Consider the following 72,089-nt stretch of genomic DNA (forward strand, 5'->3'; position numbering starts at 1 on the left):
ATAACTGTTTTGTTATATATAAAGAAGGGGGAGATGTTGGAACCCAGCCACCACCGGGTCTCTAAGAGTTGTTTTCCAGCATAACCACAGGTACCTCCTGTTTTCCTGACCTCACCCCACTAGGATCAATATCCTGTTGTGAACCCTTTGACCTGGGGTTTTTGTAAGTTTGTATATAAGGCTGTTCCACAATAAAGGTGAGAGACATTATCTCAGAAAGGACCAGGAGTCTTGTCACTCATCCAAATCTCCAGGCTTTCGCCCAATACTCGGACTTAGTGGTGGCCAAGAGCAGCCACACTACACCAAGCCTAAATCATTATCTTCCATCAGGTCCTCCTTTATTGTTGTTGTTTATGTTTTATTTGTGTGTGTGCCTGCTGATAGTGTGCATGCATTTGTATACACAAATGTGTGAAGGCAGGTTGAGCAATGACATCAGGTGTTAGCCTCTGCTCATCTCCACTCTATTAATTGAGGCAGGGCCTCTTGTAGAATACACAGCTCATTTATTCCAGCTAGTCTAACTACCTGGCTTGCCCCTGAGAACCTCCTGTCTCTGGTACTGTGATTACAAGCCACTGCTAACCCTGCCAGGCTTTTACATGTGTGCCTGGGATCGAAACTCCAGTTCCTGACTTTGTATGGCTTCTCTTTCTTGTCTGTTTGCTTGGTTGAGTTTTTGTTGTTGTTTAGTTGCTTGAAAGAGGTTGATAACAGCCAAAGCAACTTGAATCCTCAGATTCACACCCTCACAACAGATTCATTTACCAAAACTTCTTCACCAATTTCTAACTTATTTTTCTCTTATCGCCTCTTTAATCTGATTTCCTGATTGCCAGTGTTCTTCCTTTTGTACATACCAAGTGAATTTTGAGGAAAGAACACAACACAGCCAAATAAAATCTGAGCCCGTCTTATGGCATGGTCTTCCAGTCCTGGAAACAGAACACTCAGATCCTGGCTTCACAAAGCCAGCCTTGCTCATTCAGAAAGTCAGCCTGGCCTACCCCTTACACTCATTTTCATCTATCCCTCTTAGAAGCAACAACACCACCAATTACAGCAGCAACAATAACAACAAATACTTTGCTAGCTAGGCATCATAGAAAAGAGGGTCAGATTCCCTGATGGCTAGTAACACTAACTGGCTTCACTTAATAGTCATCCCTTTTGGAATACTTGCTTGTGTTAAAGAAACTATGACTATGCCTGATCAGGGGACTTCAGTTGGGAAAGTAAGAAACTTTTTCAGCTTCCTTTCAGTTCTCAATTATATAGAGTTACTTAAAACTATTTGCATGTAAATATTACAGTGTACTTAGAGCATAATCCCCCAGGTCACCATTACTGTCCCCCTTCTTCCTCTCCCATCTCATTTGTCTCCTTTGTGGTTAGATAGTTTCATTTTTATTTATATGTCATCATTACATATATGATATTATGTATCTATACTGTCAAGACACACAAGGAAGAGAAACATTGTCATACTTGTGTTGCTGAGGCTGACATAGTTCACTCTATATGCTTATCTCTGGTTAATCTCTTTTCCTGAGAATAACGTAACTCATTCCTCTTTTTGAAAAAAAAAAAAAAAAACCTCATTGTCTCTGTCATTCTTCTGTGCTTAGACACCTAACATAGTTGTGAGCTACCTACTGAGATAATGCCAATAAACATGGCACATAAGTATCTTTGTGCTATGCTGTTTCCAGTCTTGGGAGTAAATATACTAAAATGACATTGCTGAGTCATATGTGCATCTATTTTTATGTTTTGTTTTTTTTTTAAATTTCCATACTGACTCCATACTGTTTTAGCTAGTTTACACTTCCAACAGCACTGTACAGGGGTTCTCTTTGGTCCATAAGCATTTGTTGTTATTGTCTTTTTTTTTTTTAAAGAACTGTCATTCCAAATGGGAATAAAAGGAATCTCAATGCAGACTTTTTTATTATTTGCATTTCTCATTGCATTGGTCAATGAACTTGTGATGTGGATGTTCTTATGTACATACGTTTCTCTTATTGGTTGATGAATAAAGCACTATGGCCAACGAGACATGATGATAGGAGGGACTAGGAGACAGGGAGGATTCTGGGATTCTAGGCAGAATCAGTTAACATGTAGGATACTAGAGGAGTAACAGGTCTCAGGACCTTTCTCTGGTAAGATAAGACCATGTGGAAATACTTAGATTAATAGAAATGAGTTAGTAATTGAGACAGAGCTAGCCAATAAGAAGTTGAAGACAATGGCCAACAGTATTATAACTAATATAGTGTCTGCAAGTTCATTGGGGCTGACGTGCTTCTAGGACCGGGCTGGCGGGGAAGAATGCTTGTAACAAACTTGAATATTTTTCTTATGTTTATTGGCCATTTGCAATTTATCTTCTGAGAACTATCTTATTCAATTGCTCTATTGATTAGTGCATTTGATTTTGTTATTCAGAATTTACAGTTCTTTGTGCATTAATGTTCTTTATAAGCATCTATCCTTCATCAAATATATAGCTAGCCAAGACTTTCTCCCACAGTGTAGAACCTTTCTTCACTCTGATTAATTGTTTGCTTTGTTGGGCAGAAGCTTGTTAATCATATGATCTCATTTGCCAATTGCTGTTACTATTTCCTGCCCAACTGGAGTCCTATTTAGAAATGTCTTGGCTATACTGATTCCTTCATGTGTCTTCTCTACTTTTTCCTTCCTTAGTTTGATTTCAGGTCTTACAATAAGATCTTCGGTCCATTTGAAGTTGATTTTAATACAGGGTGAAAGGGAGGTATCCAGTTTTATTCTTCTATGTGTGTATATCCAATTTTGCCAGCACCATTTGCTGAGATATCCTTTCTCCAATGCACATTTTTATAATCTTTCTGAGAAACCAGATGGCTACAGCCTCCTTCATTTGTTTCTTAGGACTCTTAGGTATATATATCTATGTGTGGGGTTTCAGGCCATCACTAAACTGTTTACTATGACTCTGTTGTATATCTTGAAACCAAGTGAGGTGATGCGCCTGGTATAGCTCAGGTATCAACAAGGTCACCACAGTAACTCATACATTTTGCTTCACAGGAGAATTACAAATCCTTGTTCTCTGTTTTTCCCCATGCTGTCTCTTTACTCGAAAGAATGATTGAAAGAAACCAAAACATTGTCCTGCTGGAGAATAACAGATTAAAAAATATTTAATGGGAATCAATGGGGTAAAGGCACTTATAGCCAAATCTGATGATATGAATTAGACCCCTGGAACCCAACTGATGGAGAGAAAATGGCCTCTAAGACAGTAGTTATCAGCCTATGGGTCATGACCCCTTTGAAGTCACATATCAGATATCCTGTATATCAGATATTTACATTATTATTCACAACTAACAAAATTACAGTTATGAATTAACAATGAAAAATTTCTTGGTTTGGCGTCATCAAACTGTATTAAACTGTATTAAAGGGTCACAACATTAGGAAGGTTGAGAACCATTGACCTTTGGTTTGAATGCCTTGTACAATAACAGTACTTTAACCCATTGTGCTGTTACTGTGCAACTCACTGCAAGCTCTGAAGAAAGTAAAAGTATGTGTTGGGACTCAACATTTGCTGATGGTCTTGAATGTTGAACAAAACTACCATCTTACACTCTAGATTTCACTGGGTTGACTGTATTGTGATAGGGACCAGACAGCACTTACTCCCACCCTCATGCAAGATTCTTTTTTATCCTCTGTGTTGTTTAGCTGATTTAAAGATGTTTCAGGGTCCTGACAGTTGTCCCTTGGGGACGGGCGGGGGGGGGTGGGAAGTAGGTGGTACACCAATGACACAGACATCAAGAACAAATTGAAACAACAAGCTCAGTTTATTCCAGGAAGGGGTAAGCCTTATATACCCCTCAAACCTGCCCCAGGGTAGGAGATCCATTGAGCTGGCATCTGCTGAGGTGATGTGGTCACTGTCCATAGGTCCACATGGACTGCTGTTGTCAAGGTCCTCTGGCAGAACCCAGGCTGGCTGTCAGGAAATATCTACGGCAAGTGCTCTTAATATCTAGGGGCAGAGTCTAGGCCAGCTGTCAGGAGGTATTTACTGCACATGCTTTAGGCCAGTTGTCAGGCACATTGATGCTTAGTTATCCCAGACAAAGAGAGTAGTAGTGTGTTATATTAATGATGTTTTGTTTTTCTTTTAAAAGTAAGACACAGTAGAGAGTAGCAGTTTATACTTGTAGTCCACTATTCAGGAGACTAAAGCTGAAGGATTATGACTTCAACGACTACCTGAGACATATAGGAGGATCAAGACCTGGACAACTGAGTGAGGCTGTCTCAAAATAAAATGGAAAGAAAGACTGGAATATATCTCAGTGGGAGAGCAATTGTCTAATATATATATATATATATATATATATATATATAAGCCAATCAAATTGAATTAATAAACCCAGGGTTAATCTGAGCAAAACATTCCTAGGTGACCCCAGGGGAAGAGGAGAAAACCATGAGGGGAAATGGGGGTAGGGGTGGCTTTTAAATGCCTTCTGGGGGTAGAGCCACCAATGGAAGGCTTTCTTAGGGGCAGAGTCTAGAATGAGGCAACTCCAGGGGAGGGGTAGATACTCAGCATCCTGAGGGTGGAGTTTGGAAAAGGGCCCTTAGTTGGAGAGCCCAAACAAAAGTCAACACATTTTTATTTTTATACAGTACAGAAATATAAATGAGCAACTATCAACAGTTCAGAAAATTACACATATACAAATCCTAATTGTACTTCTAACTAATTTCTCCAGGTGAACTCATGTACAGAATTTCTTTGTGTTGACGAATATTCATTTTTAAAAGCACATGGTTTTTAAAGGCAAGAAAGAATCATTTCCTGTTAAAAATACCTTGAAATAATGAAAAGTGTAAGATATAAATAGTTGTCCTTCCTATCTCCCTGAGGTCACTACAGATAATAGCATGGTGTATGTAAGAAGCAAAATGAAATCCTTGACTGCTATTCCAGGAGAGGGTTGATTTGTTTCATGTGGCCCTCAGCTACCAGGAAGAATTATATACATGAGAATAACATGTCTTCATTTGTATTAATGAAAACAGAAAACCTCCATTTTTTTTAACAATGTTGAACAACAATGTTGGAGAAACCCTATTAGGTCAAACACCTAACTGATAAGCTTTCAGAACTTGCTGCAATATACATTGATTTTATTTTCTTTTTATAATAATATTTTGAAGCTGGGGAAATTTTTGAAAGAAACATAAGAGGAGCAGGAGAGATTATTAAATGGTTAAGAGTACTTGCTGCTCTTCAAGTAGATCTGGGTTTGATTTCCAGCACCCACAACAGAAGGCTTACAGCCACATATAACTCCAGTTCTAAGTTATCTAATGCCATCTTCTGGACATCTGGGGCACCAGGCATGTACATGATGCACATATACAAGTACTTACATAGATACATAAAAATAACATACTCTTAAAGGGAACATGGGAAATATGAATGGTGCTTCTATACTTAAAAATTTAACAATATGTATGTTATTTTAAGCAAAATCAAGGGTGGAGCTTATAGCTCAGTGCCATAGTGTTGTCTACTATGAGTAATAAGCCCCTAGGTTTGATCACCAGGAACACCACACCAGCAGGAATAAAGAAACAAACACCAGGAAAGCTCCCTGCGAGAAACACTGTTGGAGGCTGCTCTCTGTCCTGGTTACAATGTGTACGGAAGAAGACCTGGAGTGATGCCAGGGCTAGGAAGTGAGGACTATGGGTCTTGATTTTGCACCATGAAGAAAGTTCACGGCAAGCAGCAGACCTCACTGCTGGCTAAGATCTATCACCATGTCATCTCAAAACCATACAAACATGCTTGCATTCCACAAATCTGTTAGGGCATCGGGGTCTTAAACGCCATATCTTTAGATCATTTGGATGCCAGAAGAAAACTAAAATTGCATGAGAAAAGAAAACAGCACACAGGGGAGTCATTATTTTTCATCATTTTTAGAAGTCTTTATTTTTTTAGTTGCTCCTCCCACAGTAACGCACCAAAAGGCATAACAGTTTATATTGTACAAAGCATTGGAAGAAAGTACCTCAACTTGCCAATTATTTCCAAATGAGATTACAAACAAAAAGAAAAAAATCTGGTTTATCAATAAAGGACAAAATAACTGAATAATGTCTGTTATTTACTTCTCTCTTTTTAACATAAGGTCAGGAACACTTCATTTTACAAATAGGATTAACATGAACATAACATCATCGCACAAGCTTGCAGACAACCAGCATAAGATATGGGGTATAGTTCTTAATCAGAAGAATCATGCTTTCGTGAAAGAAATTATAATCATTTATACAATTGAATTGATTTCTGTATTACAAAAACTAAGTTGCATCTATTTGTATTTAGTTCATTAAAAAAGAAAACAAAACAACAACAACAACAAAAAAGGAAGGAATGTTAAGAAAAGCCAAACACTATTGGGCACTCCCATACACAGGTCGTGTCCCCTTGGTCCTTGAAAGTCAAAAAGGGGTGTGCCTCAGACATCATAAAATAGTGGCTGACAGGAACAGTGCTCTTTTTAATCAACAAACAATAGTTTGCCAACAAATAAATACATGATACACGCAACACACAAAAAATTTAAACATTAAAAACAGTGACATGATTGTCTAAAATTAAGATGTTATTACAAGGATTTGGCAAACATTGTATTAGTGGTACATCGGTACTGGTGATGAACGGGTTACATCACTGACAACCTCTCTGAGCATGAGCATCCATAGTTTACAATATACACATACCCTTTTTCCCTAGTTTTAAACAATGTACTTAAGAAGGCAAAAGGTAAGGGGGGGTGACAAAAACTCCTGTTATTACTTCCTATAATCATTGTGCATTTCTCCTGACTATTTCCATCTTCAAAGGGTTAAATTACATAAAACTTTAAAAAGGAAAAAATTAAATCTGGCAATTAAAAGCAACTGTTCCCAGTCACATCAGGTGATCTTGTAAAGAAAAAAAAGCAGAATTTGATTTCTATGGAGTGTTCATTTGTATCATCAATGCTGCCATCTCAACTGCTCCTCTCATCCACCCATGCCCTAGGACAGGAGAACGGAAGGCGTCTTCCCCAGTGAGGTTTTCATTCATCTCCAATCATTTTAGATTAATTGGTCCTCCAGAGGTCAGCAGCTGCCTTGCTGTGCAAAACAAAATATTGAGAATAAATAGCTTCCTTTTTTCTCTTCTTCTTTAATCATTCAGTTTAAGGTCATCAGACTTTAAATGAGTGACCCTTTAGGTTGATAAGGCATTCTGCTCAGCAGTCTTGTAAATAGTTCTATATGAAAGAGCCATGCTACTGTTGGACTTGGTCCCATTCTGGTCAACCTCGACAATGTCATACATGGCTTATGGACTGGATGGCACTGGATTCTGCTGCAGCCCTTGCCATGCTGTGCCACACGTTGGAGGAACTGTGGGAGGTGGGATGAATTGGATCCTTGTCTGACAGTGACAACATCATAGCATATGCCTGGAGTGAAAAGGAGAGATTCAGTAAATGGCATTTGAAGAAAAACAGCAAATCTAATTTGAAGAATATAGTCTGTGGATATTAGGAAGACATGAGATCCTGCACAGAAGCATCCTTCATGATTATATTAGCTAGAGAGGCTGTACTCTTTTTTTTATCAAAATGACGTAAGGGCTCACCTTAGCCAGACTCTGGAGGAGATGATCTGACTCTTGCACCTTGTAACCCAGAGACCTGAACGTGAATGATCACCCCAAGGTCTTTCAACTATACAAAACCAGCACTTAATTCTGCCCAACTTTGAATCTAGAGTCCTTCCTCAAAGTTCCCCTTTGTGTTTGAAATACCAACTGCAGACATCTAACACCCTTGAGAATGAGAGAGCTCAAGTAAATTCCACCAAGAAAAAAAAGTATGAGACCCAACAGTATCTAAGCAACCATCCCTCATGAGTCCACTGAGTGGAAGGTGCACAGAGGTTCTGCACCGGGAACAGCTACTTCTTCCCTATGATCATGCCAAGTTCTAAATAACTGTTCAGAGATTCCCTCACCCACTGCCAAGGAAAATATTCAAATGAAGTGTTTGGTCTTGACTTGTGAGTGAACTTTTCACTGTTGATTTGCTATTGTGGGTCCCATCCATTGCTAAACTTGCTTGTCAAAATGCTGTTGAAGTGGAATCATTAAAGTCCTGCCAAAGACATTCCAGTGTCTGTAAACAAAGACAAATGCCTCTGTTGTTCAGCAGAATTTCATCTCAGGGAGTCATGCTGAGACATGTGGCCAGCCTGTGGTTTCTTCTCTCACCATGGCATTTGGTTAGATTATAGGCTGATTTTGATTTGCTGGGTCATTGCTCTCAATGAATACATTTGGCTTGTGTGTGTGTGTGTGTGTGTGTGTGTGTGTGTGTGTGTGTGTGTGTGTGTGCATATACACATGCTTGAACATGGGAGCTCCATATGCATGTGTGTGCATGTGTTCTTGTGGAAACTAAAGGTCAGCATTAGATATTGCTCAACAGTACACCTTGCATTTTGAAACACGGTCTCTCCCTGGTCTTTAACTTACCAACTAGGCTAGCTTGTTGGCCAGTAAGAACCAGGGACCCTTATGCCACCATATTTGGCTTTCTTTACATGAGTTCTGGGGTTCAAACTCATGTCCTTATACTTTTATAGCAAGTAGTTTAGTGAGTGAGCCACATTTGATTTTTATTTATGAAATTGTCTTCTGGGTTTGTACAAAAAAACCCAGTGTTTATTCAATTAATATTCTATAAGCATAAACTCTATGCCAGGCACTGTGGTTAGTACTAAAGAATCAATGACAAATGATACAGAGTCCAGATCTTTTGTGGTGACCTTGGGGAGGTCACTCTACCACTTGAGTTTAAATTTCCACATACAAGGTAGGAACAACCATAAAACATAATAGCGCTTTTCTCCAATGGTTGTAGAGGAAACAGTGCTCAGCTCAGTATGCTTCATGCAAACTGATTCCTGTTAGGAAAATAGTTTTTGTAGAATATTGTTTCCCTCAAGGACATTCCCATCACAAAATCAAGTCACTATTTTACTGATCAATAATTTTGAATTCAATCACTATAAAAATTAAAGAATTCATATACAAATGCTTGAGAAAAGCACCATAAGTTTCAGATTATAAAAACATGACAGGAACCATTTGCTCTTCAGAGATCAAATGGCAACTGAATTACAGGGGTCACTGCCCAGTTCCTCTGCACCAAGGAAATAGCTGTTAAACCACAGAATGAATGAATTCATGACAAGTGAATGAATAAAGAGCCTCATGATAAAGTTAGTTTGCGCAGATATTTGATAGACTACCCATATATATGCACATATATGTATTTTGAAGTAGAAATCATGAGCTAGGATACACAAGGCTTAGATTTATTGTGATGCTACCTGTTACTGTGTCTAGGCAGGACGCTGCTCCTGAGATGCACTCTACATCTGTTATCTCTACATTCTTAGCCCCCCCTTGGCTTTCTTTCATAACTGAAAGTTTCTGAAATGAGTAGGTAGTATGTGTTACACAGTATTGGGGTGGGAAAATAAAAGAAAGGAAACTTGGATCCTCCTGGAATATCTGATAGCTGGGAAACAAGGCATGTATATGCTTGAAGCAACTGCTTCTTATGGATGGCTCTAAGTGGCTCTGGATGGCTTAACTTGAACATAATAAACTGAGAGGTCATGTGTATCCCCATTGAGTCAGGGAAAAGAATGAGATAGCTCTCTTTGCACTTCTCTTACAATGATGAAATTGTGTCTGTCTGTCCATAACCTTCAAGCTTCTGCCAAGATGTCATAGGCTATGGAAGCCCACTGTGTAGAGGCCATCCATATTCAATTCAGAAAGAATATAATTTTTTCTATTTTGTGCATAATATCACAGACTTTTTATTGAAGTAAAGGATTGCAAACAATTTGCATTATCCTACTGACATAATGTCCCTGATCAGCAATCACATCTTAGTAGAGATTTTATTTTATCACTATTAAGACCAGCCCAAAGCATCTCAATGAATAGGAAATCATATCAAAATGTATATGCTAACATGGCCCCATTGATTTGATTTATCATGTTACCTCCAAAATGCTCTAAGTAAAACAAACAATTCAACAAATGTGATAAAAATATGTTATCTTTTTTATATGGTCTGAATGAACATTCAGTTGAGTGAAATGTCATAAAAAAAAAATCACTGGCTCCCTTCATTTTTTAACAAATAGCTGAAGCTCCTTTAATTGGTGCTTGTGAAGATTTTTGGAATAATTTTCTGTTGCCATGTGCTGATAGGTTATGAATCAGGAGACAATTCATTCACTCAATAAACACAGGCTTTATTTCCAGATCTGTCACTAAGTTGGTGCAGATCTTTGGTAGCTCATTTTATTTCTGGCCTTCACTTTAGCCCTAAGCTCTGGACTTAATTATCTGATGGATACTGAATGAGTCATGCAATAGAACTCTCTATACATAGTAAAGAAAAATAAATAATTTTAGAACATACATATGTCAACAGAAGTTATAGATACAAGATGATCAGAAAATAATCCTGGGGTAACAAGAGAACTTGAAAATAAGCCATGAGCTTTCTAACCGACAGGGAAAGAACTAAAAGGAAACTCAAAGAATTGCAAGGCATGGTCAGGCTTGCCATGGAAGTTTTGGTGGTGCAGAATGCAGTTTTACTTGTTAATGACTGCATTAGTTAACTTTGGCATTGATCATCTACTGAGAAAAACCAGGAACATCATGAAGAAAGCAACCAAATCTGCCTGGATTCTAGAGTATTACAACTTGATAATATCTGCGTCTGTTCATAAAAGAAATGCATGCTTGCGTGCACAATGCCCCCTGATGTGGCCTACAGCAGGGTCAGTACCTGTGACTTGGACTTTCTGTGTAACGGCTGTTTAAGCTCCTCTGGCACAAGAGAAGAAGAACTAAAGGAAGACAGCTCAGCGTCAGTGTATTGATTCTCCTCCATTCCCCTCATTTTGAGGCTGTCTGTGAAGTGCCTTATGTGATCTAGAGCAGAAAGGCCAGATTTATAGTCTTCCTCTTTATACCTAAAATGAACCAATGGGAAAGCACAGAAATTTGGTTTTCTTTTGCAGTTTCTTATCTCATCAAGTTATTTTCATTTTTATCTTAATAGCTGTCAAACTTCATACTGCATTGTTGTGCAAATGTAGCATGCAATAACTGCTAGTTTAAAAACTATTTGTAAATATCATATCTTAAGATATATTTTCTTTAATATTTTATTGACTAAAGTCAGGCTTATATTTGAAGTAAAATTGATGACATATGAAGTCAACAATGTGTGGGAACAGAAGTCATACATTTGAAAACTTTTAAAGTAAAGTCAGTTATAAAAATATTTAGTCAGGATACCTTAGCATCACAGAAATATATCACCTTCAGCTTAACTATTGGTTAATTTTTTCCAATTAAAAATCTATCATCTATGAAATTTACAATTTATGTCAAACATCTGAGTTACAATTATAGTAGATTATTGAATGGCTTCATTCATAATGAAATGTCCATTTTCCTTCGGGCTTCAAAAGTAGATTCTAAAAATTAAGTACTTGGGTAATCTTCATTCATCCTTCCTGCTGTGGGGCCACCAGAGTCCCACAAACACTAATGTGTTTACATACTTGTGTTCCTTGCCGCCTTATTTCCCTCTATGTCAAACTGATACACTGTGTGTGCCTTTCCCAGGTCAAATTGGACATTAATGTTTTGTTACTCACACATTCCTTATAATCTAACACAATCTTCCAGTAGCCAAGCAAAGTAGAAGGAATTTGCACCACAGTCCACCACACACTATCTCTGTTGCTTGGCTTGCTGAGTTGCAGAGCACTCACCTCACCGGGGATGTCTTACAACTCATCTCCAGGGTGCCTGCTTCCTCATAGTCATCCTCTGGGATTTCTTCATCTAAATTAGTTGTCCCCAGCTCCTTTCCAGATTTTCCAGGAATGTCATTGTCTTCATCCTCCTCATCCAACAGCACTTCATCTTCTACTTCTTCATCATCCAGTAAATCAGAACTCTGGCTGGTTACCAAAGCCTTGTCATCCTTGAAGTGACTACCATTCATCCTTTCAAAAGCACAAAAAGTAAAAGGATCAATTATTGGTTTGATTTTTAAACATGCAGTTAGTTTTCTTACCCTCCCGAAACAATAGTTTAAATATTCAGCACTTACAAAAGAAATTTGTGTTGTGTGTGCCTTGTTGCAGCAACCTTGGGAAAATAATGTAATTTCACAAAGGCACAAACAAAGACAAAAATAACTGGATGATAATTCAGGCTACAAATGCAGCCTCTGGCAAAACAGGAAAGGCAACCCCAGTCTCTGATTTCTTATCATTCCTGATAAATGATATGGTGTGTGTTATATAAAAGCACACGAATGTTTTCTCTGTATAATGCACATAATTACCATTTAAGTACCCACCATTTAAAGTAATTGATTTCTGGAAAACATATATCACTGAGCAAAGCTGACAATAGCTTCAGCACGCACGCGCACACACACACACACACACACACTCCGAATCCAAGAAACCAGAGACAATGTGAATGAAGCTGCCAAGGAGCAATTGGTATTTACTGTTCCTCGGTTACAGTTGTGATAGTCTCTACTTGGACACAATACTCAAGCTTGGAAGTTATTGAGAGCTCACTTATCTTGACTCTTTCTAAATGATCCTAAATTGTCTAACAGCAAAAGAGTTCTTTGTTTTCCAAGAAAACACAGAGATGGTAAATCAAGGAGGAATTTAAGTGTACTGACATCTTTTGAAACTCACTTAGCAGGCAGAGCTAACAATGCAAAAGAATCATTTTTCAACTTAAAATGTCCTTTGTAATATTTCTGTTTACATTTTAAAGAATTGCAATAGACAACTCAAAAAAACTTACTACACAAATTCTGCTTATGGAATTTGAAGGCATGTTTGAAGCTGGAAGAGGCTTTCAAAATGACCACCAATGTAAGGGAAATTTGGATATAAGTTTTGTTGTAAGACTTTAAAGTATAACAACCATAAACACTTTAAAAGATGGAGCTGCCTTGGAAAGATATATAGTCAGAGAGGTTGTTCAGGCTCAGAAAGTATGTGAAGATATGAATCATTGCAGGTGCCCACACATAGTAATCCCCAAGTCAGTCATTATCATCTTTGCTTACCATGTTCATCTACCTAGTTATTGTATTAGAAAATCACAGAATCTTTAGCTATTGTAGGCAAGTATACTTCCACATGAAATGAAATGACTTTTCAGTCCATGGAAGATCAGAAAACATACTTAGAAATTCCCACATGAAAGTATGCAGAACTTAATGCTCAGATTTCTGACAATTAAAGCAATACATACATAAACCAACCTTGGAGATGACAGAAGCGCAAAGTATAAATGCATTTGACCAGAAAAGTAACATCATTGCTGAACACTTAATACAACCACTTTTACCAAAAAGAAGGATGAAAACATATTTTTAACAGACACAAACTATTAGTTTTCAGATACAGTGCCAACTTGCTAGCTTGAATGGTTGAAAATTGTTATTATTTTTTTAAAAGTGGAAAAAATGAAAGTAAAAGAACAAAAGAGTCCGTGGATGAAAACCAAAAGCAACAAAAGCCAACATGATTAAGAAAACATATTTGTTAATTATGCTTTCAAATGTGGCAATTTATAGGGATAAATTATTCATCAAAAGTAGCCTGGTAGGTGCAGAGAGAGGGAAAGTCAAATGACTCAACTTCTACTTCTGTGTTTAGACATGTTGAAGCCAGATGTTGCAGCTATGCAGCCTCAAAATCTCCAGCTATCAAACCTGAATACACGTTTCAGAACCAAATGGTGATTTTAGCATTTCATATTTATACTACATAATCAGAATTTAACTTGTATATAATGTGTTACTAGATTCATTTTTTACTGCGGAACAATGGACTTGCCTTTCTCACAATATGTACATACAAGCACACACAGGCAAGTGGAAGGAATGATACATCCAACTAGGAGATGCTGTTGTTCTTACAACTTCATAGATGCCTAACATGCTTATTCTCTCTCCTTGCCCTAGCTATGGTTACACAAAATAAACAGCAGGGGCAGTTGTTTGTTTTGCTGTTATTGTGAAGTTAGAACATTTATTATCTGAAGTGTGTTTCCCTGGTGATTAGTCTTGGCTTTTACATGCAAAAGAAACTAAAGACAGTGACACATTAAAATCATAGAAACTTCATCAATAAATTTCAGAACATACGTAGATAGATAGATAGACAGACATGTCCACTAAAGCCAACACCTCTGCCTGTTTGAGAGTTCAAGAGGAATAATTGGCTCTGAATTGAAAAGTTCTCAAACAGCTTTTGTGCAAACATATTGAACTAATCAATGTTACTTCATATACAAAGTGATACTGATATGTAAAGAGATAGAGAGAAAGACAAGATGGAGACACACATTGTGTCATGAGTTATCTATTAATAGCATATTAAATATAGTAATAACCAATAATGAATCCTTCTGGTGAATTTCCTTCTGGCTTTTGAAATTTTGATTTAGCTGCCAAGGTAAGCAGAACTGCCTGGTAGTAAAATGGGCTGCAAAACAAATAGGCCAGGTTACATCTCATCAATTATTTACATGGCTTCTGGCAAGTTATTAACCTTTGATATCACCATTCTTTTCTGATAAAGTTGCAGTCACTTTCATGAGGTCATTGTGAAAATTAAATTAAGTAATATGGAGCTGAAGAGATGGCTCAGCACTTAAAGCACTTGCTGCCCAAGCAAGAAGACAGGGTCCCCAAAACCCACATAAATGCTGGGTGGACATGGTGGTCCACCAATAATTCCATCCTCACAAGAAAGACAAAGGATGCTGGGAGCAAGCTGGCTATCAAAACTAGCAATATCTCTGAATATCAATATGACTGAGGGAGCTTGCTTCAAAGAATAAGGTAGAAGAATGATTGGGGAAGGTGCTTGACTTCAACCTCAGGCTTCCATAGCTTCTACACACAAGTGCATGGGTACCAATACACATGTAAACATACACAGATTTACACAATGCACATATGATGAAGAAAAATAGTAACTTGTTAACTAGTACATGTAACATATTACATAACTGTTAGCTATGCATTCAAATAAACTCCAATCACCAGCATCAGCAATAGTACCAGCACATGAGTGCAGAAATGTGTGCAAGAGCTGCTGTACCTCTCATCCATGTTCCGAGGAGACTGACTACCATGGTTGCTATTTCCAATGAAATTCCGGATCTCTGTGAAGTAAGCATCTTCTTTGTCATCCAGGATTGCACCTGTGCTTTCTAGTTCTGAATGAGGTGAAGATGTTGCTGTACCTGGGTGGGAAAGAAAGCCTTTGTGAGAAGATCATTGTTCATTCCTTATCACTTCCTTCCTTATAAACCAGAGGAGTGCTATGTCTCAAAACTTGCCCTTTGCAATGGGAATACAAGCAACTCCAAATTGTAGTGCAAGCTCATGAGTCTGGACACCAAGACCAAGAATCACAGACTATCAAGGTTGTCATTTCTTTCAACCTGCTTGTTCTTATCTTTCTGGAGCATGGGAGTATTTTCATTCATATAAGAAGACAGGGTAAGAAATTATAGAAATCTTATTTACGGACTCACACCTAGCATTTTATACCTTCATTTGTTACAAGGGGTTGTGAGCAGACTCAGAAACAACCCAGAGGCTGGTTTAGCATGAAGAGGCCAATAAAGGATCTGCCTTCTATAAGATGGTCTTCAGCTTCCTTGCAAATTAAAGTCATGATACCTGTGTCATAGAACTGCTATATTGGTTTACATAAATTCACACCATTGTAAGTACTTAATATATTGCCACATCTTATGTAAACACAGGCTTTATACTACTTAGGTATTCCCACAATATATCTACAATTTAATAGTTCATTATTACCATCCATATAGCAAAAACATGGAGCTAGTACTTTCCCATCTTAATGAAATTATCTGGTTAAAAATAAGCATTCAACTTTGACAAATTTATTTTTCCCGATATTGGGAATCAAATTCAAAAACCAGTACATGCCAAGTAACTGCTCTACCACTGAACTATATTCTTGGACCCCCAACTAGATGTATTTTCTAACTTTCTATTTTTCTGAAATAATATTGATTACATAATATAGGATATTTGGCACATAGAATATTTTCTATGCTTTCATCATTGGACTAAACTTCTAGGCTTAAAATCCAACACTTAAAAACCAGGATTGGATTTTTGGGATTGAGGAAGATGAATAGTGTACATGTTACCATTCAAGATCACACACAATGCTGCTTACAGCCAAAAAAAGGATCAACAAAGTAATTTATTCAAGAAAAATGATTTGGCTTTCCAGATCTGTTTCCTTTTCCTTCTCTGAAGTCCCCTTCCTTGAACTCAGTACTTGCCCACCATCATCCTAATTGTACAGGTTATCTCTGTACATATACCCCAGCAGACAAATTCAGTTCTTGGTTGGTCGTCGAACTTTCAAAAGCAAAGAAAAGATATAGAATCCCTTCTATTAAGTACATGTTGTCAGGTTTGCCATCAAGGAAGTCTGGGGACTGGGATGAGGTTGTCATCTATTTGATTTTATTAGATAACATTTAGGGATGGAACCACAAGATCTGTGCATCCTTTGTAAGCTGCTCTGATCATGTTCACTTCCAATCCCTAGTCTTATATAAAGTTATACCTGAGACCATGATTTCTAGGTTAATAGTCAGGGATTTGCCACTCTTAGAATACATATTCTGTGAATAGATGGAAAGAGAATTCTTTGCAATTTAGGAAATTCTGACTCATATCTGTGCAGTCTAGGTCATGGCTGTCTCTGCTTGAGATTGCCTGTTGAGATAAATCCAGCTGGATGGAAATCTAACCTAAACAAGACCACAGAGTCTCACATTCTCATTCATTAGTGATTGCCTCATTCACATGGTTCTCAAACTCAAGGGAGATGTGGTATGAACTTCCAGAGTACTATCAGATTTTAGTGTTGAAATGGGATGGAAGACGAAAGAGCACGATTATATGCCAAAATACAAAACACAAGCCATTTTTCCCCCCATAGCACCACTGAGGACCCACCAGACATGTTTCCATTCTCATGTTTCTTTAGGTGTCTGTCAAGATTGGTTTGTTGACCAAAACATCTATCACATAAGTGACACTTAAATGGTTTCTCCTTGTTGTGGATGTTGCGGACATGTCGCTGCAGATTGGAGGAAATGCTGAATGATCTATCACAGTATTTGCATCTGGAAAGTAAATACAGACACAGTATCACAAACACATTAGAAGATATTTCCTAAGACTTGTGGACCTGAACATTAAAATAACACTTCACATAGGAAAACACTATTCGTATAGGAATACTGCAATTCCAGTAGTTTTGTTTCGTTTTGTTTGGGGGTGGTTTCACCGCTCTCTAATTTATTAGAATACTGAGTTCCAATGCTTTAAATAAATCTCACTAAAACTAAATATATCACAAAGTGATAGCATTGTCTTACATTCTGCTTAATACAACACAATTGAATATTTGCAAGTGTATATTAAAAGTCTAACCAATTTCTTAGCACATTTACCTCTCCTGATGGCAACTATAAAGAAAATTCCATCATTTTTTCCTTAGTGGTACAAAATACTCCAATTTTTAAAAACTGAGGCAATGTAAAAAAATGTGTTTGGTGCTGAAGAGAGTGGTTTTTTCTTAACCTATAGTGACTGGGAATCCCAGAGTCTCACTTAATAATCAAACTGTTACAAAAGCAAGTTCTGACACTATTAAGTCCTCATGGAAGAAAACAAAGGTCTTCACTAACTGCCTGCTCTCAACTTCCCCCAGTTTTTCATTCTGATGTCTATTAAAAAGCTGACTGCAACTCTGAAGGTCAGTTTCCTTAGAAATGGCTCATTGTGCATTAGGTAAGTGTTTCTGATTTGATACAATTAAAAACCCTAAGTTATCTAAAATTTTTCCTTTATTCATAAAATGAAAATGTAAAACTTGGAGACCAGGCTACCCCAGCTCTTTTCTGAGAATGGGAGTGGTTTTGTAATTAATGGAGTTATTTCACAGCACTTGAAGGAGACTATCATATTTTTGAGGTGTGTGTGTGTGTGTGTGTGTGTGTGTGTGTGTGTGTGTGTGTACATGATATGTTAAAAGAAAATAACCTGACTTTTCTGAATTGCTTCTAGGTAAAACTGTTCAACTTCAAAGCCAGAAAATCCTTCAGTTGTACTTCCATGCGTGATGGGTCCTTCTCCTGCCCTGAGTCTCAATACAGATTTTAGCTCAAGTGCTCTACATTAGAAGTCACCCCATTCATCCAAATCCAAGTATTCGGCCCTTCCTGCTTCCGTTGTGATGTCAGAAATCTAGTCAGGTCAGTGGAAATTAAAATCTGTCGAACTAGTTACTTTGGCATGGTATCAATGAGTCAACTCGAGAGTCCTTGATTGGAAGGGACAACTTCTGCATCATAATGTTCTTTAACATTTCTGGCTGATAATAGTAATAAAAAGGAGTGAAATCCACTGTGACAAGGGTTATTCCATTTTGTTGTCATCATAGAAAAAATGCTTATGGAATAATGGCTTTCCCTGCAATACTTTTATCTCAAAGGCACAGTGCAGAGAGAAATCTTGTGCGCTTAGCACAACCATGTTATACTAAGTAAAGCACATTCAAGAGCCTGGCAGAGAAAATGCAAAGGCTAATAAAGGTCTGAAATGTTCTGCTCATGACACAGACTACATGAATCACAATGGAGAAAGAGTTAGAGTTTCACATGCCCCCATGCTTCTTTTGTGTGAAAGGTCTTTTCCAAATCTACTCCATCATCATCTCAGCTTTAGAAAGAGTTGACCAATAAAGATCAGTGTCTCCCCACGATCAGCTAGCATTTTGATTCTCTTTCTTGTAAGCATATTGAATAGAGAGGCAAGTACGCTAAATTTTAAAGTAACTTTATTCTATTCCAATATATTATCTGGTATTTAAATGACAGCTCAAATCAAGGTTCAAGAATTTTTAAGATGCATGCATAACCTAATTGTAACCCTTCATAACAACATGAAGACATAGGAGACAAAAAAGCTTTGAAATCTGATGTGAGGTGAAAGATCCAAAGTGAAAAGTCCAGCCTGGGCACTAAACTTCATAGAAAGCAGTTAGCATCTAAAGATCTGATTTCTTATTTTTCTCCATTTGTAAAATAGAAGATCTGGGCAAATCAAGATTCCCAGCAATGCAAATACCAGCTTGTATACTTTTAAATACATGTACAGCAACAGCAATATGTATGAAGCAGAATAAGGGTGTTTCATTCAGCACCAAATTGAAGGACCATGATGTCATAGCTGTAGACTGGGACAACATTCAGCTGTAAGAAAATGTGAATATGGAAACCTTTCCATTTAAGCAAAATTCCTAGGTGATAGAATATTCTCCAAGGGGGAATTTACCTAATGTTTTCCATCATTCTATCTCTTAAAGATCTGTTATGTAAAGTTCATCTCGTCACATATAAAGTGAAGTGACATTTATGAGTAGAAACAAAGGGACTTAAGAAAACGCTAATTTTCTGAGTTTCTCCCAAAACTATTATTTTTTGAATAATCATAGGTCTTTCCATGTTTTCATTCGCTCCCCTTTTAAGATGCACATTTTTCATTATATGTAATATGGGAGGGTGGATATGTACATGTGAGTAAAAGTGGCTGGGGAGTCCTGAGGCATCAAATCCCTCTGAAATGAAATTACAGGAATTGTGAACTGTCTTACAGCAAGCTGCTGAGCCATCTCCCCTATTTTGCTTACAAACAACTTTGAAACAAGATAATTTATTGTAAGGAAAATAATAGTGTTCAGGCCAAAACAATTATACTAATACACACTTAAGAATTTCAGAGGAGAAACAAACTATAATGTTGCTTGAGATAAATTCACTCTTGGAGAAAGCCTAACTTGGATTCTAATGCTGAGGGCAAAGTATTACACTTAAATAATAAGTTACATTTTAAAAGTAGCCATGTTCATAATTTCATTGTGTTGTAAGCACAGCTATTGCAGTCATATATGGCCTGTGTGTCACGTGGTTAATTTTAGTATTTAACAGAATAAGAGGCTATTTATAGAATTGGCCCCCTTTCCTAGAATACACTATCTATGGAATCTCTACATCTATACTTTTTTTTCCTCTTCTGAAGTTTGAAATGTTTGTTTATTAAACCTCCTGTTGGGATCTGTGGATGATGACTTAATTGTACTAAGGAAGCAGATATATTTGGATGTTACCTCCAGGCAGACTCAAGGCTTAGATGAGAGGAACTTCAGTGTTATGATTTTTGTCAATTAAAATGATAGTCATTATTGAGAAGAGAACACTAAAGTAAAAACATTTTTTAAGGTTGCTAACATCTTTTAAACATGTATATACTACTAGAAATTACCCCAGATGTCTTAGACTGAAAACTAAAAGTCTCATTTGATGAAGAAAAGACATTCCTAATTTTGGTTCTAGCAGACAGGTCTTTCTATTTTGATGCAAAATTTGATTTACATCTAAATATGCACCAAACTATTTCTCATTACACTGTGACCTCATGGCCATTGAATATGACAATATTTATCAAGATATTTAGAAAACCTATTGTCAAACCTGTACGGCTGCTCCCCTGTGTGGGTTCTCAAGTGGCGGGTCAGGTTCGCAGACCTTGGGAAAATCTTGCCACAGTATCTGTGAGGAAAAGATATTTATGAGAGAGTCAGTAGAGTCAAAGCAGTCATATGCGTGTTCTTGACTTAATTAATCCTGCATGCCACTCATATCTCTGTCATTTACAATTTGCAGCAAAGCCACTCTAAAGTTATAAATAACTCTACAAATAAAGGCTGTATTAGGAGGCCTGTTGAATTTGCTCACACTTATGTGAGTACTTTATGAAAAAAGGCATTAGCCTGGATGACCCACTGCCATGAGCCTGTTTTATTAACTTTGTATCTTTACACTCACAAAACTGGATCAGACAAGAGAACCAAAAAAAAAAAAAAAAAAAAAAAAAAAAAAAACAGAGAGAGTTTGTGATCCTGGGTTAATGGATATATATTTCAACTGGAAAGAAAGGAACAGTGTGTCCAAAGAGTAGAGAAATAGATTTTATTGAAACAGCACAGATATCTGAGAATAATTGAGAAATCACGGGCACATAACCGAAGCTTTCTCTTTCCTTGATGTGTACTAAGATATTTATTAACCAATGTTACCCATCTATATGTCCTTTGTAAATAGCTTTATTCAAAATTAGGGCCATAACAATTAATTAAATATATTCTTGAAGAGAGCAGTATTCTACAATGGCATGGAAATAATTAATTGTGGAAGAAATGCATTAGCTATCAAAGTGAGACAAGTAGATGATATCTGTATTGTTTCTGTATATCACAGCCAAATGGTCTGGGTTAAAATTCTTTTTAATGATAACTTTTAAACTTTTTTTATATGTCACTAAATAAAGGGCACAATTTATCATGGCTGCTATTGATAATTTTACAAATAATCAAGAATAACTCGTAAAGCAAACAACAGGCTGTTTTGAAACCAAGGGGGAGATTTTGACAAGTCCGCTGTAATTAGGGCCACACACCTGCAGGTGTAGCGTTCTTTCCCCTTCCGCAGCAGGTTCTCAGGCAGGGTATTAGGAGGTGCTCTGAAGCTGAACATCGAGGGCACGGACTGAAGGAGCTCACTGGCCTCAGGCTTCAGGGCGCTGAAGCTCTCTAGCTTTTCTGCCATGTTCTCAATAGCTGACATCTGAAAGGCAGAAACACAGACATTGAGGGGTGTGACATCTTTGCTTCTGCAGTGATCTCTTGATAACCAAGAACATAATCCACAGGAAGACTTCAAATCTTCCTACATGTGATAGGGTCTGAAGGAGACTGCAGGACTTCAGTGCTAAACAATGAGAAAATTGATGGGTATGACAAACAGAGCTAGCTGAACTGCCTCCACAGTAGCCTGCTTAGGTCACATCATAGTAATATGATTGAGCAATGGAATACCCCAAAGAAATAATAAACCAAATCAGATTTTATCTAAATGGCAGCACTGTACTACGGATATCAGTGAGAAACTGAAAATTTTAGGGAAAGGTCCTACCCACCATGACAAAGTAATTATGAATAAAAGCCATGGTATCTCATGAGAAGAAATGACAGCAAGAAAGAACATCAAGTCTTCAAAGGGTGAGCTTAAGCAAAATGTACATAATCCAGAAAGAAAAGTTCAATGTGTAAGAATTGCCAAAGGCTATGTCAAATTAGTATCAGGATAATCCAACATTTTAAGTGGAATTATAGACAAGGAATTTGGTTGAAATGTTCATTTGTCCTGAGCAGATTTAGTTTAAATGAGTTTAATGATATCTTAATATAATATCACATGGAATAGGTATTATCATAAAAGGAAAAGATTCCCATTCTTCAATACACACTCTCTCACCAGGCTCTAATAGTCTCATGCCTTTTGCTTATCATCTACCCACTGGCATATCTGTACACCATCTACCAACTGGCATATCTATACACCATCTTCCCAATGGCACATATGCTCATCATCTACTCACTTTTAAAGAACAGTATTTTCTTTTTGACTTAGTTTGATTTTTATTCTTTATGTTTACATAGATTCTCCTTTTCCTTCAACTTCCCCAACATGTTGTTTCTTTGGCGCTCATGTTTTATTTGGGAACTCCTTACTACAAAATTTTAAACAGAGAGCTAACTCTAAGGCAATCTTGCTGAATTAATTCATTTGGCTCTCATGGTGCTATATGTATGTCTCAGAGGAAGACATAAGGATCTAGATAGTAACTGCAAATTCAAACAACTGGCCAGTCAAAAGCCTAATTTTTTTTCTAATGAGACATCAAGACAGAAATAGAGATGTACTTTCCAAGATCAAGTTAAAAAGAAAATCTAACACATCTAGCTGAGAAGGAAAAGTAACAATGTGTGCACTTTCTGGATGCATGGCTAGATAGAATATCATGAACATCATAACCTAAAGCCAAATCTCAAACATTATTTTCTTCTTACAAAGGGTATGTTTGTATGTTTGATTCTTTAAATGACTATTCATGTTCTAGTTAGCTCTCTCTCTTTCTTCTTTATCCTGGAACCTGCCCTCTCATTTCATGCCTGGACTCCTAATGCTAGCTACAAATTGCAACGTACAGGGTACCACTGCCAATTTGCCAAATGTCTTTCATCAAACACAGCACATAAAAAAATCTCAGAGGAAAGTCAAGATACATTTACTTGTCAGGCGACAAATGTGAACGCATTGGGAGGCAGTAAGGGCTCTAAGCTCAAGGGTTTGATTCATAATCACTCAGCTGCTAAAACATTCTCCACAGATGCAAGTGGACAGCACATTTGTCACTATGAAGGATTTTGACACATACTGATCACAGGGCAAAGATATGGAATGATGACGCTGCTCAGAGAGGTTGGAGGGAAGTCTGTCCCTGCCGAACACAGTCATTACCCTGTTCCAGCCAGTGTTAGCATGTTAACTTTATTTATTAAAAATCAATTCAGAATAGCTTATGATACTATTTTATCTGCATTTATTTCTTATAATTGTTTCTTGCAGAAAATAATTTTGATAGCCTATCTACCATGGAATAAATTATCTGAGTGAAAAATAACTTCTGGTTTAAAATCTGATTAGTGATAACAAGCAAGGGGAAGGGTCACAATGTTCTCATGCATTTAGAGGACAGAGAAGTAGGTGAATGGCTGGTGGTTATAAATATCTTATTTATGTACATTTAATATTTGGGTAATGTCTCGCTATCAAGTAATTTTAAGTAATTTGAATGTCTATCTTGCTCAAACTCAGATTCCTGCAGCAATTCATCTTGAAGGAACATGTTTCTTCTTTTATGGAAAGCAGCCTCCTTATCACTGTTATTGGTCTCAGCTTTCATCTCTAGCACACAATAACTACAAGTCCTTTATGTTATTTAGGAGCAATTGGCTGCTGAGAAATGTGTCTTGCTTTAGGAGCTGCTAATAGATCCTTTTGAAGGAAGGTCATTGTGCTTACTTCACCTCCAACAGTTTCGATGGAGGGAAAGCATCAAGTAACAAGAAAACATATTGTAGACATCATGGGCACATGATGGCATCCTCAAAATTAGTAGGAAAAGAATAGCTATTACCCAAGAGCTCTTCTTAAAAGCCACACACAGCTTTGACTTCTACTGTCAAATAAAAAGAGGATAAAATGTGGATAAAGAAGGAGAAAGCAAGACGATGGAAGTTGAACTAAGCATTAAACACACATATAAACATATGTATACACAGGCATATACATACTCACACATATTCATACACACACACACACACACACACACACACACACACACAGATTGCTTAGTTAGACACCATTGAGAAGACAATGGTCTTCCTTTACACTTCCTGGGATTTGCTCTTAAATTACTTACTCTAAATTTGAATAACTAAGTGTTCCTGTTTGAATAAATAGAAGTAATTTAGACACCATCTAGTTGCATAGTTTAGCAATTCTGTGACCCATGCCTATCTAGCCCATTCCTTAGACTGATATTGGGTTATTTAATATATGGGCCAAAGTCTCGGCTTTCTCTTTTTGTCTTGTCTGACTCAGACTCATGTGATGTTCCTCCAGAAGAAACATATATAGAGATAATACATTTTGATATTCATTTTAAAGTCTGACTTGGTATTTTTAAAAGTTGAATTAAAATAGGTTTAATATACTAGAATATGGCTAGATAAAATTTATACTATTTAATTAGAAAAAATCAAATAGAAATTGTAAAATGATGAATAAAAATTTAGAGTAACTAAAGGAAAGAAAATACCCACTGTATATTTTAGTAATATAATGCCATATGACCCATTAATATCTCAGACTAATCTAAGATCAGCAAATGACAGATTTTTTTTCCAATGGAGTAGTAATTTTTATTTGCACATATATAATAGCTGTTGATAGTATCTACAGCCAGATGTCTGGAAAAGGAAGTTATTTCTCTCCCTTCCAGTCCCCAAGAGACTATTAACTTTATACTGACGCAACTATTTAGACACATTTCCCTAGCTCCTTCCCCAAAATGTAGCTATGCCTCTAGTCAAATAAAGCTAATAATTAAAAAAAAATTTCTTCAGGCAAAATGTCACCAAGATGAATCAAAGAGTTTAGCTTACTATTTATTATTGGAGTGCCAATAACTGAGGACCTGAGAAAGTTTCTCCTCAAAACTATTAAAGTGATGACCTGATTATGTGAAATGCCTGTCCAAGCACACCATTAATTATGTGGACTAATGATTCCCAATTAGATTACACATTGACTCTACCATAAAATAACTAACTATTCATAAACAACAGGATGGGAAAGTTTGTGGAGTCAGTAGCTTTCTATATTTGTTACTTGATAATCTTGAGAACCTCAAAACCATGGTCATTTGAGGGAGAAGTAAATACTCATATTTTATGTTTATCTCACTTCATGGATCAAGTTCAACAGTCATGATTACAAAATCACTGAGAGCTTATTTACCATCAAGAATTAGAAGCCTGTGTCTTCAGTATACATCACAAATATCTACTTTACAACAACAGTGTAAATCACAGCCTTGAAAACTGACTTGTTGGTAGTATTTCCAGACATTACAGTGGCAACATAGGGGGTTACAAAGGGAGCCTCGCTTGGACTTTGACTTGACTTTGCCAGTGGGTACAATGATCAGTCGTAAACATAGGAATCAACATCAGGAGCTTCAAGCAGTCAGCAATGTGGCAAATGTCAAAGTCACATTGTGCCTTAGAAGGATTAAGACAACTGAGAGATGAAACTCAGAACAGACCTCCCCTGGAGAAGACAGAGGAGGAATCCTGAAAATACAGGCCAGAATATTCTAAGAAAAATCACATTGGTTGTACAACTTAGTGTAATTAGAGTAGTGGCATGCATATGCACAGTTTCTCACTGCCTTTCTTTCCCTCTATCATGCTTTCCCTTCACTGTCAATAAATACTTTTGTGCTTTTTAAATATATGTATTTCATTACTAAATGTGCAACAACAGTGAGAAGTTTTCCCAACTCATCACATATTCCACAATAGAGAAAGCTGAGGAACTCCTGGTAAAGAATATTAACATCAGATAAAGCAAATAAATAAGTGCTAATATATGCTGTCTGATGACATTTACATGAAACAAGTGTGACTTTAGGACACCTTAACTTTCCACCATTATCAGAATCCTTATAAATAGGCCATTTGGAGTGGCAATGCAAACATCTCAAAACTTAAAGGAAAAGTTGAGATACATGTTACTCCCATCCATCAAGTTCTTTTTAGGTGTAAAATATAAAAATCTCCTCATATATATATATATATCCTGTTCCTAACATCATTAGATGAAACCAGATTTGCTTATACATTGTAACAGAAGTTACAAAAATGAGACCTAATTCTGAAAAGTCCATTCAGGTACAGAATCTTAAAGTCTGCTATCTGTCTCCAAACAGTAGGGAACATTTATGCCTTGGGTTAGAAGAATGTGAATTCCAGTGTTAGCCTTGAAGTTTTACCTTACATGGGGCTTTGTCAAAAAATATCTGTAATGTGTTATCCCCAAATAATAATGGTTTCTACTTAGTGATTCATTTCAAAGCTTCCCATATAAAGTCTATATAGTTTTGTGGAATTAATGTGTTTTCACAAATAAAATCATTCCACAAGTCATTTTTAGCTTACTAAATGCCCCCATTATATTGAGAATTAGAATTCTACCGTGGGATGGGGAGGGAAATTGTGTGCTCCAGTCTTATCACTAAAAGAAAAGCTGTGGTTTCTTACTGCTCAGCATTCAGATTAAGCCCTTTTCTTTTCAATGCTACATTACTTTAGTCAAAAAATAAGGAACTTACCCACGTTCTCTGGTCAGGTAGTGGGAACTGGTAGCAAAATTGAAACAGAAAGAGAAAATTACTTCTGTGTTGGATCTTTACTGTAGTCTATCCTTTGAGGAATGAGCATTTATACTAATCTGGTAATTTTTACTTATCATGTAATTCTATCTTGAGTAAAACTTGTAGAAATGAAAATAAAATCTATGGATAGTACTCCCGAGTTTCCTCTATATCCTAAAATTAATCATAGAATCAAGCTTGGTTAGAAACCAGAATTACAATCAATCTAAGAAAGCTACCTAGTGTGTGGTATGGAATCCATAATAAGGAATCGTGTCCTTCTTTTCTTCTTAATCACTGAAAAACTGTGGTCCCAAGTTCTGCTTTTGTGTCTAAGCATCAGGCAATTCCCTGTTATAACCAGTCTGCTGTGTCTCTACTATGGCAATAATATGGAAAATATGGCATTTACTAAAATTGTAATAATTACATAATAAAAGATAATGTTGCTGCAAATTCTGTACTTGACAGATTGGTACTCAGAACACAAGAACATGGAGGAAGGAGTAAAAATGTTATAGTGACTTATGGCAATTTATGGTCACAGTCTTTAGAGAAAGCCTCAGTGACTTAGATGCTATTCCAACGGCTGAAGTTTTTTCCCTTAAAAAGATCACTTAGTTAGGAGATCCATTACATGCTTCCATAAATGTGGTGACAAGTAAAAAATGTGACCATGGGAAAGACTTAAAGGAAACAAATAGAATATGAGTGGCAGAGGATATGTGAGGCTTCCACAGCAGTGCATAAATGATAACTTGGAATACATTTAACTTATTCTCAGCTCCTCAGAATGTAGTAAAAGCATACTCAGGCAATGTGAGTAAGTAAGAGAGAAAACTTAAGGTAATGGGATCTTTGATGTAGATTTAAAAGGTTAAATCTATGAAATTGAAACGTGACAAAAACCAAGGACAGTATTAAAAGTGCAGGAAAATCCAACCATGGGTAATAGCCACTTTTACAACAGTATAATCACCAAATGATTTTTATTTCAGTTCAAATGAGCTGTAATGTGATGTGAAATGCCCTGAAAAGCAATCAAAGTGGTGGACAGTCTGTGATATCAGTTACTGATGCAGTCTCTCCATCTTATCTATTTGTGGTCATTCTTTCTTTTTCAAAATTATAATTTAAACTAAAGTACCATGGATAATTTTCAACTGTGCATCTGGGGAGAACTTCTACAGTGCTCAGTACTCCATTTAGTCACATAATTTATTCACCAGATGAAAATAAATGAAGGCTGCACCATCTTCTAATGAGTCTTCTAATGGCCTCAGAGCACAAAGTGCTTCTTCATGCACTGAATGAGGAGATTGGATGCTAAGAATTTATCTCTTAATTTGGACATATGTCAAATACTTTGGCATAATTTAAAACATTGTAATTTTCTAAGAAAGAAGATAAACCTAACAATCTTCAATTAAAATTTAATAACTATCTATTGACTTGTTCACCTATTATTGTCCAGAGATTAGGTTATGAAGAGGGATTGTGTTTTTAAAATACTCAAAACTAGGGTTCTCCACAGCATGACACTACCCAAACTTGATATATGTGATCATAGTTTTCTAAAACAATTAATAATGTGACATCCTATTTGTTGTGTGGTAGCTCAAGAAACAGACAGTGCAAGAAACACAGCACATGCGGCAACTCTTACATGTGCTTTATAATATTTTAAATGGGAAGTAAAGAACCAAATGGCCTTACCCAAGCATTTATTTAGCTGTAAAATCATGGAAAGCCCTGATAGTGGAGGCCAGTCCCTTGTGTTGACTCGTGACATCTACAGAGTAAAGTCATGCTAAGGGCACAATAGTCATCTTTCCAAATAGCCCTAGGTACAAGGGCAGCCATGATTAGAAAACCATGGCTAAGAAAGTAATATTGGGGCATATGAAGATGGTATTTTACAACAATGACTTTATACTCACTGTGTGCATTCATTCATGAGTCTCTATTAGGTCCTTTCAGAGACCACGCACAGGGTCAAGTACATCCTCTCTGTAAATGTTGCAATTTAGTTACCCTTTAAGGCCAAGGGGCCTCCTATTATACATAAAGAAGTGAAGAGTGTTCCTCAAACCAAAACACTTTTGCTAATTACAAGTAGTAGTAACATCTTGTGCCTCAATTACTCCTAATACCAAATCCTTGGATTTTATTAGTTGAGGCTAGAATAGAATTGAGAGTATGAAAACAAAGCCAAACACCCTGGGCATGAGTAGTTTTCTGAAAGAAAACTGACCTCTCCAAAGACCATAATCTTGGAGGAAGAACTGAGCTGCTCTTCCATGTACCCTAGGAATTCACCTGCTGAGTATTACTTACTAAAACCACCGGATCCCCCACAATAGTTTAGAAATAGCTCGTGAATTAAGTACCCTGAACATCTACCTTCTCTTCTCCTCCAAATCCCCTGTAGTGACTTACTGCCCCTCACATTGGCATTATATAGAGACCTGTTCTACAAGGTGGGTAAGAAATAAACTCCCTCTATGTTCCCACAAGTATGCCTGAGTGAGTCTGTAAGAGGGGACATCTCTGTACTCTGGGCAAATCTCTTATCTGTTTTATCCTTTATTCCTTTGAGAATTCTAAAATATAACACATTCCTTCATATTATCATATTAAGTATATGAAAATCCCATATTATAACATTCCTATATGGTTTAATTATTGATAAATGAACTTACCATTTTATCAAGTGGCACATTTACCAAGGCTAGCCATAGTTTTTAGATGACATCGGCATCTTGAAATCAACTCTCCTAAAGAGTTTTCATAGTGAAGAAAACTAAAAGCCAGATAGACCAAATTGCTCAAAGACACTAGACCCTAGCCCCATTTTTCTTCATTCTATCATGACTGATAGCACTCAGATTTAAAGTGCTTAATTACTAGATTTTTTTATATTATCAAAAATGCAAGCAATTTTATCACTATTACTAAATGTATATACTAATAATATTGCCCCATGTACATTTGATTTATAATTAGGAAAGAAAATATTAAGACAGTTGTATTTTAATGCAATATCTGAAACATGGGGCATATTGTATTTAGGCCTATTAGCCCATGAACCCTTTCAAGTGTGATTTAGGTCTGTATAAATATCAAATATTTACTGATAGACATTTACTGCCTCAGCACTTGGGTCATTTCCATGCAGGGGTTATGTAAACAGCATCAGTCCTTAGCCTTTCTATATAAAAATCCATGATGGAATGTTTCTGAACTTTTGATAACTAAGCATATATTTTCTCAATTTGGATTAGAGTGAGAATTTGGAGGAAAAATAGATTTTATAACTAAAACTGATGTTTCTATCTTTGCCATCATACTCTTGTTTGGATATTAAAGAAGACCACTGAAAAAGTGAGGACAGAGACAGAAGGTAAGATTCCTATCCCAAGACAAATGAATTTATTTATCACAATAACTGAAGAGATTTTCACTAGTTTAAATTAGAGGACTATTGTTCATTACTTGGACACACTACAACAGAACAAATTTATTACTAAATTGTCAGGCATTTTCATAATATCTTTGGTATCTTTAAAGATCAGAGCTTGCATCGTTTTAACACAAAACAAAACAAAATGAAATGTGAGTTGTTTTTTTTTTTTAAAAAAAAAAAAAGAAGAAGAAGATTCCAGACATTATGGTTGCACTTTCAACACAATTCTCTAGCTGTGGATTGATATGTAAACCAGTTTTCAAAAACATAATTAAATGGGTGGCAATGCAGAGATGAGGCAGTCAGATAGCACTGTTCAGCATGCCCCTCTGCAAAGAGAAACTGTATGTATTTTGATAAATGGGCCTGGCTCCATTCAGTAAATAGCTCTGTGTATTGTGGTGAATTCTTGTGCAATTACAGACCTTCACTGGAATGCCCAGTGGTGTCTAGATAAATTCCTTCACCCTCTATGGTAACAACTTGTCAGGTAGACTCATTTCCTGTTTTTATCTAAGCACTAAAAGGACAAGAGTGACCTTCATGAGGTTGGGACAAGTTGCAGTGTGATCTATATCTTTGTATCAGGAAACTTTAAACACAAAAGATAACTTCAATATTTACTTCCTTAACTGGGTTCTAGTCACTCTAGCATGCACTTTAGCTCAATAAATAGTTAAGGCACATAATAATTTAACACCCAAACTATGTTGTTTTTACACATATACTGATGACTTTTTCTTTTTAAAAGCTTTGGTTTTAGTCCTGCTAGAATTTCCTGTGTTCTTCCACAGCAGCGTCATAGGAAATCCTAGTGTTCTTAAAGTTTCTTTCATTCCATTGCACCTGCTTTTCGGGATCAACAAGTTAGTTTACGAGCTTGAAATCTCAAATCCAGAATACTTACTTGTGGGTGAAATAAGAAGCCTGGAGAAGGTCTCAAGTATTTTTCTTTCAAAGCTTCAAGTGGGTCGGTGAGCTTTCTTTTCTCTACTCTGAAAGGTTAAAATTAGATTTGGGAGGTGAGTCAGTCTTGCATGTCAATCACAGCACAGTCACTGATGTTCAACACAGCAAAGCCAATGGAAGTTTTCTTTGAACCCACTAGAAGACCTTTGCTGAGGAAGGATACATCAGGCAATTCTAGGTGCTTCATGGGAGAAAGTCCCCTTCATAAAGGAAAATCCTACTCAATGACTCAGGTGGCAAAGGAGTTTGAAACCTGCAGAGTTTCTGAGTTACAGGCATCTGTATAATTTTGGGACTCTTCTGTTTCAGACATGGCAAGAGTGTCTGAAGAATTTGAAATGATTGGGGAGAAATAGGCTAATTTAATTGAAGCCATTTTCTACCAAAAAATTACATCCCCAAATATCCTCTGTAGTTCTCCTAAATATGCCTGTTAGGAATAAGAGAACTTCTAAGTTAACTAGTCACTGTGGCAGATATTCAAGATATGCTCAGTTATATACATTTATATGTAACATATATGTGAAATAGCTATTCTCTCTCTCCCTTTCAGAGGTAGGTAAGAAGTGGGTTCAGAGAAAATGATAAACATGTTCCACATCCTATTTGCAAATAGGTATAGATGGAAGTGAAATGAAATGGATTTCACCAGCTATTGGCAATTATCTTTTAAAAACTTTTAAGTAAGTATACTTTTAAACTATAACTGAAAGCCAGACATAGGGAGCACTTGTGAAATGGAAGAAGGGGTTAGGAGCTAAAATTCATTACTACATGGTGAGTTTGGGGCCATTCTGGGCTATTCAAGAATAAAACAAAACAAAAATGCTATTAAAACAGAATAGCTATGAGTTCAAGACATTTTATTTATATTATGTTTTACATATACTATTTTCACTATTGAAGTAGACATTAGGAGGTCCACTTCCAGGTGAAATATCTGGAGGTTGCAAAACTGAGCTCCACCGCACAATGGCATGTTAGAGCTAACTGGGTGTTAGAACTTTTCATAACAAGTTTCTCTTTCATAAAATGAAAGGACTGGAGCCTTGAAATGGAAGACAGAAAGCATGGGCTGAGGGTGGTCACAGGTGATGAAGATGACACAGTAGATTTTTTTTTAAGTGTTGGAATATGTAGTTGGTAGCACAAGGCCATTTTGGACCGTGATCCTCCAGCCCCAGCCTCCTAAATACATGTTACCATGTCCTTCGTATTGCATTCCTCGCTTTCTCTTGTTGAAACAGTGATAGCCCCTTTCATGTACTAGCAAACTCTCCACATGCTTTGTAGATAATATGGGTAGAAGGCATTGACTGATAAGGACTTTCAGTTCTAGCACTTATCGAATTAGGGGACATCCATCAGTATTACTGAATGAAAGAACAACACCAACTCTCTTCATTCAGAAATATTGGATACAACATGAAAATAACCCTATTTTAAATAAGTTCAACAAAAAGTCACATGTTCCATGACATCTTGAGATATTCAAATTTTTAATTAGAAGGTAAATTGAAAATTCCTGTAATATGTAAAAGGTGTGATAAACATAAAGGTTAAAGAAAATTAATATTTAAAACCAAATCATTTTTAATGGTGGCTATTACAGTATACTACTGAAACACATTTTACTAAACATATGCTTTGCCTATACAATTCTTACATATAGTAAAGGAAACTGGATAGTGATGAGATTAAATGGAGACACATTTAAAGCAACTTACTCTCTCTATATACAAAGCTGTTTTGTGATTAATATTTCACTTACTGGGATTCTAAGAGATTTATTTAGAAAAAGAATGTGAGTAACACATACTTAAGATATGTCAGTGAGTTAAGAAAGAGGAGACTGGCTGCTCTAGGTCTCCTGTTATTCTAAATAAGCAACCCATTTACATGGCCATGCATTTCTGGGCTAATCCTCCAGGAGCCTCATTCTTCTGCCACTTGACAGCTTGCTTTCAAGATGACTTTCTCATATTTTCCACTCCCCAAAAAATGTTTAAAAATAAGTTTATTGTCAAAATAAAAAAATTCTGTGGGCCTATTCCAAAACACCATTTTCAGAGATGTCCAAAAATAAGTCCAAACTTAACCTGTCAACTTCTGAATAGAAGTTGATTTCTCAAGATTAGACCTCATCCACCATTAATAATGACAATAACAATAAGTGATCTGGAAGAAGACATACTGATACAGTGTACAGTCTCTGTTTCATATATCTGTTTCATCCAGCAACCTCTCCCATCATCCTTACCTATAAATGGGGTCCATGAAGAAGGGAGTAGGTCTCGCATGCTGCAAGGAGCCATCTGAAGTTGATCTTGCTTCCATGTTGCTTCCTTTCTTTTCCCCAAATACATGGTTTTTCCGAGGCTCAGCCAGCTTTGTCCCACCTGCTCTACTCCTACTGCCCATACTTAGATCCAGGGGCTGGTCTTGGCTTGTGGCAGGTGTTGCTGGAGGCTTCGAGGGGACTGAAGTCAAAGGCTTCTCATCCTTTCGCTTAGTGGTGAGGTCAAAAGGGGACTCAGAGCTTCCCTTCTGCAGTTTCTTTACTTCACTTGGTGATTGGGGTTCCATTTTCAAAGGTAACGACCTCAAGTCTCTATCAGGAAATGGGTACATTGATTGAGAGAATGCTGGAAAAAATGGGAGGGGAAACATGGAAGGGTAAGGTAACGCTCCGACTTTTTTGTCTTGCAGCCCCACCAGTCCTGTGGAACCAAAGTATTTTTCAGCAATAGACGCAATAGCCTTTATAGAATCATTCACAGCTCCTGACACCGCAGTTTGCTCCTCTACAGATGCTGAGAAAACGGAATGATTGCTGTATTCTTTCTTATTATTTATTGAAGCCAGATTCTGCAGAGGGCTTACTTTGTCTTTGAACATTTTACCATTTTCTTTACATTTCTCTTTATCACTTTCAAGGTCACTTTCCAGATCAGAGCCCGAGGTTGTCTCCAGGTCACTGCCACTTGGTGTACTGACATCATCAAGGTCACTACTCTCTGACTGGTCACTGATTTTCTCAAGGGGCCTCTCTTCAGAGGACCTCTCGGGCAGCAGTTCCACTGGCTTATTGTCCCCTACAGGTGGGTGTTTAGATAGTGCCTTCAAAATATCCTGTGTGGCTGGCAGTATCTGAGGATGTGTCAAGAGGGGACTTTGACATTTGTTTGACTGTTCAGTACTTGATAGTCCTTTAACAGGAGGACTAGCAGGTATCAGAGGAGGCCTGTGGTACAAGCCTGAAGGAAACAGACCAGGAAAGCTAAAGGAAAATCCAGGAGCTGTTGGAAAGGTAAGACCAGCAGGATGCCTATTGGTGCCAAAATAGTCAGCCAGGCCCGGGTTGGCATGACTCATATTAACCATGGACGTTTTATCCATAGCTGGGGTTCCAGGAAGTGAAATGCCTTGGCCAAAAAATCCACCTGCCGCAAAATGGTTCTTGCCCTCACAAAACCTCCTGTGTTTATTTAAGGAAGACGTAGTGCTGAACATTTGTCCACAGTCTTTGCACTTGATTTGGGTTCTGCAATCAGCATGCATGCGCTTATGACGACAAAGGTTTGAAAACTGAGTATAGGATTTATGGCAGACCTCACCTGTGTGCAAACAACAAAAAAGAGTCTCAGGCTTTATGACAATTGCTTCTGAATTCAGCAAGTATCACAAGTGGTTTACCCAGAATAGTTTCGGTTAGGAAGCCAGGAATAGAAGTTTGGAGTCACCAATCTGGATGCTCTGAACATTAAAAAATACCCCATTTTACTAAATTCCAACTGACAAATGTCTGCAAAGCAGCACAAACACTTCACAAAGAGAACATAAATGTTTCCCACCCCGGCTGTACAATATTTCACATAATATTTGGGTGTTTAAATATTTGTGGAAAATTCACATTCCAGAATGCAATGCATCCCACACCCGATTGCTAACACTAGCAGGATCTAAAAAACTAAAGATATATTAAGCATGAGAACTTCATAGCACTTCTAACATCCTATATTAGAGGCATCAAGATGGAGTAAACAACCTTCCCCTTATCCACATACTTCACCTTTATCACCTCTCCCTGTGGGGAACGGCTGAGGCCACTCTCCCACTACTTCATTAGTATTATATCATGCACTCTCATCATTCACACATCAAAGCCACACAACAATGCACATTGTGTATTGGGAGACCTTTTTAACAATCATTTTCATGATTTGAGAAAGACTGACATAATTTACAATGGCTCTATTTTAAGCCTGCAAAGGAAACTAAATTGAATGTAGCCCATCCTGCATTGCTGGTTCCCATGAACTATGAGCACGTCCTCTGACTTCCCCTCACACCAGTGGTTGTGCTAACCTTCCTGCACATGAAACCCCCATCCTTGGGAAACATGCTCACTTGTGGCTGTATCTTCCTTGGTTATCTCAGGGCTTGACTTCTGTGTGTTATAGCCAAGTATGGGAAGCAGAGGGGAGGGCTGTGAAAACTCCGATCCTGGAAGAACCCAGCAGCCAGTGTGGTACTATACTATCCCCCTCAACCAAGAATTTGTCGATAAAGTAGCGTGTCCTCTTCTCACAGATGTGCCAATATTTCTAAGTATATTTTAAGGTCAAACTTTGTAACTCTCAGTCTTTCAAGTGATACTTTACTCAGTTTGAGTCTTGTAGGATTATAATATCAAATTGCTAATCATCACACCTTTTTTTAAACTTTACTGTTGATGAGTTACTTTATGTGCCAGCTTAATTTAATGCCTCTGTTCATGTTTTATCCATGTTGAAATGTGATATACTTTGCTGGTAATTGTTGAAACAAATTGATTTCAAAAATTTAAACACAAAATTCAACAGTTACTGCTTTCAAGTGATGGCTGGCTGTGGGTGTGGAATGGTTGAGTTCAACACTTGAATCAAACCAATGACAATTTTTAAAACAGTCCATACAAAGGAGATTTCATAGAACTCAGTCAAGCTAAACTCACTGGAGCTTTGTCCTCTCCCCTCCACTAACAGGAAGTCCTAAGCGATTGCATTTCCGGTTTTTTGCTGATAAAGACTAAATAGTACTGCTGTATATCAGTGTGCTCATTAATAGGAGCAGAGCATTTACCGCTCTGCAGAAACTGTCACAAGGATTTAAGCAGGAAAAGAAAATTGGGGTGCTCTCTTTACAGATTTCTATCAAACAACATTGCCCTGCCTGTTCTAACAGCATTTCAACAGGCTCTGTCAACACATGTGCTATTTACACTACATAAAATCTCCAGAGTGGAGGGATCAGACTTACACATGATTGTATTTTTGTGTTTCAGTTATGGACAATTCCAAAAAAGTCTTGATATATTATTTTATAGAATGGAGCCAAGCACTCATGTGTGTGTGTGTGTGTGTGTGTGTGTGTGTGTGTGTTTGTGTGTGTGTGTATGTATGTATGTATATATATGTATATATGTGTTTGTGTATGTGTATATATATTATTGGAATCATAAAAATATACTTTAAAAAATCTATCGTTTTGGCATTAAGGTACTATGAGAAAATTCTTAACAGGCAGTCAATCAATTGTAAAGGCATGGGTTGCAATGTTTTATAAATAAAATGCTGTTCTCTCATCTTCTTTCCTATAGCATGACAGCTTTAAGAAAATCCACAGTGTCTGTATTGGAATAACAGAAGATGTACTTGACTTGTCTGTCTGGACCTTTTGTTACAGGTCTGTGTCTGGTCTCAAAACATAGAATCTGGGTGTTTCCTTGGTAGGGAGCATTGTTTACCAGTCTTGAAGGCTTGGACTGATACATCAATAGCCAGGCTCCAGGTCAATGGTTCAACTGATGTCAAAGTCTACACTCAACTGTAATTTTCTCAGGAACAAGGAATTAGCCTGCAGTTAACATGGCATCTTTCTCCTTCTTAAACAAATTAAGAGGTATTTTGAATATACTCTGTCTATTAGAGCATGTGGTTTCTATTTGGGAGGGCTGGGGATTGCTCTAAAGGCAATGAGTAATTACCTTAGCGCTAGGGACCCTGTGCTCACTGTAATAAGAGACAGTTGTCATAAACACACTACTGGGGCCAGATCATGGTGTGTGGCCTTTGAGGAGGAAACAGATAGCAGCCATAGGTGAACCTCCACCCTTTCTGTCTCACAGCCACTCCTATATTTAAATCCCTTTGTTCAGAAATTGCATGGCCATTATTTGTAATTACTCCATGGTTCACTGTCAGATTTGATATTTGAAGAAAGTCATCTGTTATTTAAATTTACCAATAATTGCTGAGAATACATTCAAGGAAATATTGGATGCAGTCTGAATAAGAAAAAGCAATCCGTGATACTTGAAAGTGGAACAGTTGACTTTAACGTGGTTCATAGCACAGACAAGTGCTGAACAATGGAGTCTACGCTTTCTGACTTCTGTTTTTAAAAATAGAAAAGGCATGGAATAGGTGATCAGAGTTCCTTGTAATTTATTCTGCTCTTCTCACCAAAACATAAAATTTACCAACATTTATTTCTGATGAGTCTAAAATAAATTAACTAATAAAGTATGCTTACAGCACTTCCAAACAGGCTTGCCAGGAATTGTGGCCTAGAGTCCTTTCTTTCTTTCTTTCTTTCTTTCTTTCTTTCTTTCTTTCTTTTCTCTTTCTTTCTTTCTTTCTTTCTTTCTTTGTTCCTTCCTTCCTCTCTTTTTTCTTTTTAGACAAGAAATCTCAAATTCCTGTTGTATATGTAATTTCCCATGGTTCCATCAGAGCTTCCCCAAGAAGCTCAGGGCACCCTTTGTTTATCTACTGGTTGTCTTCGCTCCACCCAAGGAACAGAACATCTAAGCAAAACAGGACTCTCTTGTACACTAGAAAAGGAAAGACGAGAACTTCTTGGCACTTGGAAGCACAAAAGAAGGTTGTGTCAAGGCAAAGAACAGGACAGTTAGTCTCTGGCAACTCCACGTTGGCACAGAAAATTAGGTGTTTTGCCAACAGGTTTTGTAGTAGTGTCTCGGATACCTACTGCAAACCATCAGTGCTTGTCAAAATAAATAAATAAACAAACAAGCCAAGGAGAGATAAAACTGGTTTTCATGGAGTTCCCAAAGCAGAAAACCAGAGACGTTGCCAGGTGCTGGTAAAGATTCAAAGAATCCCACCCACATCTGGATCAAAATTTAGTTTAGAAGTTGGTAGCACAGCTCACTTCTTCCCTGTATTTACACATCCACCAGAGCAAGGGAACAAAGAGCCCCAGAGCTGCTGCCTAGATGAACTAAGAACAAACGGTTTGCCTTCTGAATTATTGCAGCACAACCCAGAAACAGACCTGCAGGGGCGAACAAAAGAACTGAGTTTTCCTTTCCTTGAAGTGTGCTACTAAAGTGCTTGGTCTGGGGTGTGCCAAGTAGGTGGGCAGAAGGGATGTCCCCTGAATGCATGCAGCTTGTAAATCTGCTTGAGTGCAGGGGGTGGGATAAAGAGTCTGTCCAGCATCAAAGAGAAAATACTCTGCTTTTTCAAGTGGCCCAGAACTACCCATCAGCAATGGACGCAACAGGCAGAGGAGGAGTAGGAAGCATTTACCCCCTCCACACACACTCTCCAGCATTTACCCCCTCCACACACACTCTCCAGGATTTACCCCCTCCACACACACTCTCCAGCATTTACCCCACCATGCACATATACACTCTAGTACACACACAGCAACATAAGCCTTCTTGTCAGGCAGAGTTCTTCCAGCTCCTTGAGATCCAGAACAGGTTTTTAATCATTTGGTGAAATCTGTTGTTGGCTGTTTTACAAAGCCACGAACATTTATAATGTGAGATAAACCTAATTGTCTTGACTAAATCCTACACCTCGGAAGACTTGCCTTTCGTTATTTAGTGACTTCTCTGTTCTTTACCTGATACTGATTCTATCTAAAAGAAAACACCCCCAAGGATTATAGACAAAATGCCATGGATCTGCTTATAAAATATTTTCTTATAATATAAAATAACCCTTCTAGTTTGGATCACAAAAAGCTAAGAGGGCAACCCCCTCCCACCCACAATGGCTGCAGGCAGCCATGCTTCTGAGTGCAGAGCCTTTTGAAGAAGAGATAGATGCAGAGGAGGCTGGGGTGTTTCAAAACTTACAGATAAAGGGCTTCACACTGCTGTGGATGTGCTTGTGTTGTTTGAGGCCTGACGAAGTGGCAAATGTTTTACCGCACTCCGGGCAAGCATGTGCCCGGGCACCGACATGTTGAGACCGAATGTGTCGCTGAAGGTTGCTAGGGTCCGTGAAAACCTGCTAGGAAATGAGTACTGATTAATCCAGAAACTTCCCTCAGAGATACAAGAAAGAAGACCAGCAATATCCCAGGGCAAAATTTTCTTTGTCTTGTTTTTATTTGTTTTCACCAAAGACCAAAATAAAGCTGTATTTCCAAAGTGCAAGACACTCCTTTAAGGAAGAAACCAGAAAGTACGCAGCTCTCTCCATTTATAACAGGTTATCCATTAGTGTCACTCATTGGACCACATAATGAATAAACTAGCAGCCATAGTCAAGGCCTTTTGAGTAACCAGGGCTAAAGATTAAATTCTGTCCAGGCCATTCTTAAAACTACACTTTAAAATAAGGACACATTGCACACATGATTTGGAAGATTTTGATGAAAGCACCCCAAATCAATTTAAATAATTTCCCTGAGAAGTTAAACTCAAACACAGTGTTTCTTCTGCATGTTTCTGGCAATCTGGAACTTCTCCTTTAGACATTTCACTAAGTAAAAAATGAAAACCCAGTAGCACATTCAGTAATAAAATATCCTTGAAGACTATTTCAAATGTCCCCATTTCCACTGCCACAAAAAGCTATGGAAATAGAAAGCGAAGATTCCAAAACAACTCTATTTTCAATGTAAAACAAAAAAAAACCATGAAAGTTATGAATGGCCATCACTGTAGCTAACTCTGTGGCCCAAATGGGGCACCATCATGTCACCCGAGTATTGTGCAGCACTGACCACTAAGACAGAGGCCCTGAACTGTTCAGTGAGAACCATGCTGTGATTTCAAGAAGGATGAGATGGAAAACCTGAACAAATCAGAGTCTCCCGTTGTTCCTGAATAAGTATCCAGAAGCCTCCTGTGACTTTCCTCACAAATAGTTATTAAAAGAAAAAAGTAACACACGTTGGATACAGTTTTCATTACCCAAGAGGCTATAAAACAACTACACATTGGCAAGTCAGTAGCAGAAGCAGGAATTTACCAGGGATGTCTCACACCTAGTTCTGTAACTCAGCATTAAGCTTCAATACCTCCCAGACAGAAATAAAAGGGCACCCACCACTAAGTGTTTCTATGTGCTCTGCTAATGCCAGAATACAACACTCAGTCTATTTTTCTGAAGGTATTTATAGTTCCCCATTTTAAGGTTTTTTATATAGCATAACAACTGATGGACTAAGAGAGAGGAAGTTAGGAAGAGGTGAGTAGCCTCCAAATTCACTGTACCTTGGCACAGTTTTCACACTCATAGTGCTTTCCACTGTCATGTGACATCTGGTGGCGAATTAAATTGGACTTCCAGTTAAATGCCTTGGGACACTGATCACACTTGTATTCCCTCTCCTCCGTATGTGACAACATGTGCTTCTCCAAGCTGTTAAGAGAACAATTGATTTAATAAGATGTGGTGACAAGGAAACATTCATAAACAGAATTCTACTTTATTACTGATCCCCTGGCAAAGAAAGAATTGAGAGGGAAAGACACCCAAGTGTAAAGGAAAGAGAAGAAATAGATTGTGATGGTCACATGTACATGTTATGTTTCTTAGACAGTATTTCCCACCAGATCTAGCCCTGCTAGGAATAAATCTAACACAGCTATCAAGGATTGTTTGGTAATTTAGGACTATAATTGAAAGTTATCTATATATCATAGACTTGTGACATAACCTTAATAGCAACATTGATTGTTGCTATCTACTTCATTCAAATATAAAACATATTAATAAAATGCTTAAGGATATGAGGTAGGTATTTTCTCTAATATATGTAACCTCTAGATATGAAAGTATTTATATATCTAGTCATAGAAAAGAGAACTGAAAGTAACTTCTATTATGGTCCTGATATAGCTGTGTGGGTGTGTGGATACATACACAGGGATACAAGGGGATAGAGAAGAGATGATGACGACGACAGTGGTGTCAACTGGAATGATAAGGGTGGAAAAGAATAGATGGAAGATAGATGATAGACAGATACTTAGATAGATAGATAGATAGATAGATAGATAGATAGACAGATGACAGAGAGAGGATGGAAAATATGATAGAAAATAGATAGATGATTGATAGATGAAAGATAATAGATGACAGACAGACAATGGATAAATGTGATAGATAGATAGATAGATAGATAGATAGATAGATAGATAGATAACTCTTGAACTATTAGGGAAAGCATAAGCATATGGAATTTAAGAAAATATAGTATTGACTGCTAATGGGAGGAAAACATGATTAGAAGTTTCTCACAAGATGATTTATCTGCATTTTAAAGTTTAGATTGTTTTGTTTTCTTGAGATTTTGGCTCCCTTTTCTAAGTTGGTACATGACCCTACTCAAATACAATGAAAAGCAGGTGTAGACAATGTCTGTATCTAGCAGACACCTGCAATATTTTTGTTCATTAACCACATCGTCAGTGGCACACTAGCATACTACACTCATGTACAGTAGCGGGAGCTCCTGGGAATCTTAGGACATTTCCATTCTGATTGAGCACACAAGCTAGTTTCTCAACATTTTGTTATTACAAATAGCAATAAAGTGACAGATGATCTCAAGAGAAATTAGGATGCCAATTTAAAAAGATGTTCATTGTCCAAAGGTAGTCCATGTTAAGCACCAATAACAGTGAGTCTTTTAACAAAAAGAATATTCAAAATATACAAACAAAACCTTGCCAGTCACCCTAATGGGATGATTATTGTGAAAACCGGAAGACAAAGGGGAAAGTACATATACATTTAATGCTTTCCCTAAGATGTAAAGTTTATTTTAGGGTGGCAAAATACACAATAAGGAGTTTTCTACACAGAATTAAATAATCCTTATAATAAATGATGAAACTGGAGTTCTTCATTTGTCACTAATTAATGAATGAATCCAGGTAATCTGTTGTGTGCTCCCTGATATAAATAAATGATAATGTCAATGATGCATGCTGTTAAACCAATGAACCTAATTCCCAGTCAAGGCTTAGGATATAATGATGCCTTTATGGACAATAGAAAGAAAGAGGGAAGATGTTAGATACCACCAAGGACATATAAACAGCAGAATTTGCAAGGAAAAAAATTTCCTGAGAAAATATCTAGAGAGAGGTAGCCTGAGAGGAAGAATCTGACAAGAAGGACACTTAGTAGATTAAAGTGGACATAATTCTGTCAATCAACTGTAATGTATGGAACTCCTGTTCCTAATAATCCTAAAAGCTCTAACTATCAGAATGATAATGTCAGACTTATTATTTATAAAGTACACTACCAAAACAATGTTATAAAAGTCTTAAATTTCTATAGAACATCCTGACATATGTGTGTTAAACACATATTAAGAATATATATATTAAGAAAAATATAATGTCCAAAATTTGTTTAAAATACTCCAAAATAGGTAGAGAAGTAACATAACACTGGCTTTTTGTAGTAATTGTGGAAGCCAACACAGTGGCAATTTTTAAATTCATAATTCTCTCAAATTTGCACCTATTTAAAGCATTCCACAATAAAAATGTATTAAAACTGCCAAGAATAAACATTTAATATCTGTCTCATTTTCCTGTGAAATCCATAGTCTGTATTTGAATATCAGTTAAGACCTATCCTAAGAATACCTTGCAGTTACGAGTGGGGTTGGTAAGAGATAAACACCTACTTTCATGTCTTCATAAACTAGAAATGCCTTTCCCACATTTATTCTTCTCTATAGTTTCCTTCCTATTCATAGTAACATATGAACTCACTTTGAGGCCCTGTGAATTAATCCTGTTGAAAACACTGATGTTTGACCACAGGTGATGATATCTTAGTGAAAACAAAGTCCCTGATGGAGCAGGGATGTGGTGTGGAAAGGAAGACCCTATCTTTGTCAGCAATAGACAGTCCTCTGTTTGTTAAAGAAGTTGAAAAGTTAATGTATGAGGTAGGGCAGATGGCAGTAACTGCACTGAACATGGTCTGGGTCAGGGGCATCCTTGGAAACAACTGCAGTGACAGAGATTGTCTATCCTCAGTAGCCAAGGAGGGCAAGACATTTCTGATACACACTGCCGTATGTGGAACCCTTATCCTTGAGTCTCAGAGGAGAAGACTGACATGTATTCTGAGTCTTATTCTTTCTAAATACAAGGGTGTGGTCTACTTTCAAGAGAATGTTGTGAGCACATAGCACTCACTAGGGGATGACAAAGCAACTGACCATTTTATTCTTCCCTTCTCTTGTGTACCATAAGATCTCTACTATTTTATAGTGTTATCACTGTCAACTGCTCTGATTTTAAAAGAGGGGGCATGGACCATTTAGATAATTCAGTTTCTTTCTAGCACCTACATAAAAAGGCTGACATTGTGGCACACACTTGAAACCAAGAATAAAAGGTAGAAACAAGAAGATCCCTGGGGTGAGCTTGCAGGCATCAGCTGGCCTTGCCTGCTCAGTAAGATGCAGGCCAAAAAGAAACCCTGTCTCAGAATAAAAAAGAAAAAAATGGTGACAGATTCCAGAGAATGATAGCCAAGATTTATCCTGTGTCCTCCTCATGCATGTTCATATAGCAACACATACATGTGCACAGGCACATGTACCCCACACCCTCATAGCCCTCATGAGCACATCCAAAAGGAGGAAGGGAAGCAAGTCCTCAAAAAGCAAAAGTGCATTGCTTCCATAAGCATAGAGGCACTTCAGCTGGTCCCTGATTGGACTCCTATACTTTTCATACAATTTAATAATGGTTTGTGGAGCTTGATCAGCATCCCATATTCTGGACACACACCCACACACACACCTCTGGATTTGTCTCTGAACATAAAGTTGCATTTTGTAGCACAGTTGTCAACATGTTTTTTTAAGGGAGGCCTCAGTGTTGTTTCCTTCACTCAAATAAAAAGGCATTCTAAAATTCAAAGGGCTATGCAACACAAATATGACACTTAGATTTGATATTCATTTTCTTAAAGATAAATATTAAAGCATTGCTTCATTTAGATTCCTATCCTTTAGGTGCTATCCTTTCCTTTAGAAAATACTACAGTAGTAAACTGAACACATTCTTGTTCTTTTATAGATGTACAATTTGATGATGAATTTGAATTAAATCCTTGAGGTATATGGTTCCATCAAAAAGTATCTTCTAAAGTCTAGATTTTTACTCAGTTAAATGACTTAGAAGTAGCTTTACTATTCTTGGCATATCACTACCTATTTTTTTTCTCAAAGTCATCATTTCCCATAAAGTGAACCCTTCAGTTCACAATAACCCAACTTAAATTATAACATCAATAGGCTAGAGATGTCACTCAATGATAGAGCCCTTGTCTAATGCAGTCAAGGCTCTGGTTGGATCCCTAGGTTTAGGAAGAAAATGGGGAAGGGGCAGGGATGAAAGGGGAAGGTGATGGAAGGAATATTTTCTGTTTGACAAAAAATGACCCATGTTCACTGTAGTTATCTTGTGAAAAAGAAGTTTGAAGGAAGCGATGATCCCTGAACATGCCACCAGCACATCTGGCCAGGTTTTTGAAGCTCTGATCTTCCCCAGAGCAAACTTGTCAAACTCCAGGCTAACAATTTGCTGCAGAGCAAGCACCCATGTTCAACAGGCTTTTGCTAACCTTTGCAGATCGGGGAAAACTCTGTCACATTCCTTACAGTCCTGGCTGCCATGGATCTCTCGGAGGTCACTCTCACTCTCAAGGTTTTGTTGTAAGTCCTCTTCCACCATGGAGAATGCTGAGTGAGGTGTGCTACATGGGAACTTCTGGTGATCTGCTAGTTCAGCCTTGGATTCGAAGAGCTGGTCACAGTCCTCGCAGCGGTGCTGCCGTTCTTCTGTGGAGACAGTCCGAGTATTATTAGCTAGCACTTTAGGGCCCAGAATCAATTGCCACCATAAACCTGCTGTCTTACTGAGTTACACAAAACATAATCCACAGTTTGCCTTTGGTGTGTGTGTGTGTGTGTGTGTGTGTGTGTGTGTGTGTGTGTGTGTGTAAGATGTGGGAGGGAATGAGGGAGGGAGGGACAGAGATTGGGGGAGGCTATCTGTATGTGAGTGGACTCACCCAAATACTTGTGCACATGTGGAGGGAAGAGGTTGCTGTTAGATGTCTGTCTCTATTGCTCCCCACTGTGCTTTTTGAAACAGATGCTCTCACTGGACCTGAAGCTCACCACTTTGATGAACTGGCTGGCCTGCAAGGCCCAGGGATACTCCTGATTCTGCCTCTACCTCTGATGGGATTACAGATGTACACAGCCATGCTTGGCTTTTACATAGATGCTGGGGATCTAGGTTCAAGTCCTCATGCTTTGACAGTGAGCACTTTACCCCCTGAGCCATTTCCCAACCCTGGAAGTTTTGACTGCCATTTCTCCCAAGCCAAGCTTAATTTGGAAATTAAAAATAATTTATGTAAAGACCCCAATAGGAATCTGGAAAAATAATGCATTTACTGTGGCTACAATGTGATCTGTTCAAATAAAACTTAACACCTAAACACCTTTGCAGGTTCTAGGGATAGTAAAAGTAACAATCACTACTTATTAGCCATAATCAATTCTCTCAACTCAGCACAGGAGTTTCTCATATTCCTTAAAACTTAAGTCCAAGAAAATACAGGTCTGGTTTTAACCCAAATTTTCAGGTAACAGTACTAAAGCTTGAGGAAAACCGAGTAGTCAGATATGGAGTCAAAAGATAAGTAGCTGTGTCAGAATTTGAACTCACTTCCACTTTTCCTTACATCAATGGCATGCTGCTTGAAAGACACAAGTGTACACAGAGGCCCTGTCTGAGCCACAATTATACCCGTCATTGTCAGTAAACTGTCATTACCTAGAACAGAGCACAGGATGTTTCTAACACCCTTCAAGGCTAATTTATTGTACTCTGGGGCCAGTGGCAATTGGCATGGCTTTGTTAAATAGAAAACAAGAATTTACACTTTAAATTGATAGATATATAAATAGACAGTAGTGGAAAATACAAATAAGGTGCTTCATAAGTCAGAGACAAAGGACACTTTTCCTGCCCTTTCTACTCAATAGCTAAGAGCCCACTCAAAAATCCACAGTCCATGGAGGTCACAGATATGATCCCAGAGGCATTGTGTATATCTCATGAAGCTGAAAAGCACCCATAGTAATGCCATGACACATAGGCTGTTTTGCAGACCTATAACCAAGGAAGACGTTATTCTCCAGTTATTAATTGACTAAAGGTTTTGGGGAAAACATTGTAATCACCTACCAAATTGTGAGACACTTTGCTAGGGAATGAATACACAAGAAACTCAGAGGGATATGCATGAGTGAAATGCTGTGACAAATGAAAACTCAGAAACCCCGAGGGAACTAACTGCCCAACTCAACTAGATTGGAGAAAATGGTTAACAAAGGGCTTATAGTAGGTAAAAGTCAATGAGGTGAGATGGAGATAGTGTGCACTAAGGATGAAGGTCTTGACACTCAGCTCACAGAAGGATCAGACTGTGGTGAAATATGCCAGGTGTATAAGCCACATGGAAGGAGGGAAAGGATGTTACTGAACAATATTCAGGTTTGTGTTAAGAGGGGAACAGAATTTCACCAGAAGCTGGAAGCAGGGCTATATTTAGGTTTGGTCTGTAGAAGAATTTCCCCCCATCTGCAGTGGTGCAAGTCTAACAGAGAGACCCATCAAGAGCCTGCTACCACTGAAGACATGGGTTTAGCTTAAACCACATCAGTAATGGGTGGTGGTGCAGCAGGGGGAGCAATGGCACCGGACTCAGATAGCACTGTCTTTATTTTGTATGCAGAGATTTACAGAGGATGGATGAAGTCTGCCATCAATTTCCTCTGCCTCACAGAGAGTGGATGTATCTACAGTCAATCTCCTCTGCCTTAGAGACAGAAATCTCAACAATGTTAACTAAAGAAAACTTTTCTGAGGTTTATAACACCATCTATACTTTCAAGATCTATAGTTCCAATCTCATCCAGGAACCCACGTAGAAATGAAACTTACAGGCTGGAAAATGCATGGAAAGAGCTTAAGATATTAGACAACAAAGACACTGCCCTAGAGGCTGACTCTACATGCTGGTCATGTTTTTTTCCAAGATACTTTACTTCCCTTTAGCTTCAGTTCCTCAATCTGTAAAATCAATATGCTACCACACTCAAGAACTTTTAAACTATGTGTAAATGATTAAAAATACAATATATGCAAAGCATATTATATCCAGCATATAGATGATATGGAATGCATATGCTTTAAATTTATTTTTTTAAATATTAAACCTAAATAAACACCTAACTATTCTAATCTTATACATCAGTAGTACATGGTTATATTTGAAAACAGATATTATGCATTGGAACAACAAGCACCTAATGGTTCAAGGATGTTTTGTGGAGAAATATGTATGTATGTATATATGTGTTCATAAATGAGTTTGTAAAAAAAGTGTGTGTGCAGGTGCATGTATAAGTGTACGTGAGTGGACTCCTCAGGTGGCAGTCCTTGGGTGCCACGTACTTGTTTTGTTGTTGTTGTTGTTTGTTTTTGACTCTCACTGGCCTGGAACTCACTAAGTTGACTAAGCAGACCAACCAGTGTCCCAGAGCCTCACCTGTTTCCACCTCTTAATCACTGAGACTACACGCCACCACTCTTAGATTCTTCTACATGGTTTCTGAAGATCAAACCCAGGTCTTCAGGCTTGTAAGGCAAACTATCTTTTTAGCCCCCCAAATACTTTAAACCATGGTTGCTTTAATGATTGGCAGTCTTAAGAATTAAATAATTACTTGCACTTGGGCATTTTGAAAATAGCAAATTAATCATTTCTACTTTAAAGAAAAAAACACTGCTTAAAAACATCTAGGACTCAACAGTAATGTACAAATGAAACATTGTACCCCCAAAGCCCCAGATTACATATTTTTAATAATTAAGCACCTGATATTATCTAAGCAAGGCCAGACTCCACATTCAGGCTCAAACTCCACCAGGCTGACTGGGAAGTCTAGATTTCTAAAGGCAACTTCATGTCAGACTTTCCAATAGGAAAATGTACATCCCAAAGATACCCCTAAACCACCAGGATGCTTTACAAAGAGACAGATGGATCTCAACTATGGGGGACAATGCTTGCATGAAAATAATTAACCATGATGACAGCTCCGTCATAGAAACTCAAAGCTAAGGTCTTCTCTCTGTGTCACTGGAACCTGACTCTGATACTTTCAATTAAAAAGTACTCTAATGTATTTTGGGTTCAACATACTGTGCTGAACCAAGTCACATTATATTAGGAAACAGGAATTGGAAGGAAAAAGAGAAAACATTGTCTCAGCTCAATGACACACAGCAGTTTGTCCTAAATCTGTCCTGAACACACATCACTACTAGCTATATATTTATCTAGAGCCTCCATCTTTTGATATAGGACAGGCTTCTTGCACAGAATAATTCCATTGGCTGTAAAATTTCCTCATCTATACTTTTTAGTCCAGGATCTCTTCCTTCATCCTCCCACACGGTCACGCTGATTAAAATTTTGCTCCTATGGAAGTACTTTCTCAGTAATAGAAATAGAAGTGGGAGAGACAACTGATCTTTTTGTGAAATGTGAAAGCTCCAAGACTGGTGGCTATTTGTGATAACTCTCAAGAAGTGGCTTAAAGCACTTGATACTGTCGCTCAGGACCTGGGTTCAAATCCCAGCACCCACATGATGGCTCACAACCTTCTATCACTCAAGTTTATGTTGTCTAACACCCCCTTCTGGCTTCTGTAGGCACTGATTATATATTGTGCACATACAAACATGCAGGCAGAACACTCATGCACATGATAGATGATAGACAGATGATAGATAGATAGATAGATAGATAGATAGATAGATAGATAGATAGATGAACAATAAAAGCTCTTTAAAGCATGGAAGGATTCTTACAGAGGGAATTGATAAAACTGAAGGTGATAGTTCTAACCAGGTCTTCAAAATCCTTTTCCATGCACTTCAGGTTAGACCTCAGCTAACTGGTTTCTCCATCACAATAGTGACATGCCAACTGCAGAAAATACCCATACTGAGATGACACATTTGTCAGCAAGGACACTGTGAAGCCAAGGAAGCTAATGAAGAAACCACAGGTGTGAAGGGCCCTCTTGGACACGTTGCTGTCTCTAGAAAGTGGCTGGCTTTGGGTGCTGCACACCACACTCACCATGGATGTCAGGCGCCATGGGCTCATGGGGATCGTCTTCACTCTTCATGAACAGCAGGAGCTCTTCCCCAGGAGCTATGTCTGCGACTACACGGTAGAATATCTTCAAAGATCGGGCACAGGTGGCAGGAAAGACAGACAGGAGCAAACATTAACAAAAGGCAGGATACACCAGGGCAGCTGCACATTTTCTCATATTTTAATAAACATATTCCCTTTAATTTTTTTATCAAAGGAAATGGTGATTTCTGTTTTCTAAACTAAGAATAAAAAGAAATCTTGTTGAGGAAAAAAATCTCTCAAGCAGTTACAAACTTGTTCCAAATCCTAGTATACAAACTAAATTCCCTAACACAAGTTTTCTATATAGTTGCCTATAATGTTTAACAAAGAACTTTCCCATGCCCGATTTCCTCAAAACACCTAGCAGGCCACACCTTCGAAAGCTGGACCACTCCTGATTATCCAGCAGTGGCCTAGCTAACTTGAGTTGCTCCTAAGTCAGCAAAGGACCCTTTCTCCATGAGATGCTTCAAAAAGAGTTGGTTGGTGGGAAGCAGCAAACTGAATTGCCATGGTCTCTAAGAACAGAATCATAGGAGAGTCCCTTCCTTTCAAACACTACTTTCTACTCCCACCAATGGGAAAGGTGAGCCCCAACCTAGGTCCCGCCCTTGTGCCCCAGCTCCTGATTGCAACTCCAACACACAGGCCCTGCCACTCATGCTCACTGTGTAATCAGGCTTGTGTTTCGGGTTCCTATGCCCTGGCTGTCTAGCTAAGTGGTAAGGTCAGGAAGGATTTAATAAATCGGCGACTAGTGGTTTGGAAGGGTTTGGGGGATGGGGGCTATATGAAGAACCCCAATCTGAAATTTCTAAGAGCTGCCTGTCTTTACCAGGAGCTCAGTGGCAGATGAGTCATGGCCTCCTGCATGTCCAGGCACCAGGCTATTATCACTGATAAGGGAAACATTTAAAAATCTTCAAGATACGAATTTATTTTACCATTAAAATACTACTGATACTTCATCTTATTCTATGGTTAGTTATTAAACAATTTTAATACCAGGTGGAGATTTTGGGGGAAATGAAAGTTACACTGTAATTAGTAAAAACTAAAAAAAAATAAATAAATAAAAATAAAAATGATAGCCCTCTGCAACACCTGTGTGAATCAGTCCTGTATTTTGTCTTGCATGTTCATCTCTCTCATGCTAAACCTGCATTCTGCTTTTCTGTCATAACACATAAGCCCTTTTACTAGCTAGCTAATCCACAAATAAACAAGATTGTACCCCACCCCCGATATATTCTGAACATCAGAGCAGATGTAAGAGTGAAAACAAAACAATTAGGAAAAATATTAGGAGAAAGTACAGAACACAAATCAGCCAAGAAACAGGAAGAGCAACCTAGAAGACACCGCTTGCTCATTTGAGACTGGCCTCAGACTTGCTCTGCATCTGGTACCCAGGACCACTTGCTCATTTCAAGCTGGAAAAATCTGGGTAAATTGTCTTACAGCATCAATGGAAAAATTCATCCATTTGATACATTTACCTATTTGTTTATCCTTTGAAAAGCTGAAGACCTCACACAAGAGGAGTGTGTGCCTCTTTTTCCCAGCAGGTGGCTCTAAACTCCAGTTGTTTATTTTTATTTTATTTTTTATAAAAAAGACCAGAGCATGGAATTGTGCTAAATTAAAAAAAAAAAAATACCCCAATGAGGAATATTTCCTGCTTAGTCTCTTTCTTGAAAAAAAAAAAAAAGCTTAAGTTCCTTTAAAGAAAATGTCAATCAGGAAGTAGTGTTGAACAACACTGTATTATAACCTTTGATTCCTATGCTTTTCCAAAAGTGAAATGTAGACTATCGTAGAATCAGCTCCTTTTTGCAGTTTCTATTTAAAAGGGACCACAAAGAGAACATGTTCATCTTGCACCCAGTGTCTACCCATCACAGTCTCCTCTGGCTGGAGCCTCATAGATAGGAAGAGCCCTGCTAAAAAGTTACCAGATTAAAAGAAAATCACTGCACATGTATGCCTTCCCTTACACCTTCCAGTTTAAACACTGCTCAGTACCCTGATTCTTTCTTGAGTTCTATTTCCCCTTAGAAAACAATAGATGTCTCTCAACAGTTTGAATCACGTCTTCTTTGGTATCTCTTACAGGTTTAACTTATTAATTTCCTTTGCAACAGCATGTTAACATTTAAATTGTGACATATTAGGACTTCTCAGTAGCTTCTCGGAAATTGTGAAGTTTGAAAGACAATGCAAGCAAGATGGTGAAACAGTGCAATTGTCTCAGCTGGGGAATGCTCCTTGGACACACATGTCAGGCCACTTTAAGAAAGTATTATGATATCTTGATTTCTTTGCAGTCTCCTATTAATCATGTCTCTTTTAATTCCATTTTAGATTTACTCAATCCAATGCGAACAGTCCAAGGAACAAAAGAAAATGATGGATACACTACAACTATATATTATGAAGACAATTCTCTTTGCCAGGACATAGATCACTCGTGTAATTACCCTTTAAGTGTCCAGATTGTCATGTGAAGAATATTGAGTGCATAAAATATAAAAGACATGGAAGAGTGTTGACGTTGGCTTTATTTACTGGAGGTAAAAGGTGACATTCCAGGCCATGAAAGACAAGGCAAAGCAGAGTGGATTTTAACTTCAGGGTGTTCTTTTCAATTTTAACTGAATTTTTATGGTGCTCGTGAAACTGGGGTTTGAAAAGAACTGGCAAACGCCAGCCATAACGAGGGCAAATTCTGGGCATGCTTCCCCATACAGCAATAAGAATGTGCCTTGAAGTCCCATCCTCCACACCCTCACGGGTCCAGTTCTCCTCTCAAGGTGTTTCTGCTCCTGGGATCCTTGCTGTCTGCCCTTCCTTAGGGTCATAGAATTCCTGAAGTCAAGCTTATGCTCTTCCTCTAATCTTAAAAGCACTGAAGCATAATTTGAATGCTTGAGCCCAGAGATGCCTTATCACAACAATAGGAATATATTAACAAGCATTCAAAATAAAATGACCCTTTTTTTGCCTCAAACTGATCGCATGGGAAAATGATGGAACACAACCCTGAATGAACCTCCTCCTTCAGGAAATACCGTGTCTCTATTTTCAGGAAACGCTGTGTCTCTACTTTCATGTTATAAAGACATCTTGTGGTAAATAAAAAGCCGGCAGCAGCAGGAGTAATCAATGCAGGCGCTTCCCAATGTGGATGCTTACAGACACACTGTCCTTAAGACCAGGGCATTCTCAGAGATTCAACTGCACAGCAAGCCTGTGAACCCAGTGTCATCTGAGTTTACACCACAAGGAAAGACATTACTTTCCTAGGGGTTTGCTGTGGAAAAGTATGAGATGATTAGTCTGCTAAATTCCATAAAAGACTTAACAGTCCTCCTTTCCCATTGTAATTGTGTGGAAAAACTTAACAGAGTCCAAGATTAAAATGTCCTGTGTTTAATGCTGAATTCAATACAAGTATAGAAATCTCAAGTGCTCAGAAATAAGTTTCAACTAATTCAAAAGTTGCCGGTTTCCTGTGTTGCTCTCTCCTGTAGAGAGAGAAAGGTCATCCCAGCACAGTGGAAAAGCAACAGAATGGGTCCTCACAGTGTGAGAAACAGGTACATGGAAATTCTAGTAGTTGCGTTTCTAAAACTCTGTGATCTCTTCTAGAATTCTAAGTTTGATAGCTGCTACAAAAGTTCAGAAACAGATGCTATACACATGACTTAAAAATTGAATTTTTCTACTATCTGGGTAGACTGTGTTTTTTTCACTTCCAAGAAGCTGTATTTTTATCTTCCTAAGCATAATGATATAATACCTATAATGATTGATTTATTAACAGAGTTCTTCATAGTCTTTTACTACCAATCTTTGTGAGAGCAGCTCACTAGCAAAATTTCTGGTGTCTAAAAGAATTCTTTACTGTTTGCATAATTGAAAAACAATACCAGGAAGCCTAAAACTGTTCGCTTTTGGTACTGGTGACATTTATAACTTAAGGCATAAATATAATACACAATAAACAGGCATCGCTTACTATAGATATTAATTATTGTGATTAAATTAACCAAATTCTAAAACCAATTCTGAATGCAAAAGGTCCATTCAGGTAAAACAAGGCAGAACAAGGGATTAAATAAACATAGTAGTGGTTTGGGCAGGAGCAGCCAGTTTTCACATTCTGAGCAATCCACTATCTCTCAGTGTATGTGAATAATTTTTTACTGAGACATATATTTCACATGTAACATATAAATGACACAAAGTTCATGATTTTTGAGGAATTTGAAACTTTATACGAACAATCCTATATTATGTATTAATTGTATCTAACATGAAGATAGTGCTTAATAATGAGATTAATTCCAACTTATGTAATATAGGTTACATTTAATTATATATTAGGTTATACATATTTTATATAAAGATAAATTTTAAGTTAACTTTAAATAATTACATATCATCAAATGCTTCTTTCTGTCAGTTACTTCCATTCAAGAAGCCCACACTAGTGAGGGAAGAGACACTCAAAAGCACTCTGGGAAAAGCTAGTAGTTCTCAGAAGGCACTCAGACTAACGCCATTTTGTCAAGGCCTCTGTCCAGCCAAATCTGCCAGCGAAATAATGATATTTCCATTTGTCCTTACAAAAGGTAGAATGTTCTTGGTCATTATCCTACAGAATAGGAGTTTTAAGAATCTTCCAGAACAGATTTACTGTTAGTGTGCCAGGCATGGATCACTTTAAAGTGCTGTGTTTGTACCATTGAGTTAGAAGATAAACTTCAGTGTACAGGAGAAAACAAGAAAGAAAACAAACCATTTGCTAAAAAGTAAAAAAAAAAAAAAAAGATGAACAAGGCCTCATTGTTATGACTTTCCATTTATTTTCCCCGGTCAAACACTGGAAGTTTTATTTATGCATAATAGACTGCACTTGGCATGTCTAAAAATGACAGAAGTGTGAATTATGAGTGACCTTCAACCTATTCAGGAAGTTCTAATAATTGAAATAATAGAGAAATGTACTCCCTGCAGAATCTATATGGAGAAGCTGCTTTTTCAGGCTATTGCTGTGTTTTTCTCTTTGAAGCTGTCAGCTGATTTCTCCTTCCTCCAACTCCCAAAGTTGGCTTGAATGCTTTGTTTCTCTACAGCTTCATTTAAAGTACCATGCTGAAGCAGGAAGAGCCAAGTGGGACTTGCATGTTTGGAAGTGGCAAGTAGGGAAGCCAAGTGACAATGTACATGTCTCTGAACAGAGTCAACATTTGATGTGAACACATCTGTCATTCTTGGTGCTGCACCAACAGCATGAGTCCACAGACCATATGTGTACGCTTGACCAGTCCAGGAAACACAGTCTGGGCCCCTCATCTATAGCTAGCAATATGGGAAACCCCTGCTCAGGAAAGCAATAATGATGTCAAGCTCTTAACCTTGGAACAAATCATAATGTGCATTCTGATTCTAATTTTACTATGAGGCAGAGAAGCATCTTCCGAAAACAGAGATATGGCCAGGAAATAAACTTTTTCAACAGAATGTTAGCTCTATCATGACTAAGCTTTGCCCAAGCCAAATACCCTTTAGTTTCTCCAAACAGTAGTATTCTCCATCTACACTTACAGACACAGAGCAAATCAAGAAAAGAATCGAGAGGCTTGGGATAGAGTGAAATAGCCTCGTATCCCCATGTTTGCCTGGCATGTCTGGAGAGGCCCACTCATGCACCAAAAAAAAAATAATTTATTGAATACATAATAAATAAATAAAACAATTAAGACAAAGTGGGGCCTACATCCTAAAAACAAGTTGGTCGAAGATGTTATCAAAGTTTGTTTCTTGTATAATTCTTAACTCATTATTAATAATTTTAGAAAATAGCCGAATATAACTTACTGAATTAAGGAAAACAGAATTTATTTTGGCTCTATTTTCTACAAAAAGAGAGTGCTGAAGAGCTACTTAGTATGCCTTCAGACCTATGTACCCTGTCTAACAACCTCTTGGGATCTCCCCACAGGGCCCCTTTCCTTATACTGGCCATTTTGTTTGATTCTATGGAAACTTCCTGATCATTCTAAGTGGTCTCTGATGGTTTGTCAAAAGTGCCACTATTAAATTACAAAGAAGGTAAAGATCATCTTTGGGTGATGCACTGCCAAGTTGGAGGCTTTTCTTCTGCCCTTGACTATCCTTGGTGGCTCATGAAACATGCTGTTGAGTACCTTCCTGGCTTCATACCAGAAGGAACTAGAACCTTCAGAGCACATGATGTTTTTAGCTTTTCCTGAATGAAAGATGATGTCTACATGCAAACACTGATTATTACAAATGTGCATGTGATATATCAGGCCACTGTTTTCAACTTAAATGTGGTCGTCATACTTTAGGTTATGCTCTTCAAGGCTTAATAGGAAAAAAAATCCCTATATATGTTACGTCACCATCATGTCCCAAGCATTAAAAATGGGAAGGATGGTGGGACGTTCTTTCTCATGCAAATATCAAGCAGCAAACTGTCTGAGGCAGTTTCATCTTAGAGTAAAGGAAGCAACTCATCAAGCAGATAGCATTCCCCCAGAGTCAGCCTGCACACTGCACACAAAGCTGGTCCCTAGGTACTGCCAGCTGGCATTCATCTTAAAATAGCAGAGTATAACTTTAGTATAAAAGTAGGACTTGACTTAAAAGCAAAGCAAGGAAAATGCCCAAAGCCAATAATAACTTAAACATCAAAAGAAGGCATACAAAACATGAACAGAAATCCTTGTAAAGGAAGAGAAATTAACAAATTACCTGACAGTGGAAGTAAACATTTTTTACAAAGTGGGGAGAGGTTAAAGAGCTCCCCATTTTCTATACTCGAGAGTTGATTTGCTTTGCTGTTTTTGTGCCATATGTATTAAGTGAATGTTGAAGGAAAGTGGATTTTTCCCCTCCTCAGTAAAAAGCCAAAGAAAATAAGTTAATAATTGAGCCCATAATGAGCTTGCAATAACAACACTGTTCTAGTGTCACACAGTCTGATAGCATCACTCATATGAGCCTGAGCAGAGTGGAAGCGGGTGTGCCAAATCAACCATGATCATCCTGGAAGCAGTTAAAAGTTTATAAGGTAAATCACAAATGAGAACAATGCCCATTCCAACTGAAAACACTGAGAGTCTTGCTGCCATTCATTAACCACCAGGGAGCTGGCAGGGTCCCCTCAGAGAATTCTGACTTCGTATTCTCTGTGGCACATGCTTTCTTCTCTATCTCGTTGCTTCAGAATGGACATCAGGCATTTGGTAATCTCTTATAGAAGGATTTCTTTTGATTAAGAGGCAACAGTAGACTTCAGTGGTTCTACTTACTAAATACCAGCTGCCAAGAGCCCATTTAAAATGAAAGTACTTATCACTTTGTGTAAATGACAAGATTAATAATGCCCTGGCTTTTGGAGGTCTTTCCTCCATTTGAAGACCATATGAGGGCAGGACAGGGTTCAAATGACTGTGTTCCTTTCCGTGATACAAAATACTAATACTCAAATATATATAAATTATCCCACAGAATATATCCAGATCTTTCTGATTACCATGATACAAAGGTGGGCTTGGTTTTCATCTAAAAGGTCAATTTACATGAACTGAGCTTAAACCCCCCTCATTATAATTAAGAGTTTTACTCGAAAGACACTTCAGGGTAAAAACTATCCCATAAGCACACAAAAGTTGTGAATATATTCAATGGTGAGAACAAGCATTGCTTGAGGGTCACAGACAACCTGTAGGTTGACTGGCCTTTGATTTGAAGCGAAGAATAGACAGGTGAGCTTTAGGAGGCAGGCAGTGGAGGAAGATGCAAAAGTAAGGTAAGACCAAGTCTAAAGAAGTGTGCTACCTCCTCCTATCAAACTGGCTCAGAAAAGGAAGTGATCTGTAAGACTTCAAAAGAAAGGTATTAAAAGCAACAAAAAACTTTAAAAGCCTCAGTAAAACATTTAGATGTCTGTTTGACTTTAAATATGTGAGGGCAGGTGCTTATGATATAAATGAAGTCTCTGAATAGCTGATAAAGCTCATGTTTGGTCCCCCTGAGGACCTAGATTAGGACAACTTCCAGTATCTAGCTCTCCGTCTTTGCTCCCACCCACCCCTACTGTTCAGAAGCAGTTGGTGCTCCTGTAAGCCACGCAAGCCATCTAATGCACTGTCTGTCGCTGGGAATGAAAAATCCACAGCTCAGTGCTGGGTGTCAGCAGTAAAGCCTTGTAGCATTGAACACAAACTGTAAGGAATGTAGGGAAAGCAATCAAGGCACCAAGGTTCAGGAAGTTTGGGTGTTTGAATGGTTGTACTATTCTATGACTTGTCTGTGATTGGGGTCTCAGTCCTGGTGTCTTTGGCATGGCCTTCCTTTATAAAGATAAATTACCACAGTTAACTCAGTACTTTCAGTTGGGGAATACAACATCAGTCAGACTTGCAGCTCCTTAGGAATTATGTTTCTGCAGCAATGCCAGCATGCCCAGAATTTCTGCCCCTCCCCAACATCACAGCAATAATTCTAAGAACGTGAAATGAAAAAGACATCTAAAGTCATAAGACCTGAGTATTTCTAAGCAATAGTGTCAAGAAAGAAAGCTACATTTTCAAAGCTCATTCTGGTATGAAATATCTGAAAGAAAGTAACATATGCGTACACACACATACGCACGTGTACACACACACGAACACATGCATGTGAATCTGTTAAAAAGTTTAAACCAAGGAAAATGACCTGGGATAAAGGGCTTATGGAAAAGGAGGGAGGGATGGTTCATTATGTGGTCCCTGTTTCTATTTTATGACATAAATCAGATTGCATTCATTATTAGAATTACTTAAAAATCAAAATCCACCAATCAAATAAGGCCCACATGGGTTTTTATCCAGGACACATGTTCTGACAGCCTCCTACTATCAAACTTCAGGATCTTAGCATGCATATGTATTTTCTTTTGTAGATCTTAACCTTCCATATTGTCATGAGGCTGATTCAAATTGATTAAATTCTAACTTAAACATTAGAAAGTTTTTAATATGTCTTCACCAAAATAGACTAAAATGCAGACACCTGCCATTTGTTCGGGGAACCATTGCCTTCTTTGTTTGCTGACATAAACATTACCAGAACTAGATCACAGCTGAAAGATTTCCCTGAAATTCTTTCTTTACCGGGCCTGCAATATTTACCTATTGTGCCATCTAAATTCTTTTAATAACTTAAAGTCCTTCTAAGAATCAGAGCAAAGAGGAGCATTTTTAAAATTTTTTTTCTAGAAGACTACAGGTTTGTGCTGACCAGGTAAGCTGACGTCACAAATTTAATAATTACTCCTGTTTGTAGGGCTTCTCTCAGTGTCTAGATAGTAAATGGAATCTCCAATGATGGGTGTGTTTATAATGAGATGAGCTGTACCTAGTCACTATTTGACAGATCCTACCATGGAAAGGCAGATGCAAAAACACATCTGGAGGGTCTCTGTTGTCAGCTCTGTATCTTTGCACCTGGTCCAATATTTACATTTCAAAGCTGTCCAGAAATATACATCTACATGGTCTTTCTGGAAACACGTATATGCTTACATATGAATATGTTTATAATATACAGATACACACTATTAAGGTGTCTGTCTTCTTGTTTCTGTTACCTGGGCTAAGTATGATGCTATAGTCTACAGAGACATACCTATTACAGCCATCTTTTGTCTTTGACTTTTCTCTCAAGTTTATGGATGAACCTACTTGACCATGCAGTATCAATTTCACAATTATGTTATTTGATATGCAATCAAAATAAGATGGTAACATATAAGCTTAAATGAATACTGAAGGAAATGATAAATATATATCTAATAATGGTGTTTTATGTCTTTCTCAATTCTTTTCTCTGTTTCTTCAGTTAAAACAATGGATATTGTTAAAACGATGGATGTGCATTTACTGGAAACAATGCCTATAAAATGTGTACTTTCAAACTAATTGAAAAAATTACACATGCCAACTATAATGAGCTACCTGATTCACACACAATTAGAAACTGAAGGATTTTCCCCTCAAATGCAACCAACTTTTTCAAAAAGAATTTATTATAAAACATTAGAAATAAAAATAAATGCAAAACTGGCCACAAGTGGCCTTGAATTAGCTACAAGTAGAATTCTTGAATCATCTTTACACTGATCATACAATAGTTTTTGATAAATATTGATATATGTCTATTGTCAGTAAATAAAACAGCAAGTAATCATTAAGATATAATTATATTATTTCATCTAAAAGGGATCTTTTGAAGTCCTATAATTTCCTTATTAGGAGGTACAGCACAAACAGTTTACCCCCTTACAACGCTTATCCATTTCCCACATCTATAAACAGCAGATGCTCAAAAAATATTTGCTGCTGCTGAAGACAATAACTGCTAAGACAGAGTTGGGATATGTTCTGCTTGAAATCAATAGCTAATTTAATAATTTGTTCATTTGTCAATAACACTTTGGTTTTTTTTTTTTACAGCTAAGGGAAACCCAATTGATTAATTTATTATTTTTGACTATGCTGAAGATTTAAATGATTCCCATTTAAACATACTTTTACAACTTACTACCTTATGTTTAGCTTAGCCAGGGGAAAAAAATGATCTAGAAGCTGGTGAAAAGCCAAAGAATAATCTCCTAATGATGGCTGGAAGTCTTAGGCTGATGGCGCTAGCTTTATTTAACAGCTTTCAATTGGAACCATCTAATTTAAACTTTTCTTTTTCTTAGTGTAGTAGATCTGCCAAGCAACCATTTCAACATGGTCTTGGAAACACATTTAAGTCACCATTGCTCTAAAAGAAGTACATGACTGATACAATTAAATTTTAACTCAGTGATGTTTGTAAGAAAAAAAAAGGATAAACTTCTCATTTTTAGGCACTTTCAGACAAAGTTGCAAGATTCATATTTCATTAAGTGTAAAATTCGTTTCATGATAATATTATGACCTTATTTCACAGTTATTTTCATTAAAGTCAGTCTACTTCTTGGTCTTCCACAAAGTCACAGAACAATCTCCAACAGTGAAAATTTTCAACTTTTGCTTCACATAAAAGAAAAATATTTTGATTATTCGAAGTGTAAGATTCTCACCTTATTATATTGATTTAGGAAATTCAATATAATTATGCACTTTATAATGCATAATCAGATAAGTCTGCACCAATGGCATGCATATGTTCCTACCTATTATTTCAAATAAAACTATATAACGTTTCAAATATATTATCTGCAAATTCTGACTAATTCTCTGATTGTCTTATTTGTATACTTCTCATGAATATACATACTAGGATGATAAAGGAAATACGTTACAGTAAGTATCAAGTACTTAGTTTCTAAATCCCTCAGCCACACTACAATAACTGCAGCATTGATAACAGTGCTAAGACACCATGAACAGATCACCCAAAGAAAGCATCAATGAAAAAAAAAGCAGTGCTAAAAATGTCTTAGTTCTATATCTTGTGTTTGTGTGTTAGATTCTGCTGTATCAACAATCAGGCCACATGAATCCATTGCAGCTCACTGTCATTTTCATTCTTCAGGCTTCACTGATATTTTAGTGTTCTCAAAGAAAGACAAGAAAATCTTTACAACATACCTGATCATTTATCTGGCATGCAACAAGGTTGTGTTGATCATAACAGCCAGCAAATCTGATGTATTTGAGCCAGCTTCCTACATCTGGTTGACTGGCATCTATGCAGAACTTCACATTGCAAAACTCATCTAAGATCTGGAAGGAAGAAGATGAGAACAATAAATTGCCATATCGGCCCATTGCTCAAAGTAGTCAGTCCCTTGAAAATATTTGAATCTTTACAAGAAAAAGGTCAGGCGGCACATATCTCTTTAAAGGGGACATAAGTTAGGCTGCTTTTACAAAAGGCATAAGGCAATTTTAACTTATCACAAAAGCTGATTAATTGGTTTCAAAATAAGCTTGCTTCTTTTCATCCATGAATAAATTCAATGGCTTAATTTTATTCATTGTGTTTTTACAGAAATGTCATATAGAACAGCATGTGCAACATAATATTTCTAAACTAAACATTCAATATTTAGGTTTGGATAATTCAGCTGTCAATATTGTAGCTCTGCCTAGCCTCCTCATCTGGGTGAGGGCTTTTACATTTTTTTATTTTAATTCAATTAAAAACTTTCATCTAAATATTACTAAGTTTCTTTTATTAGTTTGCCTTTTCTCACCATAAAATTACACTCTTCGTTAAAGAATTGTCTCATAGATGCTTCTGATCAAACTAAAGAAAAACATGAAAATTATACACATATATGCATGAAAAGTATGACAACCTAAGGTTTAGTTAACCCATGTCAATACAAGTTTACATACTATGTCTGGTAAACAAAATAACATCATGGTTTACAGGTAAGTACAAAATTATTAGATATCATCACACATTGCCAGCATTACCTGATGGCTGTGTTTTATCATTTTCTGAAGATTTGTGTTTGGCCTCTACTAAATGTTAGTATTACTCAGGACACTAGCGAAATCTAAATTGAGATGAGAGGCTTTTAATTCTAAGGTTTCATACACTCAGATCAAGCCTTTTCTGAGTCATTAACCTCAATAACTTGTTAAGCATCAATATTAAAAGCTATGGAGTCACTGACCTCGTGATGGAGAGCTAGGGGCTGGCAATGCTGTGTCAATCAGTTAATGCAAACTGTGAGGACATTTTCTGCTCCAGACTAAACAACATACTCTAGGACAAGAATTAATGAATTAAATAACCCTTGAACTCTGCCCCTACTATCCCTGTCTGGATATTAACATTAAACCCTTCCCTATATGAACCCAAAACAGTTTTGCATAGAACTCCTATAATCACCCACTTGCAGATTCAAGTCATTAACTCACCATAAACTTCAAGAACTCAGTTCTGAGCGGTCCAGTCTAAAGCACTATGAATAAGCCCTTGACCGTGGGGCCATTGAAGGGCAGTAAGTCGTCCCAGGATTTATAAAAGAAAAATGGCAACCTAAGAGAAAGACAATAATTGCTCCCTCCCCTTCCCTCCATTTCTCCATACTAACAGAGAGTTAAATACCCTTTCTATGGAGAACAGATTTTGACACATACATCATTTATAAAATTACAAACTTTAAGACATTTCTTCAACTCTCAAGGATGAACAATTCAAATGGCACTGAGATTTCTCCCCTCCCCAGACATAAGAAAAGGTAAATAATGAGCACATATTTTAAAGTTTGTTTTTCTTTTTTCAAGTAGGATTGTTGTTTTGTCTGCTAATTTATTCTGATTTGGGGTGTGTTGTTTGTTTTCTTGACTAAGAAGAAAAGGGGTGGGGAGGCTTGTCAACTGACACACCAGAGAAATATTTAATAAAGGAAATCGGTGAAGCCACTGAAATGCTACACTGGTCTGGTTTCATGCAGCAGAAAGATGTGGAAAACTTGTTAATTTTAAAGTCAAGAAGCATCTAACCCTCAGCTTTGCAGCAGAGGTAGGGAATTAAAGATTCCATACTGTGCACATAAAATTATAGGTGTAATTTTATTCCGTGTTAACATCGCTGCCACTGCCTCTGTCAACAGCGAGGCTAATTTTTTTTTAATTCATTTTCAAATAATGTCTTTTTTTCCATAACATTACACGATTATTCAAAGGTTTCACCAACATACTGAGGTTCTTATTCTCAGTATTCTTGCCTCAAGGCCGCCTAACTGTCTTCACCCCTGGCGAGTTATTCACTTTGACTTGCTACCAGGACTTCATTTGTGCCCAAATGTCTCAATCTCCTTGGAAATCTGAATAAAATAAACAACGCATCTTCTCTCAACCCATCTCACACAGTCCTGTGTTTTCAAAAGCTGTTAAGCTTCAAAAACGAATTAATAATTCCTTTAGGTGGACTTGAGAGAAAGGCCTTAAAAAAAAATACCCAACGATAAGGGGGAAAAAATCCCAGCCTGAAGCCAAAGGGTCCGAATGTGACTTTCTTGAGGCAGCACACACGCTGTTGGCCAGCGAAACTGTTACTTGGCAAGGTGGGACTCCGCCGAAAGCCACTTCCAAAGTCGCTTGGCTGGTGCCAGGAATTCTGATTTTTGGCAACCCCACCTTCTGCGTCCCCGAACCTGACCGACAGACCGTGGGGAGGGAGGGGAATGAGGACGCGAGAGCCGAGAAGGCGGCAGCCAGCCGGGCAGACCCACCCGAGGCGGCGGAGCCCGGGCGACCGGCGACGCTCCGGGGACACCGGGACCTCAGCGCAGACCCGGGACGCAGACGCCGTCCCCAGCGACACCCTGCCCACAGCCAAGACTTTTTAAAGTGAGTTCGCTTACCTTCCGATTTCTACGGCCTCAACTCAGCAATCAAAAGCAATCACAGTAGAATTAAGCAAAACAAAATCAGCAGCACCCGGCACTCGTGTAGGAAAGTCTTTTCAAAGAACACCCGGCAACATTTCGAGACTTTAAAAAAATAAAAATAAAAAAATAAAAAGCCTCGTGTCTCGCCTTCCAAATGGGTGTCTGATAAGTTTGTCGTTCCCTGGGAGCTGTTCGCCGGGACCACGCGTTTCGAGTTTATTGTCCGCCAACAGTGTTTTAAGACCAGAAATGACCCGGGTTTGGTGTATTTGGGTTTTTTCCCCCTTCCTAAACCAGCTCGCAGCTATTCCTTCTGTTCTCACCACCTCCCTCTTTCCTCACTTTCTCTTGCTCTTATCAGCCCGATGTGTAATGAAAGTTATCTGAAACCTACTAAAACTTCTTCCACTCCTCTCTCCCAGCTCCAGGGGCAAGACCCGCAGGAGGAGAGCTTGCGAAGGTGGGGGGCCTGCCAGGCCAGGACGGCCCCCAGACCCTCCCAGAGCTTCCTCGGGTCCAGACCCTCACCCGCTCGTCCCCTTTAGCCACTCCGCGCCCAGCCGCAGGGTTTCTATTTCATGAACTGTCTCTTTAAAGGGGATCTGCTCGGCCATCCAGAAAGAAACCGGGGCGAGGGAGAAAGGGAGCTATCTCCAGAGTGGTCGGAAGCCAGACGACGGGCTCCTCTTTCAGTAAATTTTTAAAGTGACAGCAGCCTCCTCTGGCGGGAGAGGTCACAAAAAGGTCGCCAAGACCCAAGTCCTATAGGGACAGACTGATTATGGATGCGCCATCCCCTGAAACATGTAGATTTCTGCGGATAAACAACCAATGGGGAGATTTCTCCAGCCAGGAATTGTTTCCCCAGGGAAATCTCTTTGGTTTTGATGTCCTGAGCACAACTCGTGTGTGTGTGTGTGGTGTGTGTGTGTGTGTGTGTGTGTGTGTGTGTGTGTGTGTGTGTGTGTGTGTGTGAGAGAGAGAGAGAGAGAGAGAGAGAGAGAGAGAGAGAGGAGAGGCTGGGTGGGGGATGGGAGGGATGGGATGGGTTGGACAATTGCTTTCTGGGGTGTGAGGATGGCTCCCCAGGCAGCTGGTCCTTTGGAAGCTCTGAAGATGGCCAGGATAACTCTTGAATAAAGAGACACTGGCTCACACTAAAAGTCTCAAGACTGCAGCTTCAAGAGTGAAAACTCCGAGACATTTCCAATTTTCAGTTAAGCATATTTAAAATAAATTTTAATTTAAGTTTGTACTTCAATTTATGCCCTTAGTTTTTTATAGTTAGGTCAGCAGAAAAGTACGCTACATTTTAAGTCGTTTTTCCCCCCACATAAGAACAATGCTTAAGATCTAAAACACTTATTTGCATATATCCATAGCAAACAGAGTGCTATGGATTTAGTAGATTGAGGACAGTCTGGAGAATTTTTGCTATTATCTTTGCTACATTATTTAAAAGTACATGACTGCACCAAAGTAGAATTATACAAGTGCTTTCTTTCAGTGATTCATATTTTATACATTAGATAACTTTATATTTGGACACTTTCTATCAATACAATGCAGAAATAATATTGGGTGAAAGAATTTGGAGAATGGGTGGCAAAATGTAAGAATCCACGTGTTTATTTGTAGACAAATTTGGGTAAATTTTGTTAAGCCCACAGTTTAATTGGAAATAAATGCTTGATGAGAAAACTCCATTAATAAGAAGCAAATAGAGAAATCCAACTCCCCCACCCACCAAGAAAGTAGGAAACACAGAGCCCCACCCTTACTAGGCAAGAGATCTACCCCAAGCTAAATCCCAAAGCCAGACTCCAATTTATTCCCAACTCAACAATGGAACGTTAAGCAAAGTACCCAGGTCTAGGGGCAATTACCTAGGAGAGGTGGAGCCAGCCATCAGGCTTACAATGTGCTGACATTAAACTTTTGTCTACAAACCAGGTCTCACAAGTGCCACCCACTTTTTTTTTCTCCAAGTGCAAGTTAATGGTGAAAAAAATCTAGTAGATCTTTATTTTCCCCAAAATGCTGATCAAAAAACAAAAATAGTAACAGAAGACAAGGATGTAGGGGATAGTAAATGACAAGAGGTGGTGACTAATTCATTTTGGTGGTCTGTTATCTGTGACATTGAACTGTTATTTCAGATAATGGCCATTGTTTGAGGGAAAAATCTCACAGCAGTGGTAGGTAAGACAGGAAAAAATCCTTTGTAAATAACCTAAGCAGTCAGATATTCCCATAGAGCCTGGCCTGAGAACTTTGAGGAGCCCTGGCCTCCCTGCATTGATCGCAGGCCCTTCCTCAACTTGCCCATTGTTGGAGCTTTTTTTTTTTTTTTTTTTTTTTTGCTTTTTTTTTTTTTAATTTAGCCATAAATTGGACTAGCTGGAGCTATGAGCTGTTCTATTTTCTTCCTGTCAGGATGAGAGATTTGTTTTATGATGCATTGTGTATTAAATACAAGTAATCTGGGGAACTGATTGCTTCAGACACTTGGGCTTGATCGGGGGTGCCTGGGTGCTCAGTGCCCCAAACCATTCCTGACCTACCTCACCCTGGCCCGGCCTTGCAACACCCACCGCCTAACCCTTTCCAAGGCTTCTCTTAAAAGCAGGAAACGTTGGCGATGAGACAAAGGTCCTGGGGAATCAGTCACAGGTCCTGACTAAATTCACATTCCAGGAGAAAAGCCTCCCTTTGAGTTTTTTTCCCCTGTATTAGCTTCTGGTGTGGGAGGCGGGGCGACGGGTTCAGACGGGATCCTTGCAGGTACGGCAGGAGGCCAGTAGGTGGCGATGTATCCCGAAATAAAGCACAGTGCCTCATCAACCCAGGTAAACCTACCAGGTTCCAGCCTGCTAGCCACATTCTCCAGGTCACAAGTTGCCAGGCCCTGTGACACTGCCTGAGTGGAGGATATTCCTACCTCTGAGAATCCCTTCTCTAAACATAACCTTAACTTCCTCCCTGAGAACCTACGAGATGTGTCAAGAGACACAGAGGATCCATTCTAGCATCACCACTAATGATTTCATATTTGTTTCATATTAAATAATACTAATATTGCTGTCGTCATTATGACTCTTGTACACTTAATAAGCTGTAAGAAAGACTAAAAGGCATCATTACAAGGATCTTGGCAGAGAATGTAAAACACCAGATTCATGATCACCCCCCTTTTCTTTTGCTTAGAAAGCAATAACTTTTTTTTATGAAGATAGCCATCCTAACTTTTCTTAAGATAACTTGAAATTTAGAAAAAGACACCAACAACCCTGGAATAGGTGATGAGCTTTGCCCCCTAGCATGTTGTTGTTCTAATAGAAATCCAGAAACCCATTAGAAGATCTACCCCATCAGAGGAAACACAGACCCAGGCAAGGATAGAGGGAGGGCCAGAGTCTTCCAAGGAGCTTGCTTTCCTCCCCTGTAAGTTTGCTTCCAGTCAGGAGGTTTCTAAAACAATAAATAAATACAAGGAGACAAATAACACCGACAACACACTTTACTCCTCGGGATTTCTAGAGAAGTCTGCTTGCAGTAGTTACCAGGTACAAAGTAAGCCACTGCAAAGGCTGCTCTCTGCTCTGTAGTACTCAGGAGCATGCGTGTTCTGCAGGGCTTAGCACTGCCCTTGCAACAGGCTATTAAAAATAATGGTTTTACTGTAATCTCGAACCAGCTTTAATTTGCAAGCATGTATCAGGATATATGATCTAAATATCAAGGGGATAGAACGGGAGGGCAGCTTTAGCAAATGTAAGGCTCTGGGAGAGCAGGAAACAGAGTAGTTCATCAGAAATGTTTTTTAAAAGAATCATACTTTTAAAGTGCTTTTCAGTAGGAGTTGCCTCACACTTCTTTATTTTATTAATCGTGGTTTACCAAGGAGACATTGGAAAGCCCAAGGTCTGAGCAGATTTTCTAGGAGTTACAAAGATTCCACTTTGGTTGATGGCAGGGCTGGGGTGGGAGAGGTTAATGTGTTTTCTTCCTGGTTTGAAAGGGTATAAACCCTCCCTAAGCCTTTCCCTGCCTCCCCAGGCTATAGGGACTGCAGAATCTTTAAAAAGCCCAAAGATTTCCAATAAGGCCATGGTTTCTGCCTTCATTGTAGAACTGTTTATTTAAAATAAGTCAATATATTAGTTAAACCAGTAATAAGTTAGTGCCCCAGTATTCAAGTGATTCCCACAGGACTGTAAACCGATGCCTCTTTTAAAGCCTTAAACTTCATGGTTGTCCCAGAAGCAAGAGTCCAGCTAATGGAGACCCTATGGGCATGGTACATGCCAGCACATCATTAAAAGAAAGAAAAGCAGTCCACCAAAAGCCAGATGAAATGACTGCACTGTCCACTTTTAATGGCTTCCTGTGGACAAACGGCCCTGTAACACTCTGCAGAGGACGGTATTTAAAATCAAGACAACTCGCTGGCAGTTTTCAATACCATAAAGTTAATAAAGTAGGTTCCCATTCACCCTGACATTATGTTTTGAGTTTATAGAGGAAGGCACTTTATAGCTTTAGCCTAAGTACAGTCCCTTTAATTCTGTAGCTCTGGGTTCTTGGGGTGGCTAAACAGCCACCGAACTCCAAGCTTGACTTTTTTCCCTCCTAACACGGTGCAAATGCAGGTTTGGGGGTTTCTCACTTGCAGTCCCATTCACAGACTGCCTATGAAACCTTGCTTCATACAGTTCATGTCAGGAAGCATGAAATAATCTGAGAAATTGACATTTGGCTGAACAATAACTGCTTGCTAATTAAATTAGCTTGTGTATAGATATTGATGTGTGTTTAAAAAGAAAATCAATGTTTCCTTTTCTATAGCACAACGGTATGTGGGACATGGTTGGACTTAAGTAAGACACAGATAAGAAAATTCTAAGAGCTGTTCCATTGATTTTGATACAAACATATCAGTCAATTTCCCTCCCCTCTGAGCCCTCCAAATTCTCACCACCCACAATCTATTTAAATCTTTTCATTCAGTGAGAAGATTTGAATATAATGCTCAGGTGCAAAAACTAGATCAGAAAGCCGTAGGATTGGCTGTGATGAATGTTCCATTTGATTTTAATTATTTATACTGCTTAATCAGGGAAGTATGTCACAAGCTTGAACTTGAAGTTGAATTCTGAGATACTGGAAGTAGACTTGCAAGTCTGCCCAGCACAATGCCAAGCTATAGGCACAAAGGCTCTGAACCTCCACAGCACCCTACAGTCACTGCTCCGCAGAGACACCAGTCATTTCAGAGGGACTCCACCTTTCTTCCTTTTCATTTATTTATTTTTTCCTTTCTTAAATCTATTGGTGTAGTTCATCAGAAAAGAAGGAAGGAAAGAAGGAAGGCAGAAAAGGAAGAAAGAAAGAAAGAAAGAAAGAAAGAAAGAAAGAAAGAAAGAAAGAAAGAAAGAAGGAAGGAAGGAAGGAAGGAAGGAAGGAAGAAAAGAAAGAAAGAAAGAAAGAAAGAAAGAAAGAAAGAAAGAAAGAAAGAAAGAAAGAAAGGAAGGAGGAAATTAAAGATTTTTTTAAAAAGGTAAATAAAACATTTCCCTTGGTCTGGAAATGGGCCCGACTGAAAGCATGTTCATCTCGGCCTCAGTAATTTGGTTCTCCAGGAGAAGACAGAAGCCCTGCTGCTGTGCCCTGCACTTCATAAATCACATCTTTATGTGGACAAGGTCAGGGCACCTAACAGCTCAGACATGGGCCTTTGCAGTGGCTCGAGGATTCAGGCGTGTTTACTCTCCCGCTCGGCTCTCCGAGGAGTCGTCCAGCACGCTTCTAATTACTTTTGATTATTTTCATTTGCCGGGGTCAGTCTGGCTTGCCAGGACTGCAGGAGGGTTGATTTCCTACACATCTTGATGTCTTTGTAGGACAGCACTGTGTGCGTTCAGAATTAGCACCCCGTTATTGTCCCTGCACTGTGAAGCCCTCCCTAACTCTGACTCAAAGTTACCCCTGAACTGGCCCCTACTACCCTTCCTATTAATTAACCACAAGACCATAATCCCTATCTGATCGGTTTTCCCAAAAGAGCCCCCAACTCTAACACCTGCGTATTTTTTAGGATATCTGGACAATATGAAATAATTTTTTCTGCTTCAATCTTTAAGCATATTTAGTAATGAATAGCAACTATTTTGAAACTAAGATGAAATACTTTGCTGAAACAACAGCTCGAGTGAATAAATTATTATACTCAAAGATTTATTTCCCAAACTCCAATTCCAGCTGCCATATTTAAAATATTTTTGTTGGCTATTTTGATCTATTTCCTGGGCTATTGTACGGAGTGTTTAAAGCACAACAACAAAGGCTTCACCTAAAGTTTCTGTAAAAACCTTATGGTAAATAAACAGTTTAATAAAATACAGCAAAATTGTAGTGGAGCACAAAAACAGCATTATGTTTTCCTCTTCTCTTTCTGTCTGTCTGATGTGAATGCATTCAAGAAAATAATATGATGAACCAAAACATAATCACAAAGACTAAGCAGTAAAGATCAGCAAAACATATGACACACACCTGTGTCAATAAGAAGTGGGCATTTTTTATAGTGCTGAGGACATTTCATAAGCATCTTCAATTTCTAGAGAATAGCTAATCATGGCTATTCTCAAAAAGCCAAATATTTTCTTCTTTCTGTTGTGGAACAGAACTAAAGAAGCAAATGTGTGTGGAGGTACCCTCAACTCTGTACAGGTTTGATTTTTCATTATTTTATCCATTTTAATTAATTCAGTCTTTAAAGACAGTGCTTAGCACAGTGTGCAGTAACTCCAGGGTTGACACCCTCCCCGGGGGTTTGCTTTCAGCCTGCTGATCTTGTGGGGAAAGTGAACTGGAAGGCAGACCTCGTCTCCACTCCCTCTGTGTACCTCTGTGTAAGGCACTTAACCTTTGAGTTGATTTCCATGCAAGTTTCATAATATCAGCATAATGAGAGTGTTGGGAAAATAAATTGAGTAATGTGAGTGTGAGTGGCACTGAGTCCATGGGAACAGGGCAAAATAAGTGGGTTCCACAGTGTCTGTATAACAGGCTAGAATAAACACACATGGAAGCATTACTTGGAAGCTAGTCTGGCCCACACTTTGGGAAATGACAAAGTATGATGATATATTTTTAACCCTTGGTTCCGTTCTGATGTCAGTTGCCCTAATTCTTACCTTGACCTTAGAAGAGAAGACTTTTTAAGAAAAATGTAATGTTTTTCTCTCTCTCGAGATGTGTTTCCCTGGAAGGTGTCTGTCCATGTCTGGCATGCAGCTGAGCTTCCACTGTCCCACCCACTGTGTTGGCTGCCCACTAATCAGCAAGAGGTGAACAAAGGTGAACTGGGACCTACAAAGGTGTGTGTGTGTCCATATTCAGATAAAAAAAAGCATCCCTTACAATTACA

At 38.1% G+C, this 72,089-nt stretch overlaps 1 protein-coding gene across 5 annotated transcripts; it reads right to left on the reverse strand.

Moving 5' to 3' along the window:
• Positions 1 to 6,032: 6,032 nt before the first annotated feature.
• Positions 6,033 to 50,236, reverse strand: Mecom (MDS1 and EVI1 complex locus). 5 transcript variants are annotated; one of them, XM_035451145.1, is made up of 14 exons: positions 50,173 to 50,236; positions 45,567 to 45,783; positions 41,174 to 41,321; positions 39,806 to 39,959; positions 33,908 to 35,264; positions 31,586 to 31,673; positions 27,171 to 27,197; positions 21,828 to 21,994; positions 20,843 to 20,920; positions 17,262 to 17,431; positions 15,349 to 15,493; positions 11,971 to 12,207; positions 10,974 to 11,160; positions 6,033 to 7,553 (listed from the first exon to the last, which is right to left on the reverse strand). In XM_035451145.1, the coding sequence occupies exons 1-14, from the start codon at positions 50,219 to 50,221 to the stop codon at positions 7,419 to 7,421; spliced, it is 3,159 nt and encodes a 1,052-aa protein (XP_035307036.1). In that variant the 5' UTR covers positions 50,222 to 50,236; the 3' UTR covers positions 6,033 to 7,418. The 5 variants fall into 5 exon arrangements, with proteins under 5 accessions (XP_035307036.1, XP_035307035.1, XP_035307038.1 ...); XM_035451144.1 differs by having other exon boundaries at positions 39,806 to 39,962; XM_035451147.1 differs by lacking the exon at positions 27,171 to 27,197 and having other exon boundaries at positions 33,908 to 34,292.
• Positions 50,237 to 72,089: the final 21,853 nt, after the last annotated feature.

The sequence above is a fragment of the Cricetulus griseus genome, assembly GCF_003668045.3.
Source record: "Cricetulus griseus strain 17A/GY chromosome 1 unlocalized genomic scaffold, alternate assembly CriGri-PICRH-1.0 chr1_0, whole genome shotgun sequence".
Classification (NCBI taxonomy): domain Eukaryota; kingdom Metazoa; phylum Chordata; class Mammalia; order Rodentia; family Cricetidae; genus Cricetulus; species Cricetulus griseus.

Bases quoted from the DNA above. Each gene is read 5' to 3' on its own strand.
- Mecom (XM_035451144.1), bottom strand. From the start codon at position 50,221: ATGAAGAGTGAAGACGATCCCCATGAGCCCATGGCGCCTGACATCCAT. The intron at 20,921-21,827 runs GTGTGTGGCCCT...TTTTCCTCACAG, and splicing joins AAAGAACGCTACACCTGCAG to ATACTGTGGCAAGATTTTCC. The intron at 11,161-11,970 runs GTGAGTGCTCTG...GGTTCATTTTAG, and splicing joins TGTAAGACATCCCCGGTGAG to GTATAAAGAGGAAGACTATA.